General features: G+C 42.2%; 2 protein-coding genes across 2 annotated transcripts in view; one reads left to right on the forward strand and one right to left on the reverse strand.

Annotated features, from left to right (window-relative positions):
• Positions 1-15,903: 15,903 nt before the first annotated feature.
• Positions 15,904-59,177, reverse strand: ANKS6 (ankyrin repeat and sterile alpha motif domain containing 6). The gene is made up of 16 exons (XM_082479096.1): positions 58,772-59,177; positions 55,097-55,596; positions 52,258-52,302; positions 47,863-48,067; positions 42,633-42,739; positions 40,990-41,138; positions 37,591-37,801; positions 36,922-36,971; positions 35,675-35,878; positions 35,362-35,527; positions 34,516-34,682; positions 30,985-31,174; positions 26,633-26,700; positions 23,921-24,037; positions 22,891-22,987; positions 15,904-17,040 (listed from the first exon to the last, which is right to left on the reverse strand). Exons 1-16 carry the CDS (start codon positions 59,116-59,118, stop codon positions 16,991-16,993), a joined length of 2,673 nt encoding a protein of 890 aa, XP_082335222.1. The 5' UTR covers positions 59,119-59,177; the 3' UTR covers positions 15,904-16,990.
• A 9,527-nt stretch (positions 59,178-68,704) lies between these two features.
• The window catches only part of GALNT12 (polypeptide N-acetylgalactosaminyltransferase 12), a 46,766-nt gene continuing 43,381 nt past the window's right edge, over positions 68,705-72,089 (forward strand). Inside the window, exon 1 of the mRNA XM_082479116.1 lies at positions 68,705-69,182. Coding sequence (XP_082335242.1) covers positions 68,788-69,182 — 395 coding nt within the window. The 5' untranslated portion in view covers positions 68,705-68,787. The remainder of the gene's footprint in view (positions 69,183-72,089) is intronic.

The raw sequence follows: 72,089 nt of genomic DNA on the forward strand, positions 1-72,089 counted from the left end.
TCGTACAGGATGTACCATCAAAAATAGGCAAGACTGACTCAGCATATCTGATTTGATTTCAAGGGACATCAAGCATATTTCAAAATCTCCTGAAACATCTATTTGCATATTTTGGTACCTTAAACTGTCTGAATAAGTGAATTTCCGATCTTTGCAGGCATAGCTAGATCATCTATTCGGTTTGGGCATCTTTTTCAATGTATAATCCAGTTAATGCATTGCCTTTACTGGCAAAACTAAGTTGGGCATGTATTTTAACACATGAACAGTCAAACAGATGTGTCGGTTCATCAATCTGAATTCACGTGACAGAGATTCTTAAAATGCAATAACCCTAGAATTATTCTATTCAGATGTGTGAAGAACCTCGCCTGCTGAAAAATAAATGGGCGGTCATCTGGCTTCAATCTGTTTCTTTGTCTCTTTCTCTAGCATAACTTGTCCCGTATTTTAAAGGGTTGAAACAGCTACTGTTTGGTACCGTGGAAGCCTTTTGCTCTGGAGTGCTTGAGGGCACTCCAGGCTTGCAAGCACCTGCGGCACAGCAGCCTTCCTGAAGTCAAAGGTGCTTCACTCAGCCCAAGTGGACAGTTAACCTTCAAAGTGGCTTTCTGAGGAAAGTGCCAGTTTTGATTTGTGTCCTTATTCAGAGAGTCGCCAGCTGAGAGCTCATCTGTGGCTTCAGGCAGATTTTAATTCAAAACTAAAAAATAGTCCTCCTACTACAGCTACTACTAAAAGAGAATAGTCAGCTCCACTGATGGTGTGGCATGTAGCCATCCTACATAACACTCTTCTGGAGCAGGCATTCCAGCTCTTAAAGCTGAATAAGATGTTTTCTTTATCGTACTGAACTTTGCTTGTCCCCCGAGGTTTTTCAGAGAAGGTTTGAAAATAAAGGTGGGGTTTAGAAAATCTCATTTACAAAACAGTATGTAAATTAGTCAGGTTTCATTATGTTTTAATGAGCAGGTAAGCTTTGTTTAGACCTAGCTTCAGAGGTGGAATATTGATACCACCCTGCACAGTAAAACAATGCATTGCTTATCTCTTGGGCATTCACCTGTGAATCTTGCCAAGATCTATTGCAGAGTTTTCAAGTGTCGTTTTTAGGATGAAAGATTCTCAGAGAAGTATCTCACAAACAAACCTTCAAAAGTTGATTGATGTTTGAGGTATCTTGCTGTGAGTAAGACACTGTAGTTTGTTCAAATTAGTTTACAAGATTTCTCATTTCAGCTTAAAAGCACAAATTCTGGATGCTAACAACTTATGGAAGTAAGGTGATTTTTACGTATCCCCTTGGAGCACACCCTGTGTTCCCTAGCCCTCGTAGGATTTAATATGTGATGAAAGGTTCAATTTAGAGAAGAGAAGGCTAAATTAACAGTAAAAAGGGTTTCCACCCAGTACTTCAAAAGGACATTTATGACGTGCCTCTAAAGTTCTACCTACACTTTATGTTTTAATTAATATCTGAGTGAAATACATGCACATTTTTCCATCCCACTGAACTACACGAGTTTTGAGCCCCTATCTCCACCAGGCCTTCTGGTAAACTACATCTACCCTTTTCTAAATGCAAACCTCGTGCTCATAATTATGCCTTGGATAAACAGTCATAAAAACCAGAAATGTATTTTAAAGCAAAATGGTCCACAAAACGGTCACTCGAACTGAAAAGCTTATCTAACAAGGCCCTGCGTGTGCGGCTCAGCCTCCTTGTTAAAGGATTTCCTTTCCCCATAAGAAACAAAATCAGCTTTCCTACCGAAACCAGCCCTAATGAAACACTTATCAAGAGCAGCAAACGAGCTGATAACTTGGTAATGTAGCCACCTGTCAGTTAGGCACGGGTCCAACGTTCCTGACTGATTTCACAGAGGCTGCAGAAAAAGCAGTAGCTTGTAGTAACTTTCAGGTGTAGCTGACATGGGACGGATCGATCCAATGGCCCAGAGGGCGTAGGTTGCTTCTGCTGCAAAATTTTCGTCTCCCCATCTTGGAACAGCATCTCTTTGCAAGCTGAAATGAACTGCGGACACATGTTCCCTTTCCTTAAGTTGGTCTTGCTTTGATGTCATTCATGGCATGATTTTAAGACGGCATAAATAAAATACGTGCCTGTACGTTAACCAAGCACTGGGCAGAAATACAAGTGCAAGCTGGTGCCACTCGTGGCTCTGAGTAAACGTAAGCATTGTAAGGCTTGCTTTCTGGCTTCTGTGTACCACCCAGTAAAACCCTTGGCCTGGGTCTGTGAGGAATTATCCACAGCCAAAAGGAAGCCACAAAAGCCGGGTACTTAAATTAACCCCTTACGCATGCCCGAGTAGTTAGGCACTTCACTCTGCTTGGATTTCCAGTAATGCCTCCCACACGTTACAGTTACCTAATAGCTCTCCCACTTTCGTCTGAAAGGCAGTCAAACCACTTCTCTATCCCACATCTTGCCACCAGCTGAACAAATGTACCAGCTACGGTGCTTGTGGTTCAAGAGATGCATTTGTCACTATCAAATTTTCCTATTAGCATAACCGAACGCTTTCCAGAGCAGTTTGGCCCACCCTAAGGAGACGTCGTTGAAAGACAAAAGGAATAATCGCTGATTACAGAAATATTCTATTGTCAGAATTACATATAGCATTTGCTCTTTATGTTGTTTAATTCATTTTGGAGACTACGTCTTTCTGACGATGAAGACAGGTCATAGAGCTTTAGTGATGAAAATGAGCACCTTCAATCCCCTTAATTTACAAAGAATTTAAATCTTTGTACTTCTGCAAGGGCTGTCACTTGCGTTATTTGTCCTTCTCTTTTTAATGGATAGTTGTAGTTTCCCTACATTGGTCTGAAATCTGACACATCCTTTTCTAATTAAGGACATCTAATGGGAAAGTTACACTTTCCCATGATGCCTGCTACAATAAATCCTTCTAATTATTAATGTACCCAAGCAAGTGACATCTCATTATTTTGGGTGACTTCACAAAACCATTTGACAGGAAATAATGATGACTCAACCCCGCACCTAAATTTGGAAGAATTTAAGCAGATCAGAGATTTTTCACTACCATAAAATTTTTTGATTCATATGGCGTAAACTAACAGATACCCAGCCTGGAGGGTTCAGGTGAGTTAAACTTCTTCCCACCGCATTGGGGATGCTGACTGCAATGCAGAACAACGCTGACGTGCTTCGAGGCCTGTGTGAGAACGTGCCATCCCCGTCACGTTTCCCTTCCTTGAGCTTTCTATACCTTATTTCTACAGTGAATATACATCATAATGACTGGGGCAGAGAATGCACAAGGGCAATATTAGGCGGTACTTAAAATTTGGTTTGCCACTCACCAGCATTATTTTGTGGGTTCCCCTTTCCTGTACACAAACAGGGGAAGCTTAGATCTCTGCATCTGTTTCAGAGAGCATTCAGTGGGCTCACCCAGCTTCCCATGAAGCTGTCACTGCATCACTTCACATGCAGCAATTGCGTTAAATGGGAGACCAACTGCCAGAAATGCTCAGGTGGTAGCATTAAGCAGTTATGTCCATGCAGGTTGGCTCCTCAGCTGCCCTCTCCCTGTAAACTTGTGGACTTTGTTCCAGGCACAGCAAAATAAGATGTTGTAAATGCTTTATGAGCCTCTCGCACCACCTGAAGCCGCTGCTACGACTGCCAGAGCAGCGAGTACCGGGCAAGTATGGCCTCCTTGGGATACAACCCAGGGCTGAGGGTCACGTCAACTGAGGGTCACATCAACTTCCCCTACTGTATTTCGGAGACCCAGTGTATTTAAACTGCCCATCGTGCTGGAGGTGAAGGCTTCATCCCCATTGGGAAATATCGGGGCTCCCTGAGGGCCATGGCACAGCGGCCAGCCCAGGTGAGGCAAGGTGGGGGACCCCATTAGCTCCACAGCAGTTTGCTGAGGCCACACCAGCAAGCCAGCTATCCCCATCTCATACCATCTGTCCTCCAGTGCATACTGGCTATCCTCCATATTGTAACAGCTATCCCTCACCTCATACCAGCTATCACCCATCCCCTACCAGCTATCCCTCACCTCCTACTAGCTATCCCCAACCTCCTACCAGCTATCTCCTTCCCCTACCAGCCATCCCCATCACACCCCCTACTAGCCATCCCCCATCCCCTACTAGCCATCCCCATCCTGTACCAGCCATCCCCATCCCGTACCAGACATCCCCCACCAGCTGTCCCCATCCCATACCAGCCATCCCCATCCTGTACCAGCCATCCCATCCCATACCAGCCATCCCCATCCCATACCAGCAATCCCCCACTAGCCATCCCCATCCCGTACCAGCCATCCCCATCCTGTACCAGCCATGCACCATCCCATACCAGCTATGCTCCATCCCGTAGCAGCAATCCCCATCCCATACCAGTCATCCCCATTCCTGTACCACCCAACCTCATCCCATACCAGCCATCCCCATCCCATACCAGTCATCCTCTGTCCCATACCAGCTATCCCCCATCCCATACCCACCTTCCCCATCCTGTACCAGCTATCCCCATCCCGTACAAGCCATCCCCTATCCCATACCAGCCTCTCCCATCCCCTACAACCCATCCCTATCCCGTACCAGCTATACCCCATCCCGTACCAGACATGACCCACCAGCCATCCCCCTATCCTGTACCAGCCATCTCCCATCCCGTACCAGCCATCCCCATCCCCTCCTAGCCATCCCCCACTAGCCATCCCTATCCCCTACTAGCCATCCCCCATCCAGTACCAGCCATCCCCATCCCGTACCAGCCATCCCCGTCCCCTACTAGCCATCCCCCATCCCCTACTAGCCATCCCCCATCCCCTACTAGCCACCCCTCATCTCGGCCGGTTTCTGCTGGCGGCGGCCGCGGCGCCAAAGCCGAGTCGGCAGCGCCCCCTGGCGGGAGACCGCCGTCACGGCGCTGCTCCCGGCCCGGCCGGGGACCGGGGAGGAGGGGGGGAGTGGGGGAGCACAGCGGGGCGGCCCCGGCGCTGAGGGCGCCGCCGATAATCTCACTTAATCTTTGATCATTATTATCACGGTGGTGCAGTGCGGCTTCTCAGAGCCTGTGCTGCGGGAACGTTAATTTCTGTGATTGTCAATAGTCATGAATAATTCAAGGGGCTGTGGCGGGGGCTGAGGTGGCCGTGATAAGGGTGTTGAGAGACCAGAGGAGACTCAAACTTTTCCAAAGTAAAGGGGAAACTGTTAAACTAGATCTCCGACCCTTGGTCTGCCTCTGTCAGCTGGCCCTCGCGTAGCAGTTTTCATCCCGAAAAGTCCTGACGTGCTCAATGCACCCTCTCCTTCCCCGAAATGCAGCTGGGGGCATGGGAAACTGGCCCGCCACAAAATGTCAAGCTTTCCTTCCGTGGAGCTGACACAAGGTGGGAGGGAGTGGGCGACGCGCCATTTGGTGGAAGCCTTTCATGGCGGATCCATGGCATGAAGGCACCTCAGGAGGTCTAGTGCTCTTAGCCAGCCCCCTGCTGAAGGCAGGGTCAGCTAAGCGGTAGGAGCAGTCTGTGCAGGGCTTCACTGAATCCGGTCTTGAAGTCCTGCAAGGCTGGAGACTGCAGAGCCCTGTGGACAGCCTGCTGCACTGCTTGGCTGTCTTCATGGTGAGAAAGCATCACTGACACACAGTCTTGTTTCATCCTCTGGTAGTTGCCTCCTGTCCTCCTACCCTGCACCACTGAGAAGAGCCTGGGTCCATCTTCTCAATGACCTCCTTGTGGATATCAGAACGCTGCTGTCTTCACTAGCGGCATAGCTATCAGAAGGTCCCACAAAGCCCTGTTTTCCCCATGCTGAACAAGCCTCATTCCCTCAGCCTCTCCTCACAAGGCAAGAGCTCCAGTCCCCAACCATTTTCATGCCCTTTGCAGAACTCACTCCAGTTTATCTGTGTCCTTCCTACACTGGGGGTCCCAAAATTGGATGCACTTGGGGTCTAACAAATGCTGAGTGAAGAGGAATTGTCACTCCTCTCAGCCTGCTGCTACTACAGTTCTAGGATGTCATTGGCCTTCTTTGCAGACACTCCATGCTGCTGTCTTATGTCCACCAGGCTCCCCAAGTCCTTTTCCACAGAGCTGCTCCCCCACTGCTCTGCTTGTATTGTTGCACAGGGTTCTTGCCCCCCAGGTGCAGGACCTGGCATTTGTTCCTGTTGAATTTTGTAAGGTTTCTGCTGTCAGGTTGAGTTTTGTAAGGTTTTCTACACCCTGTGCAGATCCAACTGGGTGACAGCTGACAGCTCTGCCCTTGAGCATACCAACTGGTCCCCCAGTTGGGGAGCACCTGCAAACTTGAGAAGCAAGCAATGCATCACCTCCTGCAGGTCACTGATAAAGATGTTAAACAGGGCGGGTCCCAGGATAGACCACTGAGGTACTCCACTTACTACTGGCTACCAGGTAAAGCATGAATCACTAACTACTACATCTGAGCTTGATCACCCAACCAATTTTTTACCTATATCTAGTTGTCCACTCATCCAAACTGTGGTATCTCACCTTGGATATAAGAATATTGTGAGACCCAGTGTTAAAAGCCTTGCGAAAGTGGAGCTGCTGTCCTTGCATCCACAAATGTTGGCATTCTATCATAGAAGGCAAGCAGGTTGGTCAGGCAGTTGGTAGACTTATGATGATTCTTCCCAATCACTTTCTTCTCCCAGCTTTCATCATGAGTCTTGGGATGGAGCGTGATTCAAAGCCTGGGGCATGGTGGTATTCCTGTCTGGGCACCAACACACTTGCAAATGTTTTTATAGTGGTTTTATTTTTTTCATTTAAACATCCAGAAAATACTGAGCAGCTCAAAGAGCAGTTTACCACTAATGCCAATGTTAATTCTTCCTGGAGCTTTCTGTTGTCAGCGTTGGTCGGTGCATAACCAGCTAAGGATGAAATATTACTAGATGTCTATTGCTGAAGGGAAACTCTGGCAGAAAATTGATTTTCTCAACATCGCACAACGTGTCTGTTGTCAAGGCAGGAGCAGAACTCAGGACGTACTCCCTCCTGGTCACATACTCATCCCCAAATTCATCACATGACAACTGTTGCCAAGAACATAGTCTTCCATTCAAACCCGTGAGACAAATAAATACTTCTTCCATCCAGTCACCTCAGCCTGAGGTTTCATTGCATTATAAATATGCATGTCTAATTTACAAACAAAAAAGCAACACAACGGTGAAGTGAATTATCTGGATTGTGACATGCACTTGGCTCTGATAATAAGCACTTACAGGGAACACGAGCTCATTGGGGAATGTTAAAAAACTTAGGACAACAGACTGAAAAAAGCAGGTACATGAACTGAAAACAGCAAAGCTGGCAAAAAAATATTTTTGTTGGAAACGGAAAGTAAAAATTTCTTCTTTGGTGTTTTTATGGGAAATTTCTAAATGCGGGTGGTTATGTTTTGATTTTAAAAAATAATACTACATTTCAACAGAAATGTAGTTATACAGCTCTCATTCATGTTTTAAAACTTTCTATGCAATTTTTAATTTGAAAATGCAAAAAGCACAGCAGAACGTCTTTCTTCTCTTTTTCCCTTTCTGAATCATCCTTTCTCCATCTAAGAAATCACCGGGGTGTCTTTGCCAGAAGTCTTCTTAAAGGCACGAAGCAGAGAACCTAGGTTTTTCTGTATCTGTGTGGAAGTACACTAGAAGGAATCCAGCATAACATGGGGAACCATACATAGAAGGTGAAAAAGGCATGACATGGATTTCCATCCTATCATCAGCTCTGGCTTCTGTATTTGCTTTTTCTTCGTTTTTTCCTGCCTGTGGGGAAGAAGCAAGTTGCAGCAGAATGCCAAAAATGCTTTTGTGAAATGGCTGTGCGACCCTTCCTATATTGCACGTTGTCTCTGGGAGAGAAGAAAGAAGGTGTTAAGTCATGCTTTGCTTATGCACAGTTCTCCCAAATTAATTCAAAATATACACACATACATAATAGCTAACACATGACAAGGCTATTGCTCATTTCCACATAATAAACAGGCTAAATCAGTTGCTTAGTTTTGTTGCTATGTCAAGCCAAGTCAGGGTTTTCCGGTGGGGTTCTTTTTTTAGTTTTCTTTTGTCCCCCCCATCCCTATGTATGAAATGCTCTTTGTGTTGCTTTGATCCAACAGAAAAGAAAGGCAATGCAAACCAAGCCCGTTATTAACGTTTGTAATAATTTGATAAAACAAATCAAATTACCGCTTATCAGATTAAAGAGCGGCAGGGCCATTGCGATGTTAACCAACGGCACAGCGATCCCCAACAGGGCGGTGAGCTGCTCCAACAAATTCAAGCGATACCTAAAGGACCACGACAGGCACATTCTTCGGCTACTTGTCTGAGAACATACCTGCATTCTCCTTGTGTACGCATCCTGTGCGCACAGAAGTGATGTAGCCCAACACCATGGGTGGGATGCTCCATTTTGAGATTATCTCAACCCAGATTGTGTCACAGTTCCCTGCACTTAATCCAGCGTGGCTTGGATTTGGTGGAGCTACACCAGTACAAATCAGGCCAGGATTTGGCTCTTTAGTTCATTACCTATTTACTGGAAAGTACAAAGGGACATTTCTTTACTGTTAGAACTTCTCAGCAAGTATGTTTGCCTCAAGGAAAAAATCATCACTGCGTTACAGCAGTGCTATCACAAAGCCCAGCACATTTAGGAGCTGTCACGGGGCACTGCCTAATCCAAAAACACCATCGCCCTCTAAACTGGGCAACAAATCGACAATATTAACGTTGTAAGTCAGTATCTTTTTCTGATTATCAAGGTTAACATTTCGGGATACTTCAGAAGGTGCCTCCCTCCTCAGGGGGAGGAAATCAGGAAGAGCTTGGCTGCAAGTTAAGTATTGCCGTGTGGAAAACAGCACCTGGAGCGATTGGCTTCCCTGAAAGTTGGACGCAGGTCTGCCGGCTGCCTGAATCACAGCACTCGTCAGCATGACTTCACAGCCTGTTATCGGGAGAAAACACGGGAGAACACCTGTGGCTACGCTAATGAGAGGCATTCTATTATTGCAGGATTTGCTATCTCTTTCTAAATCTAATAGCTTGTTTCCTAACAGTGCATTTATTTGAATTAATTTGTTTTATTGTACTTGCCAACGTGGAGAGTGCCAAGAGTGATGTTAGGTCGGTCTAAGAAATATAGGGTATTGCAAGTCTTCAGGATGTACTAGGGTTTTTTTCTCAGAATATTCAGAGCCCACCAAAGTCTCTACATTTTAAAACAGAGCCTCACTCGCTTCGTGATGATGCTGGGCTTGCCTGAATGCTGATAACACAAAAAAGCATTGGCAAATTTTAGCTGGAACCTGTTCACTCACTTCGTCCAAGGAAGTGGAATGGGGACCCCAAAGTTGATGGATCGCTGTGTAGGCTAAGAAGCAACACAGCATGCCTGAAGAATGGGAACCGTGAATACTGTCACTGTGCAACTGAAACGATGGGATGCTTGGAATACAGCTGACAAACTACTATGAAGTTCACTCTAAGAGGATGTCTATAAGCCATCAATGGACTAGTGGAGGTGTATGCAGAACACTCGTGGTATTGTCTGCGGAGGACATGTGATGACAAAATAACCTTACACGGCATTCCAAGAGATGTTATGTGATGTACATGAAGCCATGGGACCTGATGGAATGCACCCACAAGCACTGAGGGAGCTTTCTGGTGTCATTGCAAGGCCACTCTCAATTATCTTTGAAAGGTTGTGGTGACTGGGCAAGGTTCCTGAGGACTGGAAGAAAGCATAGGTCATCCTTATCTTCAAGAAGAGCAAGAAAGAGGATCCGGGGAACTAGAACCAATCAGCTTCACCTTGATTGAGAGAAATGTGATGGAGAAAATAATCCTGGAAATAATTTCCAAATATTTTAAGACGGTGCTTGGGAGCAGTCAGCATGGATTTACAAAAAGGAAATCATGTCTGACCAACCTGATAGCTTTCTACGATGACTGTCTCAGTAGATGGGGGGAGAGCAACGGACATGGTCCCGAACAACCAGCTCTAGGTGGCCTGCTTGAGGTGGAGGGGGTTGGGCAAGATCATCTCCAAAGGTCTCTTCCAGTCTCAGTCATTCCGTGATTCTGTGAAATTAATCTGTAGCACAGTTAAGGACTACAGTTTGTCTTTGTGCTTGACACATGCATCAAATAAGCAATTAAAATGCATGATAAACGATACAATGTATTAGGAGCATCTATAAATTGGAGCTGTATTTGATATTCTGTCACCGAGATGGCCAGAAAGGTGGACCTCTGCATACACCATTTAATTACCAGAACAGGGAACGGTGCTTTCTGTTTGCTCTGTGAGTAAATGGAAGTGAGCAATGGATTTTGAACTGAGTCTGTGATAAAAAACAAGTGCTTTGGAGTCCTGAGCTGCTGTAGAAAGTGAGTCCCAGGGCATTCAATATTAATTCTGACTATTCAAGAATCAACCTAAAGGAGAGGCAGATCCTGAAAAGAAAACCAGTAATCCCAGTCTATTAAAAATACTATCTGTGCTTTTATCCCTAACTTCTTTCGTTTTCCTTGTATTCCATCTTCCACTTCTTAGTACAGACTGCAGAGAGTGACTTGGAAAAAACGTACATGAAGAAATCTGTTGGGAACAGCTGAAATCAGGCCCATGGTGATCAAATCCATTGGGCTTTGCTGGCTGCTCCCTCTGCGAAGCGGTTTTGTTCTGCAACTCGGCAAAACGGAAATCTCTGCTCCAGCTAATTGCAGGCCACCGATTCTGCGGTGTCACAAATCACTGAGGCTTACTAAAAACAAGAACTCACAGCCACATATCAAGTATATGCACGAACATGGAATATTTTTAGACCATTTGTAAGAAAGTCTCTTGAACGGGCCTGGACAGGGAACTGCTGGAGAGGGTACAGCAAAGGGCTGCAAAGATGATGAGGGGACTGGAACATCTTTCTTATGAGCAAAGCCTGAGGGACTTTGGTCTTTTTAGTCTGGAGAAGAGAAGACCGAGGGGGGATCTTATCAACGCTTATAAATACTTAAAGGGAGGGTGCCAGGGGGATGGGAACAGTCTTTTTTCAGTGGTGTCCAGTGATAGGACGAGAGGTAACGGGCACAAACTTGAACCCAGGAAGTTCCATCTAAACATGCAGAGGAACTTCTTTACTTTGAGGGTGGCAGAGCACTGGAACAGGCTGCCCAGAGAGGTGGTGGAGTCTCCCACACTGGAGACTCAAAACCCGCCTGGACGCCGTCCTGTGCAACCTCCTGTAGGTGACCCTGTTCTGGTGGGGGGGTTAGACTAGATGGTCTCCAAAGATCCCGTCCAACTCCCACCATTCTGTGATTCAGTGTGATTCTACATTCACATTTACCCATTTAACACCTTTAAGAACCCCGGTCCACTACGGCACTAGCCACTCAGCTAACAGCCATGATATGGCACTCCTCTTAAGACCAGACAGACCTATTTTGAAAGCGTTGTACATACCTACTGATGAGAACCAAGAGGAACAAGAAGCCAATTCAAATGCAATAGATGCAATGTTGGGAATATGGCGATCATACTTCAAAAATCTATTTGCTTTTGTTGTTACAACTGTGTGTTAATTCCATTAAGTTTTAATGCACACTGGAGTGCTGTGAATGGCAAGTGGCAAAAGTTGCTTCGAAACAATTCTTTGCTGTGACACTTTAAGGAGGACATTGCATTAACAGTTTAATTCAATAATACAGACTTCAGAGAGACTGGAAATTAAGTATTCCAAATGCGCTTTAAATATAGCATAAGAAGTTTCGGGTTTAATGGACAAAGTCTGTTCCCACTAAATGTACCCTTGTACTGCCAAGAGGGCTTTGGAATAAAATAAAACCTAGAAGTGGTAAGTTTGAGGCTATTAGTGTCAGAGTCAGACCAGCTAAGCAATTCTAAACTAAGGCGATCTTGGTATTAGAGAAATCTGTTTGCATCAACTTTTATGTTCCCCTTCACTCTGGAAACCAAAGTTGCTCCCTTGAGAAGCTACCTGGCTTCGAGGCATTTGCTGAAGCATGAGAAATACTACAGATGACTGTTTGAATCATTTCCAGGTGACAAAGTATCTTTATTTAAAATCTGATCTTGATTAACACTCAAAGTGCAGAAAAAAAAAGAAAAATAATTTCAAGACATTTCAGGGTAAACAACTACAGATTAGTCAAGTCCATAATTCTAGACGGAATCAGAACAAGAGCTGTTTCTTGTAGTGTTTACTTCTTTGGCAAACCCCAGAAGGTATCACTTTTCATTATGAGGTAAGCAAACTTTGCTAACAAAGATTTTCATTTAAACTAAAAAGGAGGACACAGAAAATAAACAGGAAATGGGAAACAGCTTTTCACCTTTGAATGTCTGTGACAAATCAGGCCAGGTCAGTGAAATGACAGTCTCCATCTCTAACGGTCTCTTTGTCCAAAACTGATCATCACCTTCACTTAGTGTCATATCTGGCACCCCCAAGGGGTGCTTGGGATGCCTTAGGGCACGCAAGTGCCAGTGGACATCTGGACAACTGAATGAAGCTTCTGCTCTAGGCTGGTCAGATACTGGTTTTTGAGGCGCCAGTGGCGGTACTGGCCAGACCTGCCATGCCTACAGCAGAGATCATACAGATACCCATGTCAGCCCTTACACAGAGACACATAAATGTAGGTGTGGGTCTCAAACTCACCTCCTCTCAGGGCCATAAAAAAATAGCCATGGTAAGCAACCCCTTTTGTTTCTCCATTTACAATGGCAACTAAATTGGGCAGCAGGAACAGACCACCTTTAAGAAGTAAATGCAGCAGAAGATCTTCAAAAAAGGCAAGAAGGAGGACCCATGGAACTACAGACCGGTTAGTCTCACCTCTGTCCCTGGGAAGGTAATGGAGCGACTCATTCTGGATGTCATCTCCAAACACGTTGAGGAATAGGAAGTTATTGGAAGTGGTCAACATGGATTTACCAAGGGTAAATCGTGCTTGACCAATCTGATAGCTTTCTATGATGTTATAACTGGTTGGCTGGATGAGGGGAGAGTCGTAGATGTCATCTACCTTGACTTTAGCAAGGCTTTTGACACTGTCTCCCATGACATCCTCATTAGGAAGCTGAGGAAGTATGGGCTAGATGAGGTGGCAGTGAGGTGGATTGAGTGTTGGCTGCAGGACAAAACTCAGAGGGTTGTGATCAGCAGCACAGAGTCTAGTTGGAGGCCTGTAACCAGTGGTGTCCCCCAGGGGTCAATACTTGGTCCAATTTTGTTTAATATATTCATTAATGACCTGGATGAGGGGATAGTGTGTGTCCTCAGCAAGTTTGCTGATGATACCAAACTGGGTGGGGTGGCTGACACCCCAGAGGGCCGTGCTGCCATCCAGCGTGACCTGGACAGGCTGGAGAGCTGGGCAGAGAAGAACCTAATGAGGTTCAACAAAAGCAAGTGCAAGGTCTGCACCTGGGGAGGAAGAATGCAAAGCACCAGTATATAGGTTAGGGGCGGACCTGCTGGGAAGTAGCTCTGAGGAGAAGGATCTGGGGGTTGTGGTAGACAGTAAATTATCCATGGCCCAGCAATGTGCCCTTGTTGCCAAAAAGGCCAATGGAATCCTGGGCTGCATAGGGAAGAGTGTGGCCAGTAGGTCGAGGGAGGTCATTCTCCCCCTCTACTCTGCACTGGTGAGGCCACAACTGGAATACTGTGTCCAGTTTGGGGCTCCCCAGTTCAAGAGGGACAGGGAACTGCTGGAGAGAGTCCAGCGAAGGGCAACTAAGATGATTAAGGGATTGGAGCATCTCCCTTATGGGGAAAGGCTGAGAGAGCTGGGACTCTTTAGCCTGGAGAAGAGAAGGCTGAGGGGAGACCTTATTATGGCGTACAAGTATCTGAAGGGTGGGTTGAAGGAGGATGGAGCCAGGCTCTTTTCAATGGTTCCCAGTGACAGGACGAGGGGCAATGGGCACAAGTTAGAACACAGGAAGTTCCCTTCAAATACACGGAAAAAGTTCTTTACGGTGAGGGTGACAGAGCACTGGCACAGGCTGCCCAGGGAGGTTGTGGAGTCCCCTTCTCTGGAGATTTTCAAGACCCACCTGGATGCAGTCCTGAGTAATGTGCTCTAGGCAATCCTGCTTTAGCAGGGGAGTTGGACTAGATGATCTCTAGAGGTGAAAATTCCGTGATTCCGTGAAGATATGAAAGGTTCCCAAACTCTAAAACTGTCTTTTTGTTCCTGTGTTAATAAAGGTAACTCTGCACATAGTGGGACTTATTGATTGGACGGTCTGAGGAGCCCTTTATGCCTGTTGTGTAAACACAAAGAGCCTACGCTTGCGTGCCAGTTGGTCTCCTCTGACAGTACTGTGTTCCATTTAAATCTCTTTGCTGCTCATTCTTTGATGCACTTCGGCTAACATTCCCAAATTTACAGCACTCTATCCTCAGCCACTCTGTAGCTTAGGAATTAGCAAATATGTCAACTAAAGGAACTAAAGCCTAACTCTTCCCCATCCTAGAACAATGTCGTACAGGGCCACATGCCATGAATCTTCAATTATTTTCTGCACAGTGACACAGACTCAGCCAGAGGAACAAAGCATGCCCCTACCTTGCCTTACAGCCTTGAAGTTCCTACAGAGATCCTACAGCAATAGTATATATGAATTTGAACCCTCTTAAATTGTAGAAAGAATGCATCTCTCGACCTTGCAAGGTGTTTTTCACACTGAACTACTTTCATCGTCTTCTTGAAAAAGACCTAAAAAAAAAAAATTAACACCCGCACCCTCAAATTTAGGGGAGTAGTTCTTCCAAAGAATAAGGCTCACAAGCTCTTACCACAGATGGCTGAAGCCTTCTCACCCTCAGGTCTCCCTATTAGCGGGCTTGAGGCAACCCTCTGCAGAGTGTATTGGATGTTTGGATTGCCACCTGCTGCATTAAAAGCACAAAACCGTACCCAGGCACCAGGTAGTAGGTGAGATGTTTCAGCTCATTACAGAGCACTTATTCCCAGTTACACTGACAGGGGCTCCAAGGTGCCACCGCACATTTTTGGCTCAGAAGCAGAAACCGTTTCCTAGTCTTAATAAGAAGCTGCATATATATCTCTGCTGCATGTTGAAGTGTTTTATCCAAAACTGTCCACATGTTTCTTCAAGGAAGGACAGGGCCATTAGCTTAATACTACATGGTTTGCACCCAACATTTCTGTAGATCTGTCTTGCCATGTCATCTTCAGTAGCAGCTCTTGAAAACAGTGAAAGCAGAAATTACATATTTTTACCCTAAAGCCGAAATTAATCCTGAAGCACAATCTTGCCTAAAGAGTGAGTTCCTCGGGCATAAGATACGTTGGAAACATAAAATACCACACTGAATGTTGATAGTGTTAAGTTTGCTGACATTACATGCACTGAAAAAGAAAAATGGAACAAAAAATTCTTTTTACACCTGACACGTTAATAGCATGACCACCAAGGACTTCAGGGTACTAACAGGCTCTGATTGCCCTAATCAGTTTGTAACCACCTTTTTTTCTGCAATACCCCCCTGTAACCTCTTCTCCTCTTCCTCCTAGGGATTTAGCTACCTGTGTTCAAGATCAGCTCTGACATGGCACAGCTGCATAACCTGGCACAGCCCAGCTGCTCTGCCGTTTGCTGTCAGCAACTTGGAGCTGTATCTCAGGTGGCCAAAGCAATGAAGCCATCACAGAACCACAGGCACAGCACAGGCACCTGAGGGACAGCAGGGCATCACCACTTCCACCGGTGGTGTTATCTCTGCCTATCACTACACACGATTCCATCCCTTTTTTCGCTAAACACCACTAAAACCAGTACGGTGAGGAGAGTGGAGAAATGTAAATTTTTTAGGTTTGTACTCAAGTAATTGAGATCAGTACCCTGCATTGGAGCTCCAACATCTTCTTGACTTTACCTGCACTAGTGCTCCTGGACTCACACTGAATTCAGCCAGTGGTAAAGTTACGTATTTGTGAGTCTTCAGAAAGGTAAATAAAGCATCAGAGGCTTCTGGTGACTTGCATTTTAATTGCTCAACAAAAAACTGGATTTACTAAACAGACAATTATTTCCACTCATAATTACTAGAATAGTCCTTTCAAAATTATTACAAAAATAAAGTTATAAAAATGTATTTTAAGGATCTGCTACTGTTACTGTTAAAGAAAACCCAGCCAATATCAGTTAAATGGCTTTATTCTCAAAACAATCGATCTTCAATATAAAATATTTTAACACTATTTCTGTTTAAACACTGGTGACAGATTATGCATTTCCTTAAATAAAGTGCTGTTTTTACAAATATTTACTTTTACTGCTGTTCTAACCTCTTACTATTGAATAGATAAAGTGTATTTTGGTTAATGAAGAATGCAGCATTACTTTTTCTTTATATTCCTTCTCATGAAGCCATTACATTTTCAATTTGGACTCCTTTATCTGTATGCAGTCAACAGAGGCATATTCAGTTTATATATTTCTCCATGTAGAGGCTCTCATAATTTGTGGTGGTTTTCTGCCTTTTTCCATGCTTTTGTTGTTCTTGACTTTGCCCATGCAGGCCTTTTGTGGGTTCTTCATCTATGGGCAAGACTATAATGAAAACATTAATCTTCTTATATGGTCATTCATTCTTCCTGCTCTTCTGACTTTGTTCTTCTCATGTCCAGACCACTGACACTTTGAACAATTCAACACTTAGGCTGAATTGTAAAAGCAATCTCTTTATTATTTTCTTTGATTATTTGTGGGATTTGAATTTTAAGTACATTACCGCAGAAAGTCCTATACAGGTGTAGTTAGGACTAACTTTTCAAATTTTCATTTGTACACTTGGATTTACTCAGGCAGATGCTAAACTTCACCCTAAGAAAAAAAATCTTTTTTTCTTCCCGTAGCTACCTTTTAGGAGAAACAGCTTCTTGTGGTTTTATAGAGCAGCCAGGTGCTGTAAAACAGAAAAAAAAAAAAAATCTGAAAAATTACAACCAGCAAGACTTACAACTTTAAGGAAGACAGAGTAATTCTACAACTAGTGGAAACAGGCTCACGTTTCCCAATATCATTGTTATACCAGACTCCAACAATTTGAACCTGCGATTCATTTTATATATTTTAAGCTCTGTCCTGTACAGAGAAGGTATGAAAAGTCAAAGTCACATGTGAAAAGGCCATCTACTGCCACAAACCTTTCTAGTATCTCTCTTTTTTCAATGTGTGCCTTTCCAGCAAGAGACTACCTGAATCCTGTATGATTTTTATTTTCAAGTCTATATTGGTTTTCCTCCTATTTTTACTTATCACTCTGCAATCTTTCTAACTCCCTCCTCCTCGGATAATTTCCATTTGATATTTTTGACTCTGAATCCAGCAGTGGAAAGTAAATATACAAACGTAAGTATACACTCTTTTCCACTTTATTCTGTCATATCTTTTAAAATACCTATATATCTATCTGCAGATACATATGTATAAGTATGTATCAATATGCAACATACTATTACATGTAAAGAGAAACTTGAAGACCAGAATTACCGCAAAGAATTATAGATTGAATGGCATCATATTCTTTTTTCATCATAGGCATAGTTACTCTTCATTGAACTTGTATCTGGAGAACATTCAGTTTATTCTTTTGGTATCTAAGTCCTCCCTTTGTTCAATGCCCCTGCTAGATGTTGGGCTGTTCTCTTTTCTTCCCACCTGTTATAAGAGAAGTGCTATGTTTAGGTGGAGCGGCTGGATGTCTATACCAAGTGACACGGCTCATCTTTTTCTTTTGAGCATTTCAATAAACTTGATATTAGAAGATAAACTAAGCTAACTGGCTGTTAGCTTTACTCCAATAAATCATAGTGTTGTTTTTTTTTTCCATAACAAGGTTAAGAAATGTCCTAGGAGAAAAAGATTGTGTCCTTCAGAGTATAAACCTTGGATGCTCTCTTGCTTTTTTCATGACATTTTTGTAGAAATGGCAAATTCTGTTACAAGCCCCAGACTTGGATGAGGGAACTCCATGAACTGTTTCCACTTTTTATCACAGATCTAAAATGTAACACTTCCTTATATACTTATTGTAACACCAAAGTGTCAAAAAAACCCAGTAACATTCACTCTTGGAATGAATTTATTTGGGCAGAGTTTTCTGAAGGTCACAAATTCACTTCCATTTAAAAATGAGACAGAGGCAACACTCTCCATGCAAGTACCGTTCACCTATTCAGCATACAGGCAAGAACTAATGGCTTACGGGTCCAGTAACCACTGAACTATTTATACTGCAGTTAGGGCGGTCATCTGCCTTACGCAGTTCAGGCAAGGATTGGAATATGGAGCTCCCACAGCCTAACCTGGTATCACTGGTGTGGGCTGGGGAGGACATGGTCTCAGTATCCTTCTGACAGAAAACAAATGTATGTCAAAGCCTGCTGTTTTCTACAAAGCAGAATCAGCTCACTACCAGCCCCAGGGATGCAACTGATATAAAAAGGGAATCTCTCCCAGCTGTGAGATTTATTATAATTGAAATAGCTTATCTGCCAAAACCCAACAAACGCTCAACAACTTTTCTATGAGTTCTTGTAGTGAGTATCACAGTGAGTTCAGGACCTCAGTGGGAGGTGCTCAACCAGAAGCTAGCTGAGGATACAAACCAGCAATTGATTTTGAACTGCAAAAAATACATGGAGAAGAAACTGTAGTAACTTCTCTAAACAAGCCTTTGTGTAAAATTAGTTCATCAATCCTCTACTTCTGATGGTCTTGCTTTTACTTTTTCTGCCTATCGCTGTTTTCCTTCACCCACATTCTTTAGATGTGTAAATGTAGATAATCACTGCAATTCTCTCTTCCATTCTAGAAATACTCACCTAGAAGCTTTTCTATTTCTATTGCCCGCCATCTCATACCAGGTTTGATGAGCAGCAACAGCTCCTGACCCAGTGGCAGTAGGAGAGGGGCTGAGCCTAGGCAGAGTGCACCGGGGCATTTTGGGGGGAATTGAAAGTGGGCATCAGAGCTATGGATGGGGAAGGGCCTGGAAGCTGCAGATGTTCACAGGCTTGGTGATGGTAGGCAGCCTACACACCTCCCACAACTATAATCTACATTTCCAGAAAGTGAATATTTAGTTTCTTTTCTCCTGCTTTTTCTTTTCTCCTGCTTTTTCATTTCTGAATCTCATGTATATATTTGAATTGTATTTCACTGTCCTATTTACACCCCTACAGGCTGGAAACTTCATAAAAGCAGAGCTACACTGGCAGCCACTCCATTTTAGGTATTGAGCTTTTAAAATTATTCAAAATACTGAGGAAATTGCAGTGATAGGTGTGTAAACAGTGATATTGACACATCTAGAAGAGCAGGATGCTTTTATTACCCTGTGAGCTACATCTAGCTTTCTGAAAGGGCAAACCATGAACTGGCTTTCTTGCTAATAGTGTCCAGACAGGCTTCTACAAAGAGCTGTAGAGAAACCATTGGCTGTGGACCATGCAAAAAGGATAAAAATTTCACATTCTACTTTTCAAACACATTCCAGGAAGTAGCCGGTTACAGATGCCATGATGCCAATCAACGATTAGAGCGTAACAAGATAGAGAAGTAAGTTCACATCAGAAAAACTATATGTATTCACTATGGAAAAGCTTGGGAAAGTTCCCATTTCAGAAGCTGCCTTTATGTGGGAGTCCAAGGTACCTTAACCTGAAGTATTGGTAAAAAAGTTATGAAACAAATACACGAAGCAAATCATAACAAATTGCTACGCCAGATGTTCTGGATTAAGCAGCTGAACTGCTGAGTACAGAGCACAGGTTCTTGTTTAAACTGCCACATAACTGAGAAGTGATAAAAATGATGCTAATTTTTTTTAATGGTTCAAGAGGAGATCCAGGGAAACACAGACCAATGAGATGGCCAGTAGTACCAGGCAGATCAGCATGAACTATAACAAAGAATCTGAAATTTTATGGAAAATGATCAAAAAAGGATTTGAAGAGTCTTGCCTCACCAACCTACTGAAATTCCTTGAAGGTGCCAACAGTCTTGTAGATAAAAAGAGATCCACTTGATGCCTGGATTTTTAAAAGGCATTTCACAAGGCTCAAGGCTGGCTCTCAAGACAATAAGAAAGCCACAGGCTAAAAAGAAAATTTCTTGTGTGAATAAATGATCAGCTAGGAAGGCAGAAGACACAAGGTGGGAGTAAACAGTAATTTTTTGCATAGTGGAGAGACTCACCACTAGCACTTCCATGGGGATCTGCACAAGGACTTGAGATATTCAATACACAATTTCAAAAGGGCATGTAGAGTGACGTGACAAACTTTCGTAAGTTATCCATGTAAATAGAAAGGCAAACAGAAGACTGGCAAAAGGACTTCATGAGACACCAGTGCCCAGACAATAAGACAGCAGATAAAATTTGATTAAGATAAATATGAAGTTATACAAAGTAAGGCATATGGAAAAAATGATGTTTTAGCGGTTATATAAAATGAGAGGGTCTGAGCTCAAACTCAGTACATGAGCTGCATTATAAGAGATAGTTCTAATTAGTATCAGTTCAGTCTTCAGTTATAGCCAGAAAAGCAGAGTTCTAGAAATAACTAGGAAAGGGCAAGAGAACTAAAAATAGAGAACACAACTGAAAAACAAACATCACTGCATCATGTGTAAATCCACAGTATGCCTACATCTTGATTATTCTGCGCTAGGCTGGCACCTCCACATCTGAAAGGATACAGTAGAAAAGGAAAAAAGCGTCAGAAAAACTATGGTATAGGGAATGATAAAGCAGCCTGTCGGTCTTCCATCTGGAAAAAATATGACTGAGGAAGAGTGTCACAGGTATCTGTAAAATCACCAGTGTCATGGAGGCAGTGAAGAGGGAACAATTGTCCACTGTACCTTCTAATCCAGTAGGATGAAGCAAAAGAAGTCAGGACATGGCAAGTTCACGGCAAATGAAAGCAAGCAGCTCTTCACGTCATTGTCAAATAAAACTGGATGAAAAAGCTGAACACAGCTGTATGGACCTTGGATCTGACTTGGTACAGCTGCTCTTATGCTCTAAAACATTACACGTTCTTGCAAATTACTTCAAGTTCCAGAGAGTGCATAAGGGTCCCACTGCTACTTTTTACAATAAAAAGCAGCTTACCTGGTGTGGAAACTTCTTTTATCTACATGTTCTCTTCCTCTTCCTTCTCTGTTAATGCTTCTGTTGCTGTTTCACACTCAAATCTATTTCATGGAGCACTCACACATAAAAACCCAAAAGTTTCCTTGTAGCATCTTGTCAGCTCGTCAGCAGGAGCAACTGTTGCCTCTGTTCTTACAAAAGGATGTTCTCCTCAACTCTCTGTCACCATTACCATCTTTTGCTGTCTTCAAGACACTTAAGTTCAGTGGTTAGCAAGTTGCTTGGAGACACTTTACATCTGTATGTTTCTTCAGTTCTTGAGTACTTCCAGTTCATTGCACCATGTTATCAAATCCCAAATAGCAGCTTCTGCTCACCTAGTAGTACCTACAGAAGAGGCTCTTCAAGTCTGGGATGTTATCAAGAGACATCCAGAAGTTCCCACACATGCTGACTACTCTGAGAACGGGAAGTAAGCTGCATAATGCATACAGTGACACCTGACAGTGGCTTTCAGCCAAGCAGACTGTATGGAATATAGAAAGTAGCCCACATTGACTAACTACCCCAGCAATGCCCAGTTTTCCCCAAGACAACAGTAGGACAACAGTTAGCATGTGCTTTCACATATCTAGTGATATGCAGCTGACTGAGACTGGAACAACTGGGACTTGCTCATTATTAAGGCCTCCTAAAGCATACAATACCTGAAATATTATTTAACATAACCACTAAACAAATTATTTTGTGAGTGGATGCAAGCAGCAAAATAAGCAACTGAAGGAGAGCAAGAAGCACTTTAACATGGTGAATTTCTCGAGGCCATTCAATGGCTTTCATGTTCCTCCTAAAACATGGATCCAGAAATGCATATATGAATAGGTTTTGCCCCATTCCTTAACCTTGAGGAACAGATGCATATTTGCCGTTGGCCCAGGTGGCTGGCAGGACAGAGATTTGCACCTTTTATATCTAGGGTTGACTGTAGTAAATGCATTCATTTGTCACAGGCCAGCAACACCTTTCTGTACATTTTGATTAGATAGAGCACATTTTAAAAGCCATCAATGGCCAGCAGTTGACACTCCAAAGAAACCAACTATAGACAATCATATAAAAATATTACCTGTACAAAATAACTAAATGCACACATACATGTTATCAAATCCCAAACAGCAGTTATGTTAACATAATTAACATAGCTATCTAAGGCTGTATACTAAATTGTAAACCTTGAATATATTTAATCTAATTGATCACACTAAAGAAAACTGTCTCCTATAAAGAATATGCAAAAGTAAATTATGTATCATACAGAAACACACCTCCCACTGCTGCTATATATATATATACACACTATAGACAGTATATTGTATACTATCGTTTGCTATACTTACATCCATTTTCTGTGTTTAGTAATGCATAACAAAAATCTTACTTCAGATAGTATTGAAGTGTGTATAAAAATCTTACAGGTATCTCTACCTTTTTACCTTGAAATCTTCTGTACGGTCTCAGCAAAAGACACAGACATGCATCAATTATTAACTCAGAAAGCAGTTAACTGCCTTGTTTGTCACATTCTGTCTTCTAGCCAGTATTAATTAAAAGTATCCATATAATTTTCAATTAATTTCAGGTGCTACTTACACTGGGAATGACCTGGAGGTCGTGTGTTACTAACACTACTCTCAAAGGAAGAGTGGAAGTTGTGTATAGTTTCTTGTAAAATCTGTCTCTCTCGTCCCTGTAAAAGCACAATAAATGAAAATAAGGTATTCTTAAATTTCTGTTTAAAAGATGAATTTATTAAGAGTTCATAAAAAAAATGGGTAAATATGTGTGCCTATGCCCAGAGAGTCACAGTGTATTATTAGGAACAATAACAAACCTTTACCTCCCAAATATGCAGAAAAACCTTGTAGTAATCTTTTCCTGAAACTACCACACAGCACTAGAAACATTTTATAGCGTGGAGCATCGCTCATCTGCCCTAATTGTTAGCCTCATTACTTGGTGCTGTTGATCTTAACTTGGGGAAATTATGTTTTGTTTATTTGAGCTTCCAGTAACAGAGAGAGAATGGACCTCAAAACTGAATGAAAAAGCAGCTAGGAAGTGTCAGCAGCCCTAGTTAAAGAGATGCTCCAGTCCATAACCTGTCTGACAAGAACAATGCTTACCGTGTGCCATTCTTAGCAAATTTGTTTATGTCTATATAAAGTTAAAAGGCAATAAAAGCGTAAGCAATGAGAGAAGTACTATTTATTTGATCACAGACAAATCAAAAACTGTTAGGCAAAACAAAGGAGGCCCTTCCTTTTAAGTTATATTCTCTAGCTGGACTACAGTGACAAGAGGATTCTTTTTAGCATCACTGAAATCAATATTCAGTAACTGCAATATCGCCAATGTTTACCTTACCAGTAGCTTCTGATAAAATTTCCAATACTCTGTAAAAGAACTGTACAGTAACTGAACTAGGAAAGAGCTAATGAAAGAGAACAGGGAGGACCACAAAGAAATATATTTTTCACTAATCAAATACATTAAATACTTTAGTTTGGAAAACATTCATTTGGCTTTTCTAACATCTGCAACTAATTTTGAAATGTATGTTGAATTAACAATATAAGCAAACCTTGAATTAATTCACTAAGCACAGTACTTCAAAATGTACCTTTCCTGCATTCAGCTCAGAAATAGCTGCCAAAATTTGCTGCCTTGATCCATCAGTTTTAATACCCAGCTCTTTCAGATCACCATCAGTAAGTGTAAGGAAAGCTTCCATATCCACCTGCATACAAAAAAAAATAAATAAAAGAAGAGAGATAAGACAAATTTACCTAGGCAAAGATTCACTATTACAGGTTAAAAGTTTGGGTTTTTTAAATTGTATAAACTTACTGTAAATATTGTTCAGACAAAAATTTTTAATGAGTTACCAGCACCAAATGGTACCCGCTTTCCCATTGTTAGGTTTTAAACCTGCTGTTTATTCATAGAATCATAGAGTGGTTTAGGTTGGAAGAGCCCTTAAAGATCATCTAGTTCCAACCCCCTTGCCGTGGCCCGGGACACCTCCCACTAGACCAGGTTGCTCAAAGCCCCATCCAGCCTGGCCTTGAACACCTCCAGGGATGGGGCATCCACAACTTCCCTGGGCAATTTGTTCCAGTGTTTCACCGCCCTCATAGCGAAAAATTTCTTCCTAATATCTAATCCAAATCTACTCTCTTTCAGTTTAAAACCGTTACCCCTCATCCTATTGCTACACTCCCTGACAAAGACTCCCTCCCCATCTAGACCCCCTTTAGGTACTAGAAGACTGCTATAAGGTCTCCCTGGAGCCTTCTCTTCTCCAGGCTGAATGACCCCAACTCTTTCAGCCTGTCTTCATAGGAGAGGCGCTCCAGCCCTCTGGTCATCTTCGTGGCCCTCCTCTGGACCCGTTCCAACAGGTCTATGTCCTTCTTATGTTGGGGGCTCCAGAGCTGGACACAATATTCCAGGTGGGGTCTCATGAGACAGAGTAAAGGGGCAGAATCACCTCCCTCAACCTGCTGGCCACACTTCTGATGCAGCTCAGGATACGGTTGGCCTTCTGGGCTACAAGCGCACATTGCCGACTCATGTTGAGCTTCTCATGCACCAACACCCAAACCCGATTATTAATCAATTAATTCTAATAGTATATTTAAAATATTAATGGGTGTTTTTTTCTTTTCAGACGAGCCCTATCAATACAAAATACATACTCTCCACAAAAATTCGTCTACTTACAGTAGCAGCTAGTTGAATAAGCCCAAGATTTCTCTCTTTCCTTCCCCCTCCCCTCCTCCAAGTATTTTTGGAATTCCAGAATATTGTGTGTACTTTTCCAGCATCTCCTGAGGAAAACCTAGGGTTTGCTTATACATCAGGGTTTTTATTATATCAACACATCCATAAGGCTATGATTCAAACAAACATCTAAAACTTTTCATATTGATATAACCTTCACACACAGAGAATATTCATTTCTACAGAATGCTCCCTTGCGTATCATGTAGGGGAACGATAATAAGCCCAGTGTATTGTGATGCAGCTAAATAATCCGTGTTTGTGGTGCAATGACAATTTATTGTATGTTCATTCACTACCCTTTGCCTTTGGTCAAACACACAATTATTGCTCACATCTGATACTACCTTAAACATTGTAATGAATTAATTTTACTTATTTTCAGCAATGTTTCCTTTCATTGCATCCTTCAGGCAAGTCACTGTCACAGGCCTCATCTACAACGATGCTTAGGTTCCCCAATCTATTTCTCCTATTGCTTATTCATAGCGGATGAAGAAGAGAAAGCAGCCATCTCGGTGACTCATACCCTGCTGTTCTCAAATCTGCAAATGAGGTTCCAGCTGTGATTCCAGGGATGATACAGTATGTCCTATACACTGTTTAGTCATATTTGGTATGGGCATATATAGAAAAAGCAGAATTTAAGAACAGAGAGAAAAAAAAAATCTGAAGCGCCTATCTGCATCAAAACTGTAGGTTCAGTGTAAAAAGCACAGGAGGTGACAGTGAGGTGGATTGAGAGTTGGCTGCGGGCCAGAACTCAGAGGGTTGTGATCAGCAGCACAGAGTCTAGTTGGAGGCCTGTAACCAGTGGTGTCCCCCAGGGGTCAATACTTGGTCCAATTTTGTTCAATATATTCATTAATAACCTGGATGAGGGGACAGAGTGTATCCTCAGCAAGTTTGCTGATGATACCAAACTGGGTGGGGTGGCTGACACCCCAGAAGGCCGTGCTGCCATCCAGCGTGACCTGGACAGGCTGGAGAGCTGGGCAGAGAAGAACCTAATGAGGTTCAACAAAAGCAAGTGCAAGATCCTACAAGTATCTAAAGGGTGGGTTGAAGGAGGATGGAGCCAGACTCTTTTCAATGGTTCCCAGTGACAGGATAAGGGGTAATGGGCACAAGTTAGAACACAGGAAGTTCCGTTCAAATATACGGAAAAAGTTCTTTACGGTGAGGGTGACAGAGCACTGGAACAGGCTGCCCAGGAAGGTTGTGAAGTCCCCTTCTCTGGAGATTTTCAAGACCCGCCTGGATGCAGTCCTGAGTAATGTGCTCTGGGCAATCCTGCTTTAGCAGGGGAGTTGGGCTAGATGATCTCTAGAGGTCCCTTCCAACTCTGAAAATTCCGTGATTCCGTGATTTGCAGTATCCCACAGAATGCCAAGAATACCACTTGGTCCAAGTTTCAGGGTCCTCTCTGCAACCAGAAATGGCTGTAAAATTTTAAAGGTGAGATTCTGAATCACAATGCTGATACAATGTATGTCACACCCTACTTTTTCTAAAACAGTAAAAAATAAATCTTTTAAAAAAGATGTACCTCTTGTTCCTCAAAAATAGGCTGATACTTCTCAAGTGACAATTTTTTAAGGATGCCAGTCAGCTCATCTGTAATAACAGAAAAGAAAAAGAAAACAAAAAACCCCACATGGATCAGGAAAGATTTTACAAATCTCTGCATTGTTAACTTCTGAAAATATATATTAAAACATATATTCCACACAGTGATACACAATAAAAAAAAAAAAAAAAAAAATCAAATTTATTCTACATCAGAAATTAAAATACTGGGATATTGTCTTCCCACCTACTTCTGTGTACTGTAATTCTATCTAGTCTTGCCTTGCTAGGATAAAATCTTTCTGTTGTATTGCTCTTTCTTCTTCATTAAAAGGATCTTAAAAACCCTGTGTCTGCCAGAGCCAATGCCAGCCAGCTCCAAGACAGACCTTCCACTGGCCAAGGTCAAGCCCATCAGTAATGGTGGTAACACCTCTGTGATAACATATGTAAGGCGGGGGGGAAACTGCTGCGCAACAGCAGCTGGAGAGAACAGGGAGAATATGTGAGAAACAACTCTGCAGACATCAAGGTCAGTGAAGGGGGAGGAGGAGGAGGTGCTCCAGGTGCCATAGCAGAGATTCTCCTGCAGCCCATGGTGAAGACCATGGTGAGGCAGGCTGTCCCCCTGCAGCCCATGGAGGTTAATGGTGGAGCAGAAATCCACCTTCAGCCCATGGAGGACCCAACACTGGAGCAGGCGGATGTGCCCAAAGCGGGCTGTGAGCCCATGGGAAGCCCATGCTGGAGCAGGCTCCTGGCAGGACCTGTGGTCCCGTGAAGAAAAGAGCCCACACTGGAGCAGGTTTGCTGGCAGGACTTGTGACCCTGTGGGGGACCCACGCTGGAGCAGTCTGTTCCTGAAGGACTGCACCCTGTGGAAAGGAACCACGCTGGAGCAGTTTGTGAAGAACTGCAGCCCGTGGGAAGGGCTCGCATTGTAAAAGTTTGTGGAGGACTGTCTCCCATGGGAGAGACACCATGCTGGAGCAGGGGAGGAGTGTGAGGAGTCCTCTCCCTCAGAAGGAAGGAGCAGCAGAGACAACACGTGATGAACTGACCACAACCCCCATTCCCCGTCCCTCAGCTCTGCTTGGGTGGAGGAGGTAGAGAAATCGGGAATGACGTTGAGCCCAGGAAGAAGGGAGGGGTGAGGGGAAGGTGTTTCAAGATTTGGGTTTTACTTCTCATTACCTAACTTTGATTTGATTGTAAATAAATTAAATTAATTTCCCTGAGTCGAGTCTGTTTTGCCCATGGCAGTAACTGCTTGGTGATCTCCCTGTCCTTATCTCAACACACAAACCTTTCATTATATTTTCTCTCCCCTGTCCAGCTGAGGACAGGGAGTGATACAGTGGGTTGGTGGGCACCCGGCATCCAGCCAAGGTCAACTCACCACAATCTGAACCTCTTCACCTTAATTGTTCAGGCATCCTGAACACAGATAGCTGAAGTCCAGCTAAGATGAAACCTGGGCAGAATTTAATTTTCAAGCTTACCTTCCAAGGCTAACAGCACTTGGTATTAGGTTTCATCTTAAAGTTTAAGGAAATTAAAAGTTGAAGGACCTGATAGTGACTCTTCCCACACATTTAAAATGTGACTAGTCAGTTTAAAAGCATAAGTGCAGTTTTAGAATAACCCGCCATCACCTCTCTTAATTACATACTATCTCTCTCAACTAAGTAGTCCGTTCATTTTTATTGCTTTACTGTCACAAGTGACTTTTTTTTTTCCTGGAAGTACCAAAGCAGTCAGTTAAACTAAGGAGTCAAAGTCAAAATGAAGAACACGAATGATTACATTACACAACTAAACTATATTTAATACTCCCCATATAAACTCACTTTCATTGTAAAGACACGACTATTCCATTCCCAAATATACTTTTATTTTATATTCACTTATTTGTCTTTTTCTTTCATGATCAGTAGAAATGTGAAAGAGAAACTCACTCTCTAAGCTTCTCAAAAGACATCAGATATTTTGAGATGGACACACTTTTGTGTGCACCATTCGGGAAGCCTCCTTCGTTACATGGAAGAGCTCACAGAAAACCGGAGCAAAAAATTCTAGTTGAGTCTTATTTTCTGCTAGGGTTTTGGTATTTTACCTCAAGGCCAATTAATTTGGTATGCTTAACATGATTTGTAAAGGTTGGCATGGTTTGAGGCTAAAAGCTTTAGTACCCTAACTAAGATTAATCCATGGGAAAAGGTAACCAGCTTTAAAAACAAAGCATGAGAACTTCTCCATGCAGTTTGATGAAAAATATCATCTTACAGAACGAAAATAAAAGCTTCATTACAAGCCCTTAGATATACTATTAACCTATTTTTCTTTCAGGTTGTTAGTTAGCCTTCTAATTTTTCATTGCACTGATGTGCTTAAATTATAGGTTGTGATATGGGAAGAAACTTTCAGGGGATCTGAGCCCAGAGCCTTGCTTTCATAAACAACTATAACATCTAACGCTTTACACAGAGACAATGCTTTCAGCTGTAGGCCCTTCGTGTTTTCCTTTCCTCTTTCCCTCTTCCAGTTCTGGTATTATACATTAAGTTTGAACAAAACCTGAAACCTCTCAGTTTTACAACTCTTGCGTAACACATTGTTCCTCCTCTCCTTTTTCACTTAGTCTTTGTTTTGCTCTAGTCATGTCTTGTCTCCTTACCTTCATTCCTGGAGAAAGCAAATGTTCTCAGAGCTCTTACTACTTCTGCCACATCACTCCTATTTAACACCTCTTTTGTACTACTCTGTAGTAGTAGAGTAAGATTACCTTTCTCCAAGTTTTCAGAGCCTCCTTTTACTCTCACATGGTTTCGTCTTTCATGATTCTCTACATCACTGCTTCTCAGAATAGGGACAAGCTGTTGATGGTCCACCAAGTGGCTGCCTAAAAAGAAACCAGGCACACCTCTGAACCCTGCTGCCTACTGTTCCTTCACAGTAATATTCAATGCAAATCAATTTTCTAATTAATTTCAGTTTACTTGAAAGAAAAGTTAACATTGCAGGCCTTCTGTACTTATTCTTCCAATTACTGATGGGCCTATGAGCATTTGTACTGTTGTTGCTGTATCAACTCATAGTAAAAGAAGCCCTTGAATTAAAGGACCACTAACTACAACAGCTTACAAGCACAATGAACCCAGAACTACTTAGGCTTCTGACAACCTATTCCTCTGCTACAGAGGAAACTCACTGTATCATGGCACTAGTGGTGCAGCCATAAAGCTCGGCTTCTCCAGGTGAGATTGTAACAGCTGATAGCTTGGGGAATTCCCCTTGTTATCCAAGGGCAAGTTCTCTTCCCTTTATATATTTCTAAACAGACAATTCTTATGTTATCAGGCCATCATTATAAAATGGCACTAACTAAAATGTGAAAGGATTTTCTCCAGCAGTCAGTACAATATGTTACAGCTAAGCCATGATGAAAGGATGGAAAGCGGGTCAAACGTCAACTCTCTTTAGTGTCAAATGGAAATACAGTGAGAATGGACAAAGTCAGCAGAAATGAAAACAAACCCAAAATCAATACAGACACTTTCAAAAACACCCCAAAAATTGTACAAAGTGCCTCCTGCAGAAACAAGATAAAAGGTACCTCCATCTCTTATTTAAAAGATTCTCAGTTGTGTTATTTTTTTTTTACTTTTTTTTTTTTGAGATGTTTACAGAAGAAAACAAAGTAATTTATACCCTGTTTCCAATGTAGTAACGTGACTTTTTAAAATAAAGTGTTGTAATTTAGACCTAAAATTTCAACTTAAAAGACAGTGATCTTATTGGAAAAGTAATAACATTATTATCCTTTCTTATGACCGAAAGTTAAAAATAAGGTCGAAATAAGGCTACTGTTGCAATTTAAAAAAAATAAATGCAATACAGCTCTTAAAAATCAATTGCACGCAGCTATGACTTGCTAGGAATCACAACTGTATTTCTGTAGTGATGTGCTTCGCTGCATTTGTTAAACAAAAAATCATTTCGAATGTGGAGAAAGAGCATTTTTCTACCCTCAGCAAAGGGTGAAAAACAGGATTTAAGCCAGGGGAAGGAAGGAGGCCACATAAGAGTGCGCTATGCTAGCTTTGAGATGGTACCAATCTCCCTCTAAATGTAAGGGATGATAGCTCTGGGGAGAGAAATAGCCAGTTACTGCAGGAATAAAAATTTCACAGTAAGAAACACCAAAATATTTTTTCTAGAAAGAAAAAAGTTGTCACTCATGCAGATACACACTAATCCAGTACATTTATAGCTTTAAACACTTTGTGCTCCTGATGAATGAATGTCCCATAATTACAGAGACCTACTCACCATCTTCTGTAACTGTACCACTGCTGGAACCATTGCTCTTGGCCTGTCTGTGAGAAGAAGAGAGAGAGGACTCTGTGTTGTGAACCTTAGGAGACGGGGAGGGTGATGGGGAAGGTGTGAGAGTTGGTGATGTGCTTTTAGATGTAGATGAAGTCCCAGATGGAGGTCTTTTATTCATCTCCAGTTTTTGCTGTAGTTAATGATACAATCATTTCAGTTAAAAAAAAAAAAAAAGTGTTTTCCTATATATGATGCTTCAATATTACTTAAGTTGCTTATCATTTCTCCAGAGCATATAGTCACAACCAGAAGTGTCTGTTTGATTCATATTGAAATAATTGGAGCGATACTGATTTATCCCAGGTGAGAGTCTGTCCTCTCAAATTCATCAAGAAAAATACATTTATTAAAGTTGTAACTTTGGAGTAAGAAAATTATTTCTTATAAAGAAATACTATATACAAGCACTACAATTATAATTTGACTCTGAAAAAGGGTCTTTTTCATTCAGAGATTTAATTAAATAAATAAAGCATCAATCAAAGAATCAAAGCTTTTCAAAATATATCAGATGCTAATTTAAAGTAGCACTTCATGCTGGATTAACCAGAAATATGTAGCAAGCATAAACTAGGTTTCAGGTGTATTTAAACCCCTTGCTGCACTGGAATGAAAGTTTCCAGTCAACCCTTAAACTTGTTATTACCTAATTATTCAAATTTATTAGAAATTTTGCAAATACGTAATACATTTGGAGGCACGGAAAAGAGGAAAACAGGCAAATTAAAATAAAGAATAAGAATACATATGTATGTACATCAGTCTTTTACACAACAAGCTAATGTACCTCATCTCCTAAACTCCTCAATATATGTATCACTTCATACATTTCCACGTTTACTTTATATGACCTAAAAAGAAGTCTCAGGTGATTTTTTCCTGGATTCCTGAATTCAGATTTTAACTTAAAATACCTTTTGTCAGTCAGGCTGCTCCAAAAAAAAAACATAAGGAAAAAATTGAGCTGGGTAAGAAGGCAAGAAAGGAGAATGACGGTGGTTCCTGCCTCTCTACAATTTTGCTTCTGTGCTATGGCATAAATGGAACTTTTCTAGTAAATGAAAGAGATCATATTAAAAAGATAAAACTGATTTGAGCAGTAACATTCTTCCATTACTCCATCTTATGCCAGAATGTACCACCTCCTTAGCCCTGCATTGAATTGCCTAGAAGTAATGTCGCATGATACAAATTTGAGAGGTCTCTGAAAAGCATACTGAACTCATTTCGATTTTTTGTCCTAAATTTCCCTGTATTCTGTTATTTGCCATCCTTTAAGGCCCTTCCTTTAAGGCTTGTACAATCCCACCCCTCATGGATAACTTGCAAAATGACCAGTGTAACATCACAGCATTTTTAGATCAGCTATTTCTAAGTTTAGACAGCATGATCCTAATGGGAAGGCACAAACAATTCCACAATGGATACAGACATTAAATTTTCAGCATTTATATTGTTGATTAAAACAGCAAAGTAGACTGTTTAAGCTTTTGCAGCCAGTGTGGATTCATATGTGTTTGTGTACTCCCAACAGACCAAATATCACCTCAGACATGTGATACATGAACCTCTATAGGGAAATCCAAACTGATTACGTGTATTGTTATTGGTGGGTAGACTGAAACTCATCTAGACGTCTAAGCAAAGAGCACTGAAAGAGCTGTTGCCTTTCCAACATACTGGCATAATTTTTATTTAAAAACCTTTTCAACAGTACGATGAAATGTCTTCCCAGAAGATGATCTGCAGGGCATTGCACCTCGCTACTTCTTTATCCCCTAATGTCTTCCACTGTGACTGGGAATAATAGTTAAACTTCTTACTGGCAGCATTGTTGTAACAACAGGCGCCAAGATCTGCGGGTCAAAGCTCACAGGCACAAGTATTAACTATTAATAGGCTAACTAATATAACTGGAGAAAAATAAGATTTTTGGGGCACACAAGCAGCTCTTCTGAAATTACTTCCAAGTTAAAAACAAGCCGAGAGGAACTACTGAGAGTTTAATTAGAAATACATTGGCAAGACCACCCCTGAAAGAAAAAGCATTTGGTAGCTGTTCAGTAGAGGGGTCTTTAATGAGGGAAGAGAATAATAAAGTGGCTTTGTCTACAGGAAAGAAAAAGACAGATCATTTATAACCCGGAGAGCAGTTACGTGGGATAGAAAGGGAGGAAAGATTATCATGTGCCAAAGAATCAGTACGAGTCCATAGCTTTTGGTGGTCCAGCAGAGTTATAAATTTTAGCTCCCAATCTCATCTTTGAAAAGCAGTAAGTAGTCCCTTCAGAATCAGCATCAGATTCACACTTTTCTTTTTCTCATTTTTGTCCTCCAGAAATTGCAATTAAATCACTGAACAAATTTGTAATTTCATTTATCATTGACACTCACTGATTAAATATAGATAATGCTTACTGTTGCCATATAAGACATCACAGAATGAGGCAGCAAATGTAATAATTTTATACACTGGCCCTTTTTTTTTCCTCAGGCAAAACTCTGAGAAGAATCTCATGAAAAGATGCAAAGATAACAAAACAAAGCAAAATGAGCTGTTTGGAGATTACACAAGCAAAAAGTTGAGAAATTTTGCTCTTGGTCATGTACTCTAACATTTTCAGAATACCAGACATTAGAAATAAAACCCCAAATTATCTGCTTTTTTTCTCTTGCTCTCTGAAATGTAATGTTTCCCTGTGTGAACAAACCCATACATTTCACAACAGTGTATCGCATCTTCTGTTACAATGCTGCTTTCTAACTTGTGCTTCTGCAGATTTTGAAGATTTAAAATCTTAATCCTCAAAAATTTTGTACAAAGCAGTTATTAACTTGAAAGTATACACACAAAAATGGGCAGGTCATGAGGGTAAAGCTATTCCAGGAAACTGATAAGTAAGAGAGCACAGATAATACAGCCTGCACTCAGGAGCAACCCCTGACTTTGGGGATGACAACTTAATGTTCATACTGTTTAAAAATAACACCTCACGAAGCAGACTGGATACACGCATATTGTTGTGGTGGTGAGATCCTGGTACAAATTACCTCACATTCTGCACTCAGGTTGTGCCTTTGGTGAGAACCTAGCTGTACCACTTCAGAGTGAAGCCCAGGAATAACTAATGTAAAACACTGGACTCAATCAGGGACATAGCAAGAAATAATTAGAAACTAAAATAAAAACGCAGATCTGCCATAAGATCAAGTATTACATTCATTGTTTCTAAAATACAGTGAAATTAATAATAAAGAAAAATCATGTTTTATTATTAGGTCTGATCTTTTGTAGGCTTGTAATTAAAAGGAAGGTTTGTGAAGCTGAGAAGTTTCCACTACTGTAACAGGTGTTCGTTCATTTTAGGCTGTGCAATGTCATGCAGTTACACTTATCAACCACCCATGACTGAGAAATGACCTATTAAAATTAGCTGATTTAGAAGTACAAAAATTTACAGTTCTCTGTACCTTTACATGTCCATTGCCAACAATTTGAGCACAGTGCAAATCAGATAGAGTGGATGAAGGAGTTGACTGGACTGGACTATGCTGTTGGCTGGGTTTCTGTTCAGGTAGGCCTGCTGCTTTTCTTCTTTGGGCTGCAATCTGAGACAAAACATTATCTGCACTGCCACCTAAGAAAAAAATAAAATAAAAATAGAGTCAAGGAAACCATAATTTTAATATTTATTAATTCTCAATTCACCCCTCTCCACCATTCACCTTATAAAAACTGACTGGATGTAGTAAGAGAGAGAATTGTAAGTTTCAAACCTGTTCAGCAGCTTTCAGGAAACCGAACAAAAACCGCAGAAGAAGAAGAGAACTATGTGTCTATACACACACAAAGCTGACTTTCATACTCTTTAGATACAGGTTTCATGAGCTACTTCACCATACTGTGTTTTCAGCTGCCAGATACAATGCTTGCAGCTTTTTTTTTTTAAATGAATGCCGATTTTTATTTTAAACAAAAAGCAAGCAACGTGGGTAAGAAAAAGAGACAGCTCCGTGAAATTTATGGTGCAATGAATGAGCATCCACCTGATTCATCCTGGGTGGACTCAATAAAATCAACATGTTTTTTCTGAGACAGAGGCTAACCTACGAGACTTCTATAACAGATGTGAGGCTTTTGTTCCCTTATGTAGATGTCCAAAGTCCAATCCTGTTCCAACAAAATTTATGTAAGTTTTACTTATAGAGCAATAGGAGCCCTTAGAAAAGGTTTAGTATCTTCTACCATCATCACAAACATTAATTTTTTAGCTGAACCAGATACTAATGACTTTTTAAATAAAAGCAGTATGGTACCTGATCTGTTATGCAGTTCTCCTCCATGCCTGTTAATTCCCGCAATGTTATTGGATCCACCAGAAGAGTGGGGAGAATGGTTGAAGTTGTTGGAATTTGAAGGAGATGCAGGTCTTCTTGCAAACGTTGGTAATTTGACTGGTCTAGTACCTTTGCTAACAGATGTCTGGAAAAAAAAAAGAAAAATAATTTTCATCTTTCTTAATTGAGCAAAACAAAGATCAAACTTCAACTGCTATTTTATTTACCATAAGTTCTGAAATTTCCACTGAAGAACAAAACTAGTATTTTCATACACATTTTGTTTGCTTACTATATCAGAGTTCCCACTGCTGTTAAAATCATGCTTGATCGCTCTCTGTGGCCACGCAGTTCTCATCTGTTCAGCTTTGCCATCTTTGCTGAGTCGAGTTCGGTCAGAATTCCAAAGCTCAAAACTTGAGGGCGGTAAGAAAGGGGGTATCACTGCTTTCAGTTTATCGCTGGGCAGCCTGGTAAATGGAGCACTACTTCTCAACTGAGAGAGGGAAACAAAGAAAGGGAGAAAGAAAAGACCCTGTTCTTAAGAAAGGTTATTGAGAGCTGATGATGTAGTTTCAAAACTGTAAGTTAAATAAAAAGATGGAGACAAATGCATTTTTAAACAAAATAAGGTGGAAACAAGACACAAAACTAGTATTTGTGAAGATGTACAATGAACAATAAGAAGAGAATCCAATGGACATTCTGGCACCTGTCAGTATGCCCACTTATTTAACACAATGAATATAGTTCATTACATGGCAGAAACTGTCTCTTCCTTCATTGGGCTGAATCTTGCTTCAAATTGACATTAACAGGAATGTTAACAATTAATTCCTAAGGAAATAGCAAGGTAGTCCTCTCTGTATTCCCAGAGAGGACACCTGGAAACAGTGACAACTGCCTGTTCCTGCTGTATGTGTCCTCCAGAAAGAGAAAACAACAAAACTGATTTGGCTCCCTGGAGTTCTGTCAGTGAGTCACATCAAAAGTTACTTAATCTTCCTTTATGTTCTTAAAAAAGAACATAAAGGACAACCAGCCAAATTTAATGACACCTCCAGGGAGTAAGCCGTAGGGGGAATTTAAAGCTACAGCATAACAAAAGAAGGAATAGAATAACACAAATAAACATCCCGAACTAAATGTTTCATAGTTGCCTCTACTAGTAATTTCTACACATTGTACTGTGTTCCATCCATGTTTTCCTCACAGTATACTTCTTGTCAGCAACTAGTCAGCTGTTCCACCTATTTTACTAATTCATTGCTGATCATACAAAAGTATGTAAAACTCTTGAAAAAAGTCAGTACTTGTGAACAGCTTCCATACCGTAGTACTTGTAGTACTTCCTAGTCTAAGAACTACTGATGTATCACAGCCTGTCAGTTCCTGTCTAGTGACTACTAACAAATGATAGCTCTCTTCCTAATGGTGGCTTGGATAGGAGGTTAAAAAAAAAATAAAAAAAAAAAACAAAAATGGGAGCTGCATGACCCTCTGAATCGGGCTGAACATAACAAGAACACTGCGACATACCATGGTTGTCAATAATTCATCATCTTTTCCTCCTTTTGCAGTGTTTACACCTGAAAAATATATAAATGATGTTTTATTGTTTACATTTGTTTACATGCTCCTACTTTTGTTCTCAAGGATAGCTTATTGTTTTCAAACATTAAAGAGCTTCATCCTCAATAAGCACACAGAACCAAGATTTCCAGTGACACTGTCATGTAACTAAATTAAAGTTAAGCCAATAGTCTTATTTCACATCACAAACTGGGGGGGGGTTGCATGGAGAACTGTACAGTTTCAGTAGATGTGCTTCACAATTTGGACTTTTCCAATCCCTCCTTCTTCTCAGAATTATTTATTTGTTTCAATTAATTCGGTTTCATTATATAAATTAGTTTATCAAAGATACTAACAACTTTTGAGTGACCCATCTCTACTGCCCAATTTAATGATGCTTGCTACAGAACAGCAACATTGTTATATTAGCATTTTCCTGCTTAAACGATGCTGCACTCATCATTCAGCGTGATCAACAGTCAGGAGTACAAAAATCTCTCTATATACTACAAACACATTACATGTCTTTTCAGTTATATCAAGCGAAATAAAAACTAAATCAATAAAATAGAAATAGTATCATCTTGTCTCTCCCACGAGAGCTCACATCCCACAAGATAACTCTGGCTTTACCACTAGCTTTGTTATTTGTGATCCAAGCTGTAGCAGCATCAAGGTTTCCAGAGGTGTCCGTATCACTCTGTGAAACAGCTTTTATGGTGGAATTTAATGATGGTTCAGGCTCATCAGGAAATGGTACAAAATGATTGGAAGGAAACCCATGGCGCAACGTCTGAGTCAACTTCAGCTTGCGGAATCGATTGGACATCCTGCTCCACCAGGACTAGATTGATAAGAAGACACAACAATTTAGTTCCAACTAAAAGAAAAAAGAGGAAAGGAAATATACAATTAAGTAGGCCTTACAGCAGTGATAAATCTGTCGAGGAGTTTTTGAGATAAACTACAAAAGCAATCTTAAAGTGGTTTGCAATTAGCAATAGAATCCTTCATCAAAATTTCTATGCGTAAGATTAATCTCTTTCCTTATTTTTCATCTGGCAAATGCCTTACAATATTTTTCCACACTATCTGGAAAGACAAGGCAGATAAAAATATTAGGGCAATTTGAATGTGAAATTTTTACAGCTACATGGCAAATACTTAGTCTTCCCATTAACGCCCAATTTCACCATCATTCTTACACTCTCTGGCATCAATGAACTGGCATGTATATTTTCTCTTTTTTAGAGGTGTGCATAGAAGTTTCTGATCTGCATGAAAGCCTCTCCTTAAGATTTTCAAAATAAGTGGCAAACTGGAAGAGTTCTGATAGTGTTCCTGTCAAACTAAAGACCCACAATCCATACAGTGCTGCTATACAGATAACATACACCCTGCTAGACTGGAAAGACTACAAACTGAAAAAGAGCAAGGGAAGGAAAAATCAGCTGTGAAACAACACAAACCTTAGGACAAGTGCACCTAAAACCTCCATGCACCCTACATATGTGGAGACTGTTAAACGAGAGGACCGTCTTCACTTAAAATAAAACTTATTCAAATATTTACATGCTTATACATTTTTACAGGCAGACAGCACAAGATGCTTTAATTGTTTAGCAGGACATTTCTCTAGACCATATGAGACCTATAAGCTATATTAAGAAGACCTATGCAATCTGTATTAAAGATTATGTGGCTTGTAGACAAGTCACATTATAAATATCTTCTGATTATTTCTTAGTAAAGCTGCTTCTTCCCTTTCTAAAACACTTTTAAAGAAAATAATAAAGTCATGTAAAGGTGGTGATACTTAATCAAGGCAGATTTACGTGATATCCAATCCAGATAACACATTATCCTAGTTTACTCTTTATTCTTAGCCACTCATTCTCACCATACATATTCCCCTCTCTCCTTGGCACTTAACATTTTTCAACTGCTTACTCATATATGTCTTCCCAACTGTCATACAGTAGAACTAAGTAATATAAACTGTTAACTTATTCCCCGTAAATCAATCCTTCTAGCAGACGATCATTAAAAAGATTTTAAATCTGCACAGAGCATTAGTCATGGACAGGGTTCCAAGACCTTTGTATCTGTTTGGAGTCATAACTAATAAAGATTTACATTATTTTCAGCAACAAAGACCTGATGGAAAAAGGCAAGAGAGACAAACAGTTCCGAGAAAGCAATAAAACCCACACAGTTCAGCATTTATTCACCTTCCAAAAGGAATTGAAAGGGCAAAAAAATCCATCTAGTTTTAACACAGAGTACAACGAGCTTACAAAAGAGGCTGCTTGCACAATGTGGTTTGTTTGTTACAGGAGCAAGCAAGCTTCAGTGAACAAAAAGATCACTTCTAAGTTCCTATCATCTTTGTTACTCTTCTTCACAGTGCTTCTGCTTTGTTAACATATGCTCACACCACAAACTAACCCAAAATGACAGTAAGTACAGCCACTCTGCTACCATACAAAACACTACTGCTCTCCAGCAAGAAAGGAATGACGGTGGAGAGGTTCATCTTGTTCCTCTGGTGTTCAGAGTATGGTGGTCTGAGCTCTGGAGTTTCTAGTCTGCTGTTGCAGATGGTTGTGGCCTCTCCATACACCCAACCACATCACACACATACAGAAGCTGGAATAAAGGGCTTTAAAATAGACTCGAGGCAGCCAAGTAACAAAAATGCACTTGTGGTTAAAAACAATGTCAGTCAAACAGCTGAAATCTAGTAGCAGTGGGAGACAGTTTCAAAGAACAGAAAAATAGCGTTGCCACTTGAGAAATACCTTAGACATTTGTAACAATATTAGGAATGAAAGAATAAGGGGAAGAACTGGAAACCTCTGCCCTGAAACAATTTTAATCTAAAAAAGAAACTGAGTGTCATTCATTCAATTCACACTGCTCCAATATTGACATCGAGGGTAAAAGTTGCTGATGAAGCACAGACAGGAAGAAAAGAGAGGAAACAGAATTTTTGGATATGGAAAAGGCCAAATTTTGTTTTCAAGTCCACAAGATGGTGAGAAACAAAGTAGTTAACAGTTCCTATGTAAAAGGGGTAAAGAATCATGGCTATCCACTACATAATCACTAGGTAAAGGAACAAGGGTTTGTATTATGCATAAATTACAAATAAATGAAACACGCAACAAAATAAAAAGTCTACTTGTTAATAACAAAAGTGATCAAATACAAGACACAGAAAAGGGTTTGTTTTTTTCAAACTTCAAAAGCAACCTACTTGTAATCAGATATTTTAGTATGAATACCATTAACAGAAGGAATGTAGGAATATACGTACACTTGCTTAACAGACTAAGAATATTTAAAAGAGCTTACATGAATTAAAAACCAGACAAGACTGATTAAAATTACCCTAGAGTAATTATAGACAACACAACCTCTGAACAAATTTTATCTTCAAGATAAGTTAAGAGGGTGGAAGAAGTTACAGAAATTAGGCAAAAGGCAAACATAAATCACCCTTACCCTCAAGAGGAAAATCTGAAAATTTACTGGTCAAAAAGTTTAACTTGAAAGAACATCACTGAAAAAACAAATCCTCGTAGCAATTCTGCTCCAATTTCAAAGAAAAAAAAATAGCTATAAGAACTAAAATTGGAGTACATTTGGATTTTAAAGGCAGGTTTAAAATTAAGATCATAATCAAAATTCAGTTCCAAACTTTTGAGCATGGTACCTTCCACTACTTAATTATGAGATCTATGTCTAGGAACTGAAACGCTTCAATGCAAACTCTTCCTTAAAACTCTTCCCTTTGCTTTGCTATCTGACAAAGAAAAAAGCTGAATGCATGCTACATTTCATAAAAACAGGAAGCACAGTCAATAAGGAATTCAGAGTCATATCCCCCCCCCCCCCCCCCCCCCCCCCTCCAAAAAACCCCAAACAGTTACATATTAGATCCAAAGTACTTCTTAGCAATGACTTCCTCTGCTTCATTCATTACAGGAAACAATTCATTGGTTATTTATTAAAAGTGAATGTGTTTACCTTTAGACCTCCTTTGTCATCTGGCAACATTGGAACATTTAAGGATTGCCTACTTCTGGAACTAGGCAAAGATGATCTATTGTTCAGTTTATTCTTGTCTTTGTCTACTTGCATGCATGCTGATGCCAGTAACCGTACAAGCTCTGTGTCTAAAAGAAAACAAATTAAGATAACGTTTAATCTGTTTTCTTTCCCAAATTATGACTGATATGACCGATTATTACTTATATGGGATTTATAGGGAAAGTCATAATTAATCTACCTCTCAAACACAAAGCAGGCCAAGAAAGGTTTTGGGTTTATGTTTCCCACCCCTGCTCCCCACAAAGTGGGCTGCAGTCTTACCATCACCTCTCTAAAGGTATTTATCAATATAAATAAACATGCTATTCAGTCAGAATCAGTCATGTGTGACCAAGTGAACTGCCGCCTCTCACACTTTGTAGAAGTTAAGAACAGCATTGTGATGCTCCCTTTTCTCACCTGACACAGAAGAGAGTAGAGAAAAATAAGTATTCATCCTTCAAGTGTAGGTTGCAGAAAAGAAGCTTGAAATTAAATCCCAAAGAGAAAGAAGTTCAGCCTGGACAATGAAGGGACTGAAAAGAAACAGTAAGAAAAAAGGTGGACCAAAAAAGTAAAAAAAGGAAAAAAAAGAAGAAAGGAAGAGGAATAAAAAAGAACAAGTATGACATGAGGACAGGAAAGCAAAAAAAAATATTCTGAAATTCTATAAAACTGTATTTTATACAGAAGTCAGGAAAAACTTTCAGAAGGGCAGACAGAACTGACCTATATATCCCTCTCGCTGAACAGGTAACAAGACAAACTACTCTGTCCTACAGTAAGTTAGTTATAAGAAAAAAGTGTTCACTGTATTTGTTTTCTAAAATGTCATACTATTAGTGACCTACTTTTGACAAAGGGAAGGTGTCCACTAGTGACCAAAAACACCAAAATGAGTAAACACAGAGAAAACAAACATTAATTCCATCAGCAGTAGTGGTTTTTGGCTTCAGAAAAGGCAATTCAGGTACCAGGCAAGGTTAACAATAACAAATCACACAGGCTAAACAAACTATAACAAACCCCAAATGTGTTTCATTGAAGCCTCCCCAAAACATGCTGCCTTTTTCTAAAGCACTCCCATAAAAACAACCTCAACCCTGAAGTGTGATTTATTCTCAGCCTTTACAGACCCGGCGAGAGAGGTTCAGCCAGGAATTCACTAGTTTTGTTCTGACTGCACTCTCTTTAGAGTGTAGTGCTGTCCCTTTACTGTTGTTTACTGAGTAGAAATTTCTAGCTCCAGTTGATCACTCTGTGCTAACGACACGAAGAATACCTGGGCCACCACAGTCAAATGCCACCAAACTGGCTCTGGTAACACAAACAACACATTTTGGAGCATCTTCAAAAACAACGGCAAGAGGGATGTGCAAAATCTGTTATCCCATATACGTATACATTCATGTAACCAATTAACTCAAAACCCACCATTTTCAAGCAGCATTCTTTCTTGATCCAGTCCAGCATGGACCTCAGTGGATACTTCCTAGCAACTTTAATGTATTTTCTAGATTGGAAGGGATGTTAATCAGTTCATATTGTACATTTCTGCAGTGGTCTTTGAAATAACATACCTGGATCATTCAGCAGCATTATCAGGTCAAAAGCTGTGTATCCATTTTTTGCACGAAGATTGACATCAGCTCCTTGATTTAACAAATACTTTACAACTTCTTTGTTTCTTTGATGGAAGAAGAAAAAGCATTGCTCATGTTACAATAAAAAAAGAAAAAAAGAGAAAACCCTAATACTCCGTTTTCATCCCTTCATATCACTGCTCCTCAATTAAAGATCAGTTTTACCTTTTCTATAGCTAACCAAGCCTAAAATTTGTCCACAAGCTATTCAGAAGCTCTCATGATTCCTTTGTCAGTCACTGTTTACTCACTATGAATTACACTAATCAACACGCAGAAAGTCAGTCTAAAAAACCTAAACTGCTTCTTAAGGTGACCCTTTCAAACTGACTCTGGAATTTGTTGCAAACACGTTCCCAATGGAAGGCCATTAATGCCTAGGGCAAAAAAGCAGATGGAAAGACAAAGGTCAGTCCAGTAGTCATCATATACCATCACTAATACTTCAACACAACTTCATATTCAGAACACATAAGAAATTGCATATAAAAAAAGCCAAATTGACTGAAGATAATTTATAAACTCCAACAGTACTTCACTTAATTAGAGATATAAAATACATAATTGAGAAGGCACATTATCACTTCCTTGAGCTGTTTAAAATGCAAAACCAATCAGCATTAAATGATAACCAGCACAAACACCTTCCAATAAAAGCTCATAAAAGCTAGTTGCATGAAAGGAACTCACCATCCCATTCCCATTAGCCCCTCTCCCCTCATACACCTGAATAAATAAGCAAGACTTGCCTTGTGAGTTAAAAACAATACTGCATTTCAGCCCACAAAATAAGCAAACAGACAACAAAGCTAGGAAAAATACATTTAATACAAAACTCCTCTTGAGCAGAGACTGACCTCGTATAAAAACAAACTCTGACACTCATAAGCAACAAAGAACAAAAATGTTAAGTAACAACAGCTGACTGCAAACTCTAATACTGAAGCTGACAAACAGATCTCAGCCACTCCACTTCAGAGTGTTACTTCTTATTGTACAAATAAAGTTTTCACTTCTGAACTCACTCCAGATAAAATCAACCTAAAATGGAGGAGGAATGTTCCTCCTCTCTTCTAACAAAAATTCTGCTTACCCCCACCACAGCTCGTCTGCATACTTCCCATTACTTTTCTTCTCTTCTTTATAACTGTGTCATCCCCTCATCCTGCTTTCCAGTCCTGCACCTTGAGGGCACATAGAGACACAATCCTTTAGTGTCCCTCGCTCACACAGACCTTGTCTGCTCTGTCCTTCAAACCAGAGACCCTCCACACCACTCTTGGTCCTGAGAAGGGGTAAGGTGAGGCTCTGAGAAGTTAAGATTACCAGTTGTTATGAAAACTTGCAACTGGCTCATGCCAGCCAAGGAGAGAAGCTAGGATACAAGGGTAAATACTTATTCGTGCACATAAGGTGTCCCGGACAAATCAGGGCACACTGAATGTGGTTTTACACAGGGTTCTTGTACCTTTCAAGCATTTAGATACACCACAATTTGACTAATCACCAACATCCACACTATCGATTACTAATCATAGTAAAACTTTGGAAAGCAACTGTATTTCTGCAGCATTCTTGCTGTTTTGTCTCTTCATCCATGTGTCCCTGGAGTCACTCTCGCTATGAATTTGACAGGGTTTCAAAGATCTCAAAGAGGAGCTATGATGCTGCTGTTATCTTGGTTGACTAGGGGTATCTTTTATCCTTCATGGAGAGCTCTTAAGCTTCCAAGAAGCCAAGTCCTTACTTCCAGGGATAAGATGTCCTTCTGGTCCTTCCACTGAGCTGGTCTTCTGTAGTTTGTTTTACTTAAGTATGAATAATATCAAAGTCTCCAATAAAATTCCACTACCTCAAACAATAAGTGTATTAAAAAAATTAATACACTTTCATACTATAAAGATGGATTAATATAACAGGGAAGGGAATTTTCGTAACACAGTCCTCCAGGAAACTGAAAGGGCAGTATCTAAACACATGCAGCACTCAGCTGCACTCTGCACTTCCACAGACAAGAGAAGTGCCTGAGTAAAGGCAAGGGGACGTGCCAGCCGCCCTGCACATCACTTGCTGCTGGCTGCTTCCATTCCATCTGTGCACCAGGGTGGCTGCTGTTACGCAAAATGGCCGCACCAGATAAACTGATCTTCTGGCACTTTTGTGAAATGCCTATCGCTACTACCAGTACTGTGTCGGTGAAGAAGCAGAGAATCTCATCTTAGAATCATAGAATGGTTTGGGTTGGAAGGGATCTTAAAGATCATCTAGTTCCAACCCCCCTGCCATGGCCAGGGACACCTCCCACTAGACCAGGTTGCTCAAAGCCCCATCCAACCTGCCCTTGAGTGGTTCCAGAGATGAAGCATCCACAGCCCCTCTGGGCAACCTGTGCCAGTGTCTCACCACCCTCACAGTGAAAAATTTCTTCCTAATATCTAATCTAAATCTACCATCTTCCAGTTTAAAACCATTACCCCTTGTCCTATCACTACACTCCCTGACAAAGAGTTCCTCCCCATCTTTCCTGTAGACCCCCTTTAGGTACTAGAAGACTGCTACAGGGTCTCCCTGGAGCCTTTTCTCCAGGTTGAATGACCCCAACTCTCTCAGCCTGTCTTCATACGAGAGGTGCTCCAGCCCTCTGATCATCTTCATGGCCCTCCTCTGGACTCTCTCCAACAGGTCCATGTCCTTCTTATGTTGGGGGCCCTAGAGTTGGACACAGTATTACAGGTACCAAGTAGAGAGGCAGAATCACCTCTCTCAACCTGCTGGTTACACTTCTTTTCATGCAGCCCAGGATGCAGTTGGCTTTCTGGGCTGCAAGCGCACATTGCCAGCTCATGTTGAGCTTCGCATCAACCAACACCCCCAAGTCCTCCTCAGAGCTGCTCTCAATCCATTATCTGCCCAGTCTGTGTTTGTGCTTGGGATTGCCCCAAGCCACATGCAGGACCTTGCACTTGGCCTTGTTGAACTTCATGAGGTTTGCATGGGTCCACCTCTCCAGCCTGTCCAGGTCCCTCTGGATGGCATTGCTTCCATCCAGCACGTCGACCACTCCACACAGCTTGGTGTTCTCAGCAAACTTGCTGAGGATGCACTTAGTCCCACTGCCCATATCACCAACAAAGATGTTAAACAGCACCAGTCCCGGTACCAACCCCTGAGAAACACCGCTCATCACTGGTTGCCACTTGGACATGGAGATGTTGACCACAGCTCTTTGAGCGTGGCCATCCAGCTAATTCCTTATCCACCAAGTGGTCCATCCATTAAATCTATGTCTCTTCAATTTAGAAACAAGGATGTTGTGTGGGACAGTGTCCAATGCCTTGCACAAATCCAGACAGATGATATCAGTTGCTCTTCCCTTATCCATCAAAGTTGTAACCCCATTGTAGAAGGGCATCAAATTTGTCAGACATGATTTGCCTTTAGTAAAGCCATGCTGGCTGTCATTGATCACCTCCTTATTTTCCATGTGCCTTAGCACAGTTTCCATGATCTTGCCAGGCACAAAGGTGAGACTGACCGGCCTGTAGTTCCCCAGGTCTTTTTTTTTTCCCCCTTTTTAAAAATAGGGTTATGTTTCCGCTTTTCCAGTTGGCAGAAACTTCACTGGACTGACACGACTTCTCAGACATGATGGATAGTGGCTTAGCAACTTCATTCATTCGCCAGTTCCCTTGGGACATGAGGATGTATCTCATCAGGTCCCATGGATTTGTGCACCTTCACGTTCCTCAGATGGTCTCAAACCTGATCTTCTCCTACAGCAGGCAGCACCTAACTCTCCAAGTCCCTGCCTTTACCCTTTGCAACTTGGGCAGTGTGACTAGAGCACTTGCTGGCAAAGAATGAGGCAAAAAAGTCATTGAGTACCTCAGCCTTCTCCATATCCCAGGCAACCAGGTCTGTTTCCTTCCAGAGGGCCCACATTCTACCTAGTCTTCCTTTTATCACTGATGTTCCTGTAGAAGCTTTTCTTGTTGCCGTTGACATCCCTGGCCAGATTTAACTCTACCTGGGCTTTAGCTTTCCTAACCTAATCCCCGGCTGCTCAGACAGGCTACCTGTCCTGGCTTCTACCCTCTGTAGGCTTCTTTTTTCTGTTTTGAGTTTGTTCAGGAGCTCCTTGTTCATGCATGCAGGCTTCCTGGCATTTTTGCCCGACTTCTTCTTTGTTGGGATACATCACTCCCTGAGCTTAGAGGAGGTGATCCTTGAATATCCCTCTTCCCCCCAGGGCTTTATCACATGGTACTCTGCCAAGCAAAGTACCTACATGTGGACCATCTTATGCAGGTCCCAGGAACTACTTCAGAAAATTTTCACAACGCAATGACAACCTGACCTCCTATTCTTCCCCTTTGTCACACTTTCATAGTCCAATGAGATTTGTTGAATAAAGATAAAAGCTGGAGCAGAATATCTGCATTTGTACATAACATAAGCATTACCAGACAGTGAAGTGAATCTTCACCTCCATGAGGGCCTCGTCTACAAAAATGGAGAAAAGTTCACCTTCCTAAACTGAATATCCTGTATTCTGACAATGCCAAGTATATGACAGAGATCACATGGGAAGTACCAGGCTAATTTCTGGGGTCTGACTCTTTAAGCGTCTACCTGCATTTGTAACGTAGCTTTAGAGAAAATGACAATCAATTCTCCAGTGGGCACATTTCAGAAAACTCAATGAAAACTAAAGGCTGAATAGAGGAACATAAGAATGGGTTTAAGACTAGATAATAAGGCACATACAAGGGTGATTGCCTTGAAGTTTCACAACTTGATGTAGGCCTACAACCCTGGCACAGGGTGATACTCTCTTACAAAACACTAAAAAACATCGAAGGATGGAAGTTGGAATCTGCACTAAAGCTCCTAGTGCCTGCCTGGAGCACCCATGTTCCTAGCACTTACTGAGCAAGATTCAAGTTCCCAAATGTGCCACTCATTCTGAAATACAAATGCCATCCAGGTCTGCTCTGAAAAGTGGAGTGCAGTGAAAGAGTCATGAAAAACTGATGCCACAAGTCTCTCAATTTCTTGTAAGACTCCTCTGATTCCAGAGTCAGTATCAAAAAGATTTTTTTTCTATTGGGACATAAGACGAATGAATCTTCTTTACTGCTAGACAAAAAGACAGCATGTATCTTACCCATGGTACGTGGCCTGCATTAGTGCTGTCCAGCCATGAACATTATCCTGTTTGTCAATATCAGCATTTTTCTCAACAAGAAGCTGAACAAGGGGCAGCTGTCCAGTTACGGCTGCAATCATTAATGGAGAAGCACCATCAACATTGGTAATATTGACCTGACATGGGTCTTCATCAATGATCTCTTTAACCAGCTGAAAGTTTCCTGTAAAACAGTGATAAAACATAATCCACATGAGCATCAGAGGAGTGCTTAGCCACTGAATTCATATGTATTTTGATTTGCTGATATTGGTCTACATTTCGCGGAATTAAAACAGAAAAAATAAAGTACTAAAGCAAATGCAACACTAAAGCTAAATATTTGTATTGAACTTCGGTCTTTTAGTTGATCAGTACACCTCCCTGGGCTACATAAAACCGTGGCGTAAGCATGAAGCACTGTTTTCCCTCATTTTTCCCTACCTGTAAAATTATAGTACAACCCCATTCCAAGAATCATTTTCTGACATTAACTACTAAGCTATAAAGGCTGTAGAAAATGCAGTGCATCCCACGTATGAAGACAAAAGTAGGGAATATTTCTATTAAATTCCCATAAGATGATGTCATGCAAGGAAAACTGATGATGCTGAGACACCATGATTTGCCCTTCAGCAGGGTGAAGATCCCTGTTGCATCTCCATAGGCTGAAATCACAGAAAGCAAAAATTTCAGAAACAAAGAGACTGGGTACAAAGGCATTCTGAAAGGTGGTTGTGGCCATCCTTGCCTTAAGCAGATAGAACAACACCCTATGTCACACTGACACATAAATTCCTCTTACAAAGGTGGTTCACTGATTCTAAAAACTTCTACTGATACCATTCCACAACCTCCCAAGGAATTAATCTATGCCAGCGCTCAACTTTCTTATATTCAGAAGGTTTTTTTTTAACTCTGCCTCCAATATTTAAACTAAATCTCTAATGCAAAACTTCCCTTTTCCTTGCTCAAGAGTAATGCATTATTCTTATCATCTTTCCAGTTCTTTACAAGCGAACCTAACATTCAAGTTTCCACATAAAGAGGCTGGTAGCCACCAAGTTCTTGTCTAGGTTATGAAAAGCAGTACAAAATATGCTACTGAACATATTTTAACCACGTTGTGGATTTTTTTTCTAAATAATAATAAAGGTAGGAACAAGCACTTTTTACAAATTTATGAGGCAGTCAGGGTCATCTTAAGCAGAGAACTTAAGCTCACCCAGCTCCCTTACTTTTTTGATGACATATGGCAGGCAAAAGCAGGGAAGAAGAAAAGGAAAAGGAAAAGAAGAAGAGGAAAAAAATTCTCTGTGACTGAATATGTGACACCGTAGGAACAGAGGCAAGAAACAGCAAATCAACTGCCATGCAAATGGAAAAACTCTCACCTTTAAAAAAAAAACCTTCAGATGGTAAACTGCTTCATGACACAAGCTGCCTTCAACTCAATCACAAGCACGAACATTTTCCTTGGAAAGTCAGTCAGAATCCCAGACAACCCCTGCAGGCACTTGAATGTGCTCACTGAAACTAACACCCATCCATGCAACTCATCTAATTTCTTGGAACAGGAAAGATAAAAAAAGTAGTTCTGTGCTTTTGTATGTCTCAATTAAGTAAAAGACAGCAGGTGGCTTTTTTAACACAGATCTGCATCACAGACTTTGTTAAACAGAAACCCTGGAACCTACAGAGACTCCAGAATTGACTTTGAACTCTGGCTTGATCACTTCTTAAACTAGTGAGTTGTTTTTTTAATGGTGCTGCCACCCATAGCAAAGTACTTCAGAAAAAAACAAAAGGAGTATGCTGACCAGTATTCATTTGGCTCCCCTCATAAGACTCCCTCCAACCCAGCACTAACATTTATAAATCTCAAACTAAAAGTCGCGGGGGTACAAGAAGGGCAGCTGAATTCTCTAAAACGTAACAGACCTGAGGCCTTCCTTGGAAGAGGTTTTGGTAGCCGTCATGGTTTAACCCCATCCAGCAACTAAGCACCACACAGCTGCTTGCTCACTTCCTCCACAGTGGGATGGAGGAGAGAATCAAAAAAGTGAGAAAACTTGTGGCTTGAGATAAAGACAGTTTAGTAAGTAAAGCAAAAGCTGTGCACACAAGCAAAGTAAAACAAGGAATTAATTCACTACTTCCCATGAGCAGGCAGGTGTTCAGCCATCTCCAGGGCTCCATCATGCGTGACAGTTACTTGGGAAGACAAATGCCATAAATTTGAATGCCCTCCCCCTTCCCTCTTCTTCCCCCAGCTTTATATGCTGAGCATGACATCAAATGGTATGGAATATCCCTTTGGTCAGTTGGGGTCAGCTGTCCCCTCCCAGCTTCTTGGGTGCCTCCCACCTTCTTCCTGGCAGGCCAGTATGAGAAGCTGAAAAGACCTCGACCGCTTAGCACCAACCAAAATATTGGTGTGTTATCAACACTATTCTCATACTAAATCCAAAGCACAGCAGTTACTGGAAAGAAAATTAACCCTATCCCAGCTGAAACCAGGACAGTAGCTTACGTGTGAGAGAGAGAGAGACAGAGAGAGAGCTCCCAGTAGTGCTACCTATCACCTCTTTCTTGTCCACTATCATGTCTGTCTATTTCTAGTTCTGGAAGCCTGAAAAGCCATAAAGTTCCTGAGACAGTGGCTTATGATGGTTAATTGAAAAGCAACTGTTAAACTGCTGTACCAAACCCAGGATGAGATCTGAACACTAAGGCCAGGCTTGACCATTTAAAACACACCTCTAACTTTTCAACAGGAATGCGGTAACAATAAAACTTGGAAGATAATTGTCAATTTAAAGATGCATTGTGGACAGATGCATTTGGACAGATGTTGGGAAAAATGGCACTTTCCTTCACAAAAATCATTAATTTACAAATAATAATAATAAAAAAAGATCTAAAAATCCATCAGAAACTGTGAAAGTAGCTGACTCAGAGCTCTTTTCAGATTGCAGTTCCTTGTTGAAAGCAAGGTGAACCACACCAAAGACTTCATGATTATGTTACAGTCAGGAATGGGTACATGGACAAAAAAGCTGAAATGAGAGGCAGTTGTGCTCAATCCTAAAGCTCACTTACTCTGTATGTACCTATCACAGCCAGAAGGGGTAGTGCCAGCTTTCAGTGCACTATGACTAGATTTTCTATGCCACAGACACAGAAAGACAGCCCTAGTAAGGATTATTAGGTCCACTGCAATGCACAAGGCTGTATTACCAATGTTTCCTCATTGTTTGGGGCATCTTAGTCCCAAGTGAGGGCAGGCTGACTGGACAAGAAACAAACCTCTTAGGTCTCATGGGACATCTCTCATGACTTCACTGGACATAAGATTTAATTTCACATGAGAATGACATCTTCCAATATTTGAAAAAAAAATTTAAATCAATAGATCTATCAGGAACTTTTCTTTATGGCTGACTATTTTTTTCTGACTGTCTATACAGCTAGGGCTGCTAGCAATAGGCTAAATGTGCTATTAGCTGAAAATGTGCTAATAGCTGAAAATATATTTAAATGGCAAAATACCGATTGTAAGAACAGTAGTAAGATAAGGTTCAAGTACTGAATCTCTCTAACCAGCCAAAGACATAGCAAACAGTGCAGAGTTTTCTGACCAGTGACACTATCAGGAACCTCAGAAAAAAAGTGAATAGTCCTGTTTCCCATGCCAAAGCCATCAGATAGCAAGCCTCAAGCCAAACCCATCATTTCAGCACTTTTCCTATGCTGGAAGATCCAGGAAAATAGGTAACCAGAAAGCAGTTTGCCATCCACCACGGGTGTAACCCAGCAGAATCTGGATGAAATTTAAATCAACAGGATGGCACTCACTCTTTCTGTTTGCCATGGAACAATTTTAGCAGTTGTGTGCTCATGAAAGTCACTGTTGCTCATGAAAGTACATGAAAGATCTGAGACACTTATTCTTTTCTTGAAGCAACTTTAAAGAGCAATTACAATGCTAATACGGAGTAGAGGTCAGCATAGTTTTTTGCACCACTTAGCACTTTTGTTTTCATACTTACAAGTTTACCAAGAAGGAAAAAAACCCCATCATATTAAAGGTAGCATGGCCTTGGAAACACTAGAACTACTAAATTACACCATTTCGGCATGACACGCACAACCAAGAGTTTTCTTATATTGGAACCAGATTTTCTTATATTGGAATGTGAAGAGAAATAAATATAAACTACAGAAATAAATGTATTTTTTAAATGAAAAGAAAAATAAGGAAATAACCAAAGTTGTGTAAAAACAGAACACATCTCGGCTTCCCATGTTAACAAACAAACGCTCTGAAGCTACAAGAACCAGATGTGGTAGAAGAGTCCTATCAGTACTTACCCAATTTCAAAGCATGAAAGACATCAGGCTGCCTCTTTTCTGTATCTGGAAGAAACATAAATATTTTTATTAGCAATCATTAAAAAAGCAAAAATTTCTAGTAAATTTTTTATAGCAAAAACTAATTAAAAAATTTACATAAAGGTACTATAAAATGTATGTTTGGACATACATTTATTAAGAACAAAGAAAGCACTGATAACCTTTCTATTCCCTTTGGGAAGAATGACTCACCTGTACGGTTCTCTGCGCAGAGTTAAAACTACAAACTATAATAATGCACCAGAACAGGCTTTTGCCTTTTAACTTCCATTCTCTATCAGGAAATTGTATTTGGAAACTTTTGTGTTTCCTGTCTGGAAGACTAGAATATCAATTAAAGAACCACAGTATGGTTCTGCAGTCTGGTGTAATCCTCTGTACAACAGCAAACATTCAAAGAGTATGGGATTATTTTGAAAGGTGACTCAAAAAGAGTTTTACAAGATGTCCCATTTTTATTTCCTCTTCAGTGTTGCTATGTTAATTTGTGAAGGTCACAAAAATAATAGCAATGATTTAACTACACAGCTTGCTATTTGTGCATTAACAGAATATCCTTCAGCTCCCAGATGATCATCCCCATAATAAGAACTGTTATTATTACAAATTTTAGTATTTCAAGTGAAGGACCTTTCCTTCAACATGCCTTCAAAGTACTTTGAAAATCCTGACACTATGTAACATGAGGAAAGAATAGTGACATATTTTGCACCTTCTACTCAAGCCAGAAAAATATATCCTCCTCCATCTTCCAAAGCATTACTGACACTACAGAACCAATGGGGTAAAAAGATTTTAGGAAAACCAACGGGATGTTGAGAGATTTCCTGAGCCCAATTCTGCTGTTTTTATGACAATAAAGAAAAAGGTTAATGTTCACAGCTTGACTCCAAATTAAGTAATTTAAAAATGCTGAACAAAAGCATTTCTTAGAAAGCCCCCCAAAAACATAAGAAACTCTTATTTTAAGACTGGGAAAGAGAGGCGTAGGTCCTGTATTTTCTCCTGGTTCAGAAACTGATCTTACAGAAGGAACTGTGTATGATCTCACCATTGGAAAACAGATTTCAAAAGATTAGTTTAGGAAAGGACTCCATACTTGGCATGTGAAAAGCTTGGAAGAGAAGCAGCCTCAGGGAGCAGGAGATGCCAGAAGGAAGGACTAACATCCAAGTAAGCTGAAGCAAGAACAGGGACAGAACACAGGCAACACCCAAGCCATTTCAGGTAATTTTGAATTTGTTACTGAAAACAGCCCTGAGAAGAGAGTTGTTTTCTTTTGGGAGGCAATTTGCCCTATCTATGGCAATGGATCAGAAGACAAGTTCCTTTTCTACTGCCTTCCATATGAGAGAAAGGATCTTCTTTCTTCCCAGGATATATAAGACTCCGGTGCTAAGAGGAGACTGAAGCCATGGTCAAAAACCAATGCAGGAATTTGTGTGGAGGCTTAATATTTTTATCCCTCTCTCTGCCCCAATTAGTTACCACCCTTCTGCTGATAGAAACTCCCCATCAGCAGAGGTGACAGGAACAATCACCTGCTTCAACGCAACTCCAACCTCCTATCTTAAACAGACTTCTTCAATACTTTAAGTCGTATGACTACAAAAGACTTTCAAAACTCATCAGGCCAACTCTGCCTGCACATATGTTCTGTATGTGCAAACACACGGGCAAGGTATAAAGTGCTGCACTAGCGAATCCCACAGATGTCTTCATACTGTATGTACTGTAGAGATGTCTCTCTGCATACTGTAATCAATTGATGTCTATTCCTCAGAGACTGGTCATGAGCAAACGTCTACAGTGAGCCAGTTCTGTCTGGTAGCATGGCTGTGTGAAAGCCCTAGCTCCAACTTAACCTATGAGTCAACATCTGACTAAGTTAACACCTACTCTGAAGCAGAAAGAAATGTCAGATTTTTGCCCTTGCTTCTAAAAGTATAAGGGAAGCTTGACCTGTAGGAATGACACCAAATTTAATTAAATATTAACAATGTGGGGGATTGCAGACATTCCACATGGCAGTGTAATACAGACATAATTAGGTAAGATTTAAATAAGCCTATTCAGGTATCACAAGTGGCAGAGAGCTTAGCGTGGACTATCCTACCCTACAGGCTTTCTGCCACCATGGTTGGATGGGTGGTAGCATCTGGAAAAGGTTCTTTCTAGTGCTAGCCACATCCTTAGATTTCATAGTAAATACTCCACAGCTGGAAAATCCAGATGCAGCTCTTCTAAACCTTCTTGTTAAGCATCTCCCAGCACTGGTCTGCATCATAAAGCACAAATACCTTGAAAAGTGTCCCTAAACAGACACATACAGAACAAGGTCTCAGTTTCTGAAATGACTTATTGACGCCTTTCCTTACAAGGCAGGTTTTCTAGATTTTTTTATCTTTTAGGATTTCTTTGAGTCTGCGATATCCTTTCTTTGATATCCTATTCTGTTTTTGATGTCTCTTCTTTAGTGCCATTTCAAGTAGGCCTTTGTAATTTGCTCCCTAAATGTGTTTTAAAAGCAAAAATAAATTTAAAACATGAAAACCTTTTAAAATGTTTCACATGATTTTTATCACAGGACAGGAATCTTATCACACTAACATGGAGGAAATCTGCTGAAGTTGGGTGTTCCTGCCTCACCCGAGGTAGGTGTACCTACTCCAACATTTTCAAAAGAGTCTAGACACAAATTGTAAAGAACATGGTGTACATACAAAATAACCCCTTCAATTTCTAAATATGCAATCAAAATTTCAAGAAAGTGAAATAAAAAACTAATGCTCCATACCTGCCTGGGGTCTGATCGTTGTGAGAGATTCCAGGTAGTCCTTCATGTCTTTGTGTTTGAAGCCAACAGAGATTTCAAAAGGTGTTTTATGTAGTACATTTAGGTGATCAGGATTGGCACCTTTCTCCATGAGCTGCTGTGCCAAGCTCACCTTTCCACTAACAGCTGCCAGCATTAAAGGACTCCAGCCCATAGTCTTCACAGCGTAATTACAGTCAGCTCCCCAATCTAGTAACAGATGTACCACCGCCTCATGTCCATGCTGAGCAGCTGCCATTAGTGGAGTGATATCAGGGAGGTCGTCTCTGCTGCTGTTAAGTACGTTTGTGCTAAAATGGTCATAATTGTCTACAAAAGCGCCAGATTCCAGCAATAATTTCACCATGCTGACGTGGCCACCTCTGGAGGCCATTGTAAGGACACTGGCTCCTAACTTGTTCTGTGCATTGAGATCAGCACCATTCTCCAGCAAGATGTGAGCCACACTTAGATGTCCAAACCTTGAGAGAAAGAGATAAGGAGGAGAATTAACACCTTGGATGGCAGAGGCTTCTCAAAGAAAACCAACATACTCTGAACATGGAAAACTTTGCTACCAAATTGGCCTATTGACTAATACGCTACATGAGATCATGCACACATCACTGAACGTGACAGTGGTGACCTTACTGGAGGGGAGCAATCAACAGCTGAGGACTGTAAACTAAACCATTCCACATGTACCAGTGACCATGCTCATAAACCAGGCACCTATTTTAGAGGATGATCTGGTCAAAGCAGCAATGTGGTAGCCTCATTTACAACTGCACAACATCAACACCTAACTTCCATAAACCACAGAGTCACTTTCATCCTCTTATATCCAGGCCTGTATCACAATCAGGAATCAAAGCCAGTTTGCTTGCAACTATCTTAGTTAAGTACCCTCATTGCTATTGAAAAAGTAAAGTAAAAACTTCAGAGTCAATGCTAAAGTAGGGGGAAAAAAAGACCATTTTATCAACTGGATAGCCAATCTTCTGTATTTGCATCATCCCTTGCTTCCCAGTTGTGAACCATCAACAAACACCCACAATGGAAGAAGGCTCAGAGAATACAGGCACATGCCAATAAAGAAAATAGTGAGTGGCAACAGCTGTTGTAAAGAAAGCTGAACTTCTCTCCACACAAAGGGGAGCAGAAGGTGGCTTTCATTTTAGAGGAACGGCTGTATCAGCAGAGTGGGACAACTAGCTGTGCAAATGGCCTTCCATAAAACAATCAATAGGAAGTATTATCTTTCTGAGTTAGCCAGACCAGCATGGGGGAAGTGTCTGCACAGCTCATCCAAACACAGAGCACCAAAACTGAGCAATCAATGAAAGAAATTTTGAAGAGAGCAGGGGGCTTGAGCTGGCTTCCAGCGACATGTTCCGTCCCGGCAACTGGGGACGCCCAACATCATGATGTTGAGCATATAGGTTCTGGTAACGGGCATGCTGTTTGTTTTGTGGTTCAACTGTGTGCTGCAGTTCCTATGTTACGTGCTTGTGTTACAATTTCTGGAGATTGCTGTATCACTAGGCTAAATCAAATTTCTGTGTAACATCAAATATCTTCCAATAAGGGAACTTGGTATTAAAGCATTAAACACTTCTTGTGTGGAATATCCTTAAGAACTTCATCATAGTATCGAACTCTGACACCAGTTTCACCGGTAACCCAGCTTTAACACAACTTGACTATCAGAGGCTCTTGTTGTTTGTCAGTAAGCAAACGACAATCATGCATGCCACGCACCCAACCAGCTACTTAACCATGAGAAAATGGAAACCCTTTACTGTTGTTCAGCTCAGCTATCCCACATATCCCACATAATGCATTGACATGATGTGTACTTCTGTGCTTTTGTTGCAGATATCATGCATTTCTATATGCTTGAGCAGCGTTTAACACAATCAAGCTTTCATCCTGAAAGCAGCCTTTGTACACTGCAGCAAAGGAAATATTAATTGAGGAAATCCCGAAGAATGCTACTAACCACTAACAGCAGACAGGAGACCAAAACTCCCTAGTTTACTTTCAGAACGTACATAGCTGCAGAAGGAAGTCTCCAGGGCCTGTCTAGTCCCTAGGTCTATCCTGGTAGCCTTCACTGCGTCACCTCAGTAGAGCCTGCAACCACTGTACACATGATTAATTTTATGCATATATGCTATCTCCTGTCCAATTTCAACAGGACTAACCACAGCCGGAAAATTAAACATGTGCATAGTCTGAAACCTGTGTTTGTACAAACACTGTTTCCTTTTTGGTTATCCATTAAAAAGAAAAAAGAAACGTGCTCTTCCACTTTAAGCTTTCTCTGCAGGTTTCAATGATATCTACAGTACTTTTCAAATGGCAGCAAGCAATTTCTTTAAAACAGTGAGAGGGCTATACTGATTTGAGTTTATTGTTTTTAGAGAATAAGCGTACGGTTTTCATTAAGGGGAAAAAAAAATCTAAGAATGTTTCTGCAACTTTTTTTCCCTTTCTTAACCTTCATAAAATAACAACATTGTTGAACCTTGTCTTCCTTGTTCTTACTGGGAAACCAGCTGTGTGACTCATTCTTTGGGAACTTTCTATGGGCTTTAACTGAAACGAGAAATGTTGACTTTGAAACAGACTCTTTTCTTCCATGTATTTTAATGTTATGAAACAAGAAAAAAAAAAAACAAGCCCCAAAAACATTTATCCTCTCAATTAAACATTCAGTTATTACAGGAAAATACTGCCCTCCAACCTTGCAAAACACGTCCGTAAACCCAGAGGGTAGTTGTATATATAAAGATAAGCGCCATACGGGAACCTCCTACAACCCAGCAGTGGGTTACACGAAGCACAGCGTCACTGATGCAGAAAGCAATCCAGTTTTGTCATTAAAAAACCTCAGCAATAGTTTTCTATATCCTCCGGCGAGCCATTTAAGAAGATACGAAAAAGCCAAGTGAAATGAATTATTTCTTGTTTGCTTCAGAATGTTTTATGTCAGAGGTCAGTTTTCAACAGGTAGACAAGATAGACACGTGCCAAAAAGTAAAAATGTCAGAAAACGAAGTAAGGTTGCGCACCTATCTTATTTCCACAGAAGGAAACAGGAGCGTTTTCACATCCAGTTTACCTCCGACTACAGTTCTGCACTGGTTTTACCCAAGACACAGCATGCGCAGCTCCAATCACCACACCATTAACAAGGACAGGGAAAAATCTAACGCCCCAGCATGCTACTTACCCAAATTTAAATCCTACAACCCCTCCTCACCCCCCCACCCCCCTCCGGGGAACCCAACAGCCGATTCCCCCCGGGGATAACTACATCAACCGATGACCCACCGCGGCCTACAACATGGCGCCTCCCCGCCCGCCTTCACACACGATGAACTCGCCTGGGACAACCACCACCCCACCCCCGCAGCGCTCCCGGGCGCCCTCCCCCGGCCTGGGCAGCGGGATTTGGAGAACGAGAAAGGGCTGAGCGCCGGCGGCAGACCCGGGGCGGGGAAGGGAGGGCCGCCGAGGCGCAGCCTCGGCGGCCCTCCCTTCCCCGCCCCGGGTCTGCCGCCGGCGCGGTAGCCGCCCTGCCGCTGACTAGGCCGGTGCCCCCCGGTGAGGCGGGACGGCGGTCGAAGACCTCGATCCCCCCTACCCTACCTGGCCGCCTGCATGAGGGGGCTCCATCCGTAATGGTTCCTGCTCTGTACCGAGGCCCCCTTCCGCAGCAGGAACCGCACCAGCTGCTCGTGTCCCCCGGCGGCGGCGAACTGCAGCCCGGTGTTGCCAGCCTCGTCGGTGCAGTCCACGGGCACGGCGGCGGCCGGCGGGGCGGACGCTTCGCCGCGGGGCTCCACCGCCGCCTCCTCGGTACCGCAGGAGGAGGAGGGGGCGGCCGGGTCGCCGCCGCCGGGTAGCCCTAAGAGGCGCCGGGCGGTCTCGCAGTCGCCCTGCTCGCAGGCGCGGAGGAAGAGCTGGACCTGGGGGGGCACCCCGCACTCCCCCATGGGCAGCGGCCAGCGAGCCCCGACCAGCTCGGCCGCCCGCCACCGCCCCCGCCGCCGGCGGTGGCTCGGCGGCCGCCGGGAAGGCGGCGGCGGCGGGGAGGAGGGGACTCCGCCGGCGGGAGGAGGCCGGCGGAGGGCGGCCGCAGAGCTCCGGCAGCTTTCGCACGGCGGGGAGGGGAAGCCGGGCCTGGGCCGCACACCGCGCTCCTCGGAGCCGGCAAGGGGCTGCCCGGCCCGGGGGCCTGCGCGCCTCTCCCCGCCGGGCCGCCTTCCCCTGGCCCCACTGTGTCACCCCTCCTCGCCTTGGGTCACCGCGGCTCCAGCCCCCTTCCACAGGTGTTTTCTGTCACCCTCTCGCTTCTGGGCTGCCGCCGTGTTCCTGCTGCCATTACTGACCCCGCTGTGGTGTAGTGTTCTGCCCTGAGGTCACCGCAGCAAACCTTTGCTATAGGGCTTGTTCGCCTTCGGGCTTATTTTCTCTCACCTGACACAACAATCCCTTTTTTCTCTGCTTTGTAATATGGTTTCTACAGCCCAGCACGGTCCCTCTCTGTCAGCCCCACTCCACTTACATGATAACTGCAGCCTTTACTTGCACCTTCCTGCTTTGGTTTTTTCCCTCAGCTCTGAACTGGTCTCTTCCTTCACTGAGATATGGGATTCCCAGTTGAGTCATTCCCCCAAAAAACCATATATTTCCCGCTCCTCAATAACGCTGATCAGTTGGTCTTTCTGTTTAAAAAGTTTGAGCATAAAAATCTGATTTCTTGTGGCATTTCTAAGTACCTTCTCTTTAGCTTCAGCCTCCCAGGTAACCTGAAATATTTTACAGGTTAGATTGATTCACAAAGTGAGAAAAAAAAAATAAAGTGCCAATGAAATAACTCTTGAACTGCAGTTGACCAGTCACTTAAGGATACTGTGTCGTGTCCCTTTACGTTTGGGCAGGTTGTTCTCTATTAAAATCATTGACCTCGGTGACAGAACACGGCACTTACTGCAGTGGTGGAGGGTTTGGGTATGAGGGGACTAGGAGAAGTTATGGCAAATGTAGTGAAGCCACCAAATGCTCTAAAATGAAGCCGTCCACTGGTTTTAGGCAGTGACATCCATATCTTCCAAGTTATGTGGCTTCCTACCTCTGATCCACTTTCGAATCCAGATTGCCAGACCATCATGGCAAAGAGCTAAACATGTTACACTTGGGGAAAGACTCCTGCAAACAAGAGTCATGGCTGTGTTTATGGCCACTTAAACCAGTTCTCTGGGAAAGTGCTGTTCGCAGCAAAGAAAAAAAAAATTATGTAAACCTTTGCAATCTTATCATTACAGAAAGAATGGAACAAATACCTAGACAGGATAAATACTCAGTGATGCTTCCTTCGTTATAGATACCATATGTTAGCTCATGTAAAGTATGTAAATGTTTAACATACGTAATTACGTTAACTAATTTCCTTAAGAATAAAGATGCTTATAGTGGTCACCTTCAGAGGCAAGATACACAGCTAGGTAGACTTTTGGTCTAGCCAGTACAACCATTCTTACATTACAACAGTATGAGGAGCTTGCCATTATCAATAAAGCTGTATGGTGCAACTCATTCTGTAAGATATTGGAGCTTGGAAGAAGGGAATGGCAAGAGTGATTAATGAAATACATCATTCACGATTCGAGAAAACTGGGTCATACTTACTGTATCAAAGTGGATGCTTGGATATAGTCAAATTAGTGACAGAATCACTCCAGTTTATCTTTGAGATAAGCTACTGAACACGGTGATCATACAAATTTATGTTATGTAGCCGATGATTACTCTACCAAATTATACTAATGGTTTGAAGCTCCAGACAAAGATACCATGAACGTAATTAGGAACGTAACAGCAAAAGATGCAACTCTTATTTTAAGAAACTCATAAGTAAGCAATAGGAAATATTTGTTGGGGTTTACAAAATGAGAGGAAACTATTTGTGCTAAATTCTGCTGCTGTCATCTGATGGTCATTACTATCATCCATCAGCATCCTAGGCATTTATACAGATATGATTACTCAGTGATTTCTGTCACTGACAGAGAATCAAAATATCATGAGCCAAGGGAAAAATAATCTCTTCTGAAATCAATGAAGTGCTATAGAATATTGTCCTGGTTTGAGCAACCCAGGACTAATTTCTCTTCTAATGCTTGGGAAGACTGCAGTTTTAGAAGACTCTAGCACCTGAATTTGTGAAAATATCTACTTTATAGCCAGCTATGGTATGTGGGTTCCAAGGTCTCAGTGGTCTTGAGCTTGCTGGGTGCAGGGATGAGGAGGAGTGAGACCCGGGCACTTGACCCAGGCTGGCCAACAGGATTATTTCATACCATGAACATCACATTCAATACAAATTAGAAAGTTTGCTGTGAAGTACTCTCTCTCCCTTGATGGCTGCCATCCTGAGAACTTCTTGCCCCGGTGCCGGGGCCTTCCCTGAGGCCTTCCCTTCCTCCCGAAACCACACCACTGGCAGTGTCCAACATTTGCTGTCCACTGCTGGGAGTGCACAGCTTCCTACTGACAGAATTGGCTGAGTATAATCTTTGCATATTCTGTATTGGTATTGAGATCAATACTGTATTGATCAATACAGATCAATACAATTAGTATTATTAATGTTAACTATTTAGTCTTACTCTATTAAATCTGTTTATATTTGAACCCTCGTGTTTCCTTGTTTCTTCATGATTCCCCTTCCCGGGTGGGGAGGGAACATCAGGTGATAGAATCATTGTCTAAATGACAATAAATTGTTGTGGGTTTCTCAAACCATAACAAATATTCTCATGGTGATGCCGTACCAAGCTCTCTGAAAAATATAGGACTTGATTTCTTCACCAATGAAAGAACATCCTAAGCCCTACAAACTGTTCATTAGGGTAAAAGGATGGAGAAAGCTTAGGTTGGAAGATAATACAGGAGAAAACAAAGCCAAGATTCTCTAGCGCAGATTGTGTATTACTCATTCAGAAGGTTTGTCCAAACTGCCTCTGGTTTGTCCAGTCAGTGAAAAATGCATTGCTTTTGACAAGAAATTCCTTCACATCAGCAATGTGCTGGTTTGTATAGTTCAGTGTTGGATTGCTCTGAAGTTAAAATAACTTAAAATGACAGAGAAAAAACTTATGAATGAAAAAATGACTGTAGACTAAAGGAAACAAGAAAAGTGCAAGGAACAGAACAGGACCACCAAAAAAAGCAGAACAGATAAGGCATGAGCAAACGTGTGAGGCCAACATTTGTGAAACCTTTCTAACAGAAGTATCCACAGCAAATGATATCAAAACACGAGCAGGGAGATAAATGGGCCAATATAAGCTTTATTAAAGCTGCTCATAATACAAGGCAACATAAAGGAGATAAACTTAGAGCCATCACTCTGCAAGACGCAGAACCCATCATTTGCAACACAAACCCTAGGAAACCATTAGGCCATGTAAGGTACCTGTAGAGCTAGTAAAGTAACTATAATATGGCAAATGTGCAGTGATACAGAACTACAAATTGGCCAGGTAACATGACAAAAAAATCCATTGCTCTTACAGTAGTAATAGGATGTAATACATTTGGACATATTCTCATACCATGACACATGAGTAAATTTCTACCTCACATAGAATTCAGGATCACATGATATGGAAGACTGTAAAGTTACCATCGTAATGAAAAGCATCTCAGGGAAAAATGCAAGTAGTCAAGCAATCTGTTCCAAATAAATCCAGAAAAATAGAGATAGCAGATTCAGTCATAATCTTCATTATGAAAGTCTGGGGATGATGACATCTCAAATCCCCAAATACGATCGCATTATTTTCATGGCAATTCAAGCAGTAAAATTTTCTCCTGTAAAACCTCAGTGATGTGAATCACAAGGAAGTCATACTTCTGAGAAAAAAAACTGAAAGTTTTAGCATGTGTTTTGTGTGAAGACTCTTATCTCTGTCTTAAAGAAAAACATAGACACATATATTAGACATACCATCAGAGGAAAGCAGTTGTTTCTCCAATATCATCAGACTCATGTTAACTTTGGTGCTTTCAGACATAGAAAAAGAAATCACCTTGAAAAATGAAAAAAAAAAAAAAAATGGTGGTAAGTGCCTACAGTATAGGATGACTGAAATTAATTCCACCATGTAACTTCCCCTTGAGTTCTGGGTTCAGAATTTTAATCATGGCATGTATAGCAGGTCTCCACTTCATCTACTATAGCCAGCTGCTATAACTTTGTTTATATGTTTCTCAATATGCCACAATTTTGATCAAACTTTCAAAAATTATTTGTAGCAGGGTATTTTAATTCACGGTGTCTGCACCAGAACATATGAAAAATCATTCAGGTTTCCAATATAACAGACCTCAAACAGTCCCTTCAGTAACATGTCACATCATACCATATTCCACGCACAGAACTATGTTCCAATAGTTTTTGACAGCTAAGCTTGCTAGCCTCGGCTTCCTTTATGTACTGTATCTGTCCTACTGCCAGCAGTTCATGCTTGCTATTTAGATAAGAACATTTATATATCAACAATACATACCTATATCAAGGAAATAAACCGACGGATGCCTTTGGCATGCACATCCTTACTACCTTTAAGCTATCCTGGCTTGCATATGACCTTTTGAATGGGCTATTTTGTACGTGTGTATGTGTATATGTATGTACGTATGTAGACATATATATTTGCATATGCACATTCACGTCCTACAGAGATCTGCAAACTGGTACAGGTTAGGTCTTGCGCAAGTAATCCACTGAATGCTGCCTGTTTTTACTGGTGTGTCACTATGAGCGTTACACAGCGTTCATCAGCCTGATGGAAGATCCCTGAAATAGCTGACAGTTTCTATCTCACTCATCAAGTCTGTGTTTTCAATATCTGTTTTATTTTTACGCTTCTTGTACCCACTGTTCTTCCTCCCATCTATATTCCCGACAGGCCCTGCCTCTGCGCTATGCACCCAGCATCACCCTCGACGCGAAGCCCACCCTGTAGCACAGGGTCCCTGCTGAAGCACCAAGGACCTCCGCGCCCGCCTTTCGGCATAGACCTGCAGCCGGGAAAGCAGGGGCTCAGCCCGTTTCATGTTTTGCCCGCACCACCAAACTGCCTCAAACGAAGACACTTGTAACACAAACGTAAAGAAAATGCTTGGTACTGGTCGACCAAGGGGATGAATAATAATATTTTAAAAATACAGGTACTCTCATGCTGTCCAAGGAGAGAAAGAGCAGCCAAGGTGGGATTTGGAAGAGGGGGGGCTGTTTCTTTGCAGGGCAATGCTATTTTACGCCCAGTTAAAGTGATGGTGAACAATGACCCATAAGTCCAAAGCTATCTCCAGTGGGTATGTTTTATAACTTGGCTAAATCTTCTCCTCCCTGAACAAATTTCCTATCTGTCTGCAATGTATTTGTACACTGTGTTCCTCTGATATCTTTTTTCCTTTTTTTTTTTTTTTTTTAGAATACCTAAGCGTTGGCTGTTACTAAAACTAGGAACATTATTCTGGAACACATTATTTGGTACTTTTGTTTCCCCTGAAAGTATAAATTTAGGAAGCTATTCTAACTAGGGGTTTATTCAAAATGCAAGCTCTATCAGCTGATACTTCTCCACACCCCATTTCCATTTTATAATTTTGCTTCATTTTGACTGAAAGTACAGATCTAACAAAAAAAAAAGTTAAAGAGAAAACTATGGATGAGGAACATTTTAGAGCCTTTGCAAAATTTAATACCTCTGTTTTTTTACTGTAATGTATATGTCATCACTGTAAAATAAGAATAACTTGTAATAATAATTGATGTGTAAAATAGTTCATCTTAACTTACCACTTTAAGTTTTCCTTGTTTGCCGACCAATTCCTTCAATAAGCTTATGCATTTTTAGGTAAACTAAACTTTGCCTGCAATTCAAATGGATATTTCAGTGAGCAAGAAACACTCAATTTCAACTATTACATTCGCTATAATGTAAGTTCTTATGGACAGTTACATTCTGTTGTGTTTAGTCTTCGCTTACTGCTTTTTGAAAGGTTTAGTTAAAATTTTGTTTCTTCTTTTTTTGTGAAAAAATATGATTTCACTTTTTAAAAATAAACTCTTCAAATGTATTAATTATTCCACTGATCTATATCTAATGATTTTTGCATTAACACCATTATTGTACTTTCCCTTGCTGAATTTCCTCAGATTTATGTGCTTGGACATCATCCCTGGGGAAGTACCATTTACTAGTCTTGCTTTCAGTCCTCCCTCCGATGATGATGATCACAGGAGGCCTTCCCAGCTACTTTGCTCTGAGGGCATTATGACTACTGAGAGCCACCTCCCTTACTTTCCCACCAGCTGTAACCTTTCTTGCTTCCATGGAAGCAAGCTGATACTCTCCTGCCTTTTCTTCAAGCCCTTTCTTCCTTTTTAAAATCTGACTGAGGGGTAGCTATGCTGGTTATCTACTTCAACAGTCTTGGCTGATCTTATCCTGTCTGCCACTGATTGCAGTGTGCCTCCTGCAGTCCTGTCACTTTCTGTGCTCAGTTTCCCATTTTTTTAATCCCCATACTTGCTTTAGTCATGTGATCATATTCTTCTGTTTCTTCCATATTGCTCTAATACTTAAAATACTTAAATAAAATACTTATTCTTCTAATACTTAAGAACCCCTGCAGCAGAACTCTCCTGTTTTCCTTCTCACTGTTCTTAACGCTCAATCCCACGTTTTGCTCTTTACATTTCCTCAGTCTCCCGCAATAATTTCTTTTAGGAGTCCAGGAGGATCTCCTTCTCCTTTGATTCACTCCAGGAAGCTCCTCATGCTTAACATTTCTGTTACCCTGTTCTAAGTAATTTGCAACCTTACACAAAGGGGAAAAAAACCCCAACACTATTTGTTCCAGACAAACAGATTTAAACCAGCAGTATGTGCCAGAAATGCTGACTGTATCTTCAGGGTTTACTCCTCCACCAGCCAGCAACTGGAGAACCCCTGCTGTAAACTCAATGCCAACACCACCAGCTGGGCTTCCTTTATTCAGGAAGGATGGCGAGCAAGGAGACAGCGCAATCACCAGGCATGCAATTACTCGTGCCACGTAACTCTTCAGACCCCAAGCTTGCTAGACACAGCTTCCTTTATACACAGTGCATATTCTTCTGTCTAGCGTATTGGTATTTAATAGCTGCTTACAAACCATGTTTACACACACATATTTAACTGCTATTATGCTTGTTATTCCAGCTTGTATGTACGCTTTGAAACTAGATGTTATGCATAGATAATTATCTATGATGGATAACTGTATAGCTGAATAAGAAATAAAGAAGTTATATCTATACACACACACACTATTATCTGCAAATCCACCTAAACTGCTTGATTTATGCCAGTTTGCCAGTATCAGGATGACTCATTATTATTCAGCACCCTTCTGTCCAGAGCAAGGCCGCCGCAGTAGTTGACAACCTCTGTATTTGTTGTCACATACAATATTTATTATCATGTAAAATCAGAAACAGCTCATAGCTGCGTGCTGTGACCCTGCCTGGCAGTGACGAGGTTTTTCCCCCTTCCTTAGCGCCAGAGGTGTTTTCATCCACTCTTCCGCAATGCTGGTGAGCACCGCCCGATACCACTTACCAGGCTGAAGTCCCTCTCTGGGGATGACCGGAGTCCTCTGCTGGGTGGATCTTGACAGGGCTCCAACAGCAGAGGACAGTGGAGTAAAGAGTCTCTTTCTAAAATGCACAGAGCGAATGACACCTCAAACCCAGAGTTTTGGCTCACTGCTGAAGGTGAGAGAGAAACTGTTATCAATTACATTACACTTAAGGTTTTTCAAACACAAAATCACAAATTTTCATGTAATCTCATGGCCTCAGGATCGCACATTTAGACAGATGGGATTGCATCCTGTTAGGGGGTGAAATGAAAAAGCAGCGTGGATGTGCTGTTGAGTATGAAGCATATTAGAAAGTTTTGACCACGTGCCGCAGTTGCTTTTTTTCCCCACAATTCTGTCAAGCCATGAAATGGACTGCCTATTATCCGGATAATAAATTTGGAAATTTTCCTTGTCTTCTGGATTTCTCTCTCTGAGGACTCATTGGTTGACATTTTTTTTCTACCAAGAACACTGCTTTCTTCAGTGAAATACTCTCATGGCTTCTTGGCCCGTGTTCTGTTCATTTCTAAAGCACATGCTACTCTAGAGGCAGCAGAATGCACGAAGCCTGGTTTCCTACCAACTTGTTTCCTTCAGCCCCAAAGCTCTTCCTAGTCCCTCTGTGGCAAATAACCTCCCTTGCTGTCCTCCTGCAGCCCTGGCTACCTCTGTAAGGAGACAGCAAGCCTTGTGGCCGTCCCCATGACCTCCAATGGCCAAAGCAGCTTGCAGTGTGCTAGCCCTGTGCCAGCCAAACTTTCCCGTGCTGGGGGTAACCCTGCATATCTGCCACACAGCTACCAGTGTTCATGAAGGTCCCTCAAGCTTCAGGGTGACCAGATCTCTTCCTTGAAGGGTCACGGCATGTGTGTGAAGGGTACATGCCTTCCTCCCTCCTCCCCACATCCCAGCAGTGCACGACCCGGCATAGAATTGCCTAAGTTGGAAGGGGCCTTTAAGATCATCCAGTCCAACCATCAACCTAACACTGCCAAAACCACCACTAAACCATGTCCCTAAGCACCACATCTACCCATCTTTTAAATACCTGCAGGGATGGTGACCCCACCTCTTCCCTGGGCAGCCTGTTCCAGTGCTTGACAACCCTTTTGGTGAAGAAATTTTTCCTAATATCCAATCTAAACCTTCCCTGGCACAACTTGAGGCCATTTCCTCTTGTCCTATCACTTGTTACAGAAGAGACCGACCCCCACCTCTCTACAACCTCCTTTCAGGTAGTTGTAGAGAGCGATAAGATCTCCCCTCAGCCTCCTTTTCTCCAGGCTAAACAACCCCAGTTCCCTCAGCCGCTCCTCATAAGACTTGTTCTCCAGACCCCTCACCAGCTTCATTGCTCTTCTCTGGACACGCTCAATGTCTTTGTTGCCGTGAGGGGGCCCAAACGGGGCCGGGACTCTCCCTGCCCCGGCAGCTGCGGGACAACCACCCGGGGCTGACTCAGAACCACTACTGACCCCACCAGTCGTGTCCCCAGCGAGAGCCCGGAGCAAGCTGGGCCTGCGCCCCCCGCGGGGTGCTGGGGCCCTCGGCGGAGGCGGAGCAGCCCGCCGACCACGGCGAAACCGAGCAGCATCGCTCCCGAGGAGGCGCTCCCAGGAGCCCCCTACCCCCGACACGCCGGGGCCGTTTCCCTGCCCGGGGGCGCCGGCGGCAGCCGCTCCCCGCTCCGCGGCCGCTCTTCCGCGCCGCGCCCCTGCGGGCTGACCGGCGGCGGGGCGGGGCGGCGGGAGGAGCCGGCGGCGGAGGAGGCGGGTGCGGGTTTCCTGGCCGGGGGCGGCGGCAGCAGCGCTGGCGGCGGGCCGGTGGTGCGGCGTGGGCAGGTCCGTGAGAAGTTCGCCGCGGTCCGCCCGGGGCGTGAGGCGCGTCCGCGTCTCCGCGTCCGTGTCCGGGAGAGGCCGCCCGCCCGCGGCCCCGCCGCCTGCACGGCACGGCACGGCATGGCCGGCCGCTTCGGCCGCGGGATGTGCTGGGGCAAGCGGGGCCGGGGCTGCCGGGGCGGGGGTGCGCTGCTGGCCCTGGGGCTGCTGGCCACCGTCGGCTTTCTCGCCTGGCGGCACGGCCCGCCGCCTCGCCACGCCGCCCGCCGCGCCCCGCCGCCGCCGCCGCCACCCTCGCCGCCCGCCGCCGCCGCCGAGCTGCTGCGGAAGCCGGTGTACGCGAAGCCGGCGCCGGAGCCGGGGGCGCTGGGCGAGCTGGGCCGGGCGGTGCGGCTGGAGCTGAGCCCGGCTGAGAAGCGGCGCCAGGAGGAGAGCATCCGCCGGCACCAGATCAACATCTACCTGAGCGACCGCATCTCGCTGCACCGCCGCCTGCCCGAGCGCTGGCACCCGCTGTGAGTACCCGCCGCTCTCCCCCGCCCCGAGGTGAGCCGTGCCTGCCCCCGGTGTGGCTGCCGAGAGCGGCTCTCCGGGGCGAGAGGGGTGTTTGGTGGCAGCAGCGGTCGGTGGGGCGCAATCGTGTCCCGGCTGCAGCTCGCTCAGAAACCTGGAGGATTGTAAAACTTTATTCCCACCCCCACCAGCCACCGCTTTAAAATCACAGCGTTTGCTCACAAACTTAAAACCGTCGCTGATTTTTGCCTGGTCCCCGCCTCTCCGCATGGCAGGAGCAGTAGCCGGTTGGCGGTGGATGTGCAGCTCAGGGGAGGTGTTTTTTTTTTCTCCGGTAGCCCTGGCAGGGGGTGGTTTGAGCCCTGAAGTGGTGGCACGGTGCCGTGTTTCACCTGCTGCTGTCCCCTGGGTAAGTCACCGTAGGCAGCAGTGTACTTTTCCAGTCACTCCCAGCTTTACAAATGTAGTGCTTCCCAAACTTCAGCTTTGCGTTGTATTCATATGTCTTATGCCACACAGTGTAAAGCAGATTGTGTTATCATCAGATTTACCAGAAACGCTCCCAGAGATGCGTAAGGTTCTTCTAAACTTGGACTTTCTTTGTTCCTGGATACTTAGTTGCTGGGATGAATTACTTTCACAGTTACGGCACTAATGCCTGACAATGGCATGAGCGATTGTTTAGCTGCTGTTTGCTGAGATGATTCTGGTTTACAGGCAGCAGGTCAGCGCAGTTGTGAAGCCCGTGGCGTGCAGCGGAACCAATGCCATGGTCTGTTCTGGGCTAAGGCAGACCCTGGGTTTAGCTGAGCGGCCGTCCCCAGCGCAGGCTGTCCTGTAAGCGAGCAGCCGGGGGGTGAGAGGAATGGGTCGGCCAGAGGTATGTGCCTTCAGCCAAAGGGGTCAGGACAGAGCTACAGCCGCAGAGTCCTCTCTTCTCTTTCACCCGAGCTTGGCCTCAGCCAGGTAATTTCACTGCAACAGGTTTGTGTGGTATGGTGGCCAAGAGCTGGAGAAAAAGCAAGGCTTTGTCTCTGCCATGAGTTGGCTTCACGTCCGTATGTCCTGTCTGGTAGTTCACCCGACTGTAGTTATAAGTGCTGAATCTAAAACGAGAATCCTGTGATGGCTCTTAAACAACCGCAGTGCAAGCGCAAGGCCCTTTTATTGTAAATTTAAGTGTGACAGTAGGCTTGTTTTTCTTTCATTCTGCCTTAGAACCAGTCTGTAGACCATAAGCTAAAAATATTGCGTTTCTAGAGGAAGAATTTAAATAATTTCAATTAATTATTTTGGACTCCTGCCATTTCTCTCAGGCAGGGTGTTGGAGGAGACGGAAGATCACCATTGTTGAGCAGGCGACATTATAGATGGGGAGGGGGGGAGATTCTTGAAGTGAAAATGATGTGAATAGGCAGATGGATTTTGCTACAGTGACACACACTTTCTGATTTGAGTATTTGGATGTTGGAGTGACAAAATGTATTCAAACCAAAAGCATTGCAAAGCGTCAGTGACATAATCCCAGAGATAATTGCCTTCTGAGGCTGGGGCTGTATTGTGCTGTTGTGGTATCTGCTGGCAGGTGCTGCATGCCTTTTCACACAGTTAAATCTAAATTATGGCAGAAACATCACAGAACATCTATCCAACTCAGACAGCAAATGCAAAAAAAACTTCCCCAAAGACAATTTTGCAATGGAATTGTTAACTACCTCTCTTAAGAAGGAAGACTGTCTGAGAGATCTAAGTTAAAAAAAGAAAAAAGTATTGAAAAAGATATCACCAAGCCTGTAGTGACAGAAAATTTATTGCACTTCAATGCACTTCAGAGGCTATACAGGTTGAAATGTCAAGTCTAGGAAAAATATAATTTGGTTTCTTTATTTTAAGGTTGGTAATGCTTGACCATTTATGATCTTTAATGAACATTTGGGTGATGGGTGAGGCTACAATGGTAGAAAATAAGTAGTAATGATAGACTTCAACTAGACTTCAGCTGTACACAAAAAATATGCAAAGGCTCAATTTTAGGTGTGATCAATGAAAAACTTTTGGTACCTGAAGACCAGAAGGTGACAAATACACTTTTTTTTTTTTTTTTTTTTTTAATGGAGAACCAGAGAACTGTGTGCTGGTAAGCCTTGAATCTCTTCCAGGCATATTATTTAGAAACTGTGGTAGGGAAAAGAACTAGTAGCAGGTAGGTAGGTGTGATCTATTGAGAAAGAGTCAACTTGGCCCTTGTCAAGGATGACGTGTCTCACAAACCTATTGGAGTTCTTTGAAGGTCGTAATTATCCGAATAAGGAAGTGTGGTGTTATTTCCAGAGGTTTTTGATAAGTTCCTAGAACAGCTGTGAAATAAGGTGAAAATTCCTTGCATTTATAAATAACTGGATAAAAGCTGGGAAGCAGTTGTGATTTTTTGTTTTGTTTTGTTGTTTGTTTGCTTTTTTTTTTTTTTAGTAGTGGAGGGTCACATCACTGGTAAAGTTCCACAAAAATGTGTGTTGGACCCAATGTGGTTCAACTTACGGCATGGCTTCCATAAAGAAGTGATTAATTAATTTAGAGCTCTTAAGCCTGAAAGACAGGCTACTAAGAAGGTGCTTCTTGCTGAGCTGCTGCAATACTATATCGATGTATGAATTAGATAGAACAAATTCTGCTACCTCCTTGTTCCAAAAATCCTTTCCTGTAAAGCGCAAGAAAGTTCTACTAAAAAATTCAAATCAAGTATTCATGAGATATTAACAGATACTATGCTTGGAGACTTTATTCTGGGCTATGGGCTTTTGGACTGTTTCAGTGTATTCTTATGTGTGTGGAGGTAAGCCTGGAAGTTTTAGATCCCAGGAAAACAGAAGGATGTAAGAGAGGGAAATAAAGATTGGCAACATTCCCAC

The sequence above is a fragment of the Vanellus vanellus genome, assembly GCF_965231255.1.
Source record: "Vanellus vanellus genome assembly, chromosome: 2".
Lineage (NCBI taxonomy): Eukaryota > Metazoa > Chordata > Aves > Charadriiformes > Charadriidae > Vanellus > Vanellus vanellus.

Bases quoted from the DNA above. Each gene is read 5' to 3' on its own strand.
- ANKS6 (XM_082479096.1), bottom strand. From the start codon at position 59,118: ATGGGGGAGTGCGGGGTGCCCCCCCAGGTCCAGCTCTTCCTCCGCGCC. The intron at 36,972-37,590 runs GTAAAGCCAGAG...TATATTTTTCAG, and splicing joins CACAAATAACAAAGCTAGTG to GTGTAAACACTGCAAAAGGA. The intron at 26,701-30,984 runs GTGAGTAGGTCT...CTGTTATTACAG, and splicing joins TGGTACAGTTACAGAAGATG to ATGAGCTGACTGGCATCCTT.